Source organism: Homalodisca vitripennis, unplaced genomic scaffold, assembly GCF_021130785.1.
Source record: "Homalodisca vitripennis isolate AUS2020 unplaced genomic scaffold, UT_GWSS_2.1 ScUCBcl_1591;HRSCAF=5404, whole genome shotgun sequence".
Classification (NCBI taxonomy): Eukaryota; Metazoa; Arthropoda; class Insecta; order Hemiptera; family Cicadellidae; genus Homalodisca; species Homalodisca vitripennis.
Genome location: NW_025777712.1, coordinates 28,482 through 92,082, shown reverse-complemented (window position 1 = coordinate 92,082; position 63,601 = coordinate 28,482). Strand labels below are relative to the sequence as shown.

Below are 63,601 nucleotides of genomic sequence, written 5' to 3'. Positions count from 1 at the left end.
AAGTTGTATTAGTTTATTCCTTTATATTGACCATCGTTTTGTTATTAATACTGTATATATCAGAAGACATCGTTTACTCGTAGTACACGTTAATTTGCAATTGGATGGTTTATTGTTTTATTAACATTGTTATATAGTTAAAGATTAAACCATTTTAGTTCACGTATCTAAGTATATCATTTTTTATAGTTGTACCAAATTAAGTTAAATAAGATGCGAAGAAAAAATATTTTATTACCTTAAATAGTGGCTCCTGTAGGCATATAATCCCAAACAGTTAAACATAAAATCTTCTGCCTACACAGACAATTACTAACTTACATAATAATGGACCCTTATGCCGCTAACGAGATTACGTTTGTAAATATATCACTCAACACAGGAATTCGACTGCAGGGCCTAAAAAATTTGTCTGAGGTTTACATTCAAACTTCCAATTGCTATTCATCGCGTATATCTCGCTGCGAAAACAATATTAACTTTATTTCAAATAAGTGATCCCGAACGACAGGAGGTAACATGTTTAATTACTTAGCAGTTTATAAGGACCTCGGAAACGACTCAAAATTCTTAAATTTATTCTTAAACCCTAGTTAGTTTTATTCCCCTTTATATAATAAAAACCGGTTAACCGTTAAAATATAAAGTTTTAAAATTTGGTGTTTAGTTAATAAAAAAGCCCTAGTTAATATTGCTTTGTTTTCTCGGAACAAGGTACATACAAACTTCTGAGAAGTCTACTTCTGTCAAAAGTCCAAATAAAAGCTATGCTGTTTTAATTAAACTATATAAAAGTTTATATTAGTAACATTCCTTTGATGTCTGCCATACAGTACTCATCATTGCATACTTCAATATTTACCTTAAAGTGTACAGTTAAAAGTAGACTTTTAATAAAACTCTTTAGTTTATTTATCTAAATATTTGTCCTTACTTGTGCTCAACAGTGGTCGCAAAAAGGTTCATGAAATAAGACAGTGTTGTTATTATATTCAAGTTTACCTCTATGCTTTCCCACGACTAAATGTTAAGGTAATTTATGAATTGTGCTACTAATTAAAAACAATGTTTATCACAGAACAACTGACTAAAGTTAAAAAGGGCTCTTATACAATATTATATTAATTGTCTTTTTCTCTTTACCTGGATTTTTTCCTGTGGCATTCTTTACGATATTTTAATCCGTTGTTCTTCTAGTCGGGAGCAAAAACGGATCCAATAAAGCAAAGACCTACTTATAATCGTTACAGACATTCTTAACTTAGAAATGGCGTAAAACTAATCCTGACTGTTATTTTTTGTATATAATTTTGTTTCATTTCTTTTTCGCAGTCGGAAAACACTATTTAGCAGATATAAGTTTAGATTCTCGAAACATCCATTCAAGTGCTGCCAGTGTGAGTACGTAACGGATCCCTTGTCAACCCCTCGTCAAAAGAAACCCGTGAGTCGGACAGTGGGTCCCCCAGGCCGGGACCGTGGGACCCACTGTCGACGCACCTTAAGAGATGTAGGTACAAAATGCTTCCCCGGCAGTTTTAATGACTGGGACCTGACTCTACAGGTCCGTTTACCCTGATGTTAGGGAGTTAGGGATGTCCTTTAGACGGTTTGTCGTTTTCCTGAGAATTTGCGCAAATTTACCTCACTTTAATAGATTACTTAACAATAATTCACTGATGGTGTGAAACAAAACAGTACTTAATGAAATAATAAAAAAATGTCTGATAAGTTGAACATCACAAGTAATGTTTCTAAGATAGGATTTATTTCTCTCTCTTCTTACGTTCCACCCTTCCACAGATTCGTACCGAAAATAAACACTAAGCCCAAACGGATTTTAGGAAACATTTAAAAAGTCCATTGAACTACTTTTGCATTTTAATTTAGTTGCTTCAAATGTTTTTGTGTACGTTTAGAGATATTAAACAAAAATTTGTTTAAAAGGTAAGAATCAAGAATTAATGAGAGCTCATATATTTGAAAATTAGGTAAAAGGTTAAAATTATACTTGTTGTTAAGATGTGAGTAATAAAATTTTTCCCTCCCCAGTATTGAACAAGTTTTTTTTTCTTTATTATTCCTTATAGAAATCATTTCCGTTATCCAGAATTGGGTAATTGATTGGGATTAGACCGTCATCTTAGAGGTCCGGCGATCTTACTATTCCATATAACAAAACTCGATTAAATCTCGTTTTTATGCATTGGTAAAAAGATTCGATTATGTTATTGAACGTTCGTTTATAGAAATGTCATAATACAACATGAAAATTTTTATTTTATATTGCTACTTAAAAAAAAAAACATACTAGGACCCTCGTAATAACAACGTTCTGATACCTATAGTGGCTACTCCTTGATGGCACTTTAACATTTAAAACACCTCTAGAAACATCATTTCATAAGATTCATAACTTTTCTCAAATGTTTTAAGAATCTATTTTGTTTATTGTACATTTATCTATTTTTTACTACAACACACGATGTATTTCGTATATATACACACCGATAACAATGGGTTCATTCCATCTCAATATTCCACATTGTAAACAATCATTCTCAACCGTGGCTACGGTATTGTGTAAAACATTCGGTTGCTCCACCGTGCTTTTGAGGATCGTTGTTTTAAGATTTCTTAGTGAACTCCAATTTTGCACCTGGTTGAAACAATGAGAACAACGTTTTAGTTAGACTACACTGGACCAGTGTAAGCTCTCCTTTTATTAACCTGGGGTTGTCTCTGATGTCGAAACGATGTAAGGGATGTTCGTTTGAAAAACATCTTCTTCAACCCAGATCTTTTATCATGGATGCTCTTGCAGAAAAACGTGGAACTCCAGAAGTCCAGGGGTTAGTCTGTACAAATTGTCTCGGAAACTTAAGACGCTGCACTAACGTTGTAGGTTACACCCAGCAGGGATCATTCTGGCTGGTTTATAACCTGCCAGTTGGAACCTACCATTGGGCAAGCAAAAATCCGATGTTGGTCACTTAAATCTGGGCACCCTTATGGATGTCCAGTGAGGCGGCAACCTCCTCACTAACCGGGACCGTAAATGTCGAGATTCTGGGGTACCAAGGATAGTTTTCGTTAGGTCTAGTCTACTGCGGGAGAGGGATGACTGTTTGGAGTTGGTGGGATTTCGTTCCCTAATTGTCAAAGGTTCTAGCTCTACCCTCAGCATAAGGGTGGTGCATCTCCAGCCTCCTTTGACCTGGAGAGGCTGGTTCAGGGCCCTGGGCCTTCCCTTTCTTTCGAGGGACATGAATTCAGATTAGTGCCCTAAAATTCTTCCTCATGGAATCTCGATAAGAGGTGGCTCCTACCACACTAACCTTACGCTTTCAGGTGAGCATCGCTATATAAGTTTTCTTAATAGACTAGGTTGCATATTTATTTAAAGCTGCTCTTTCCTAAGAAGTGAACATAAAAAAAAGAGAAAAAAGTCGAAGCTTAGTGCAATTCATAGACTCAATATGTGTCATATGATGTTTTATATAATCAGATTCTATCTACGTCCTCACAGACCGGCATACTGGCCCCTTTTTAACATATTTTGTGAATACAAGTAGTTTTAAAAATAATTCGATTCTTGTAATTGGAACTAGTTTTAAAAAGTTTAGAAAAAACTGTTTTTGAATAATATAAAGACAAATGTTGTTTATACAATTTATACCCGGTTCTTACCCCACCGTAACACGGTTACCAATTTATTGTCAGTTTTAGATTATTTTCGCGAAGCAATAAAATGGTATTGTTTTTCCTTCCCCTCCGCCCAGGATTGACGAAACTGGGGGACCTTGCTGCGTGTTAGGCATGACGTGATAACCGGCTACAACCACGGAAACCCACGTACCTTAGATGGCAAATAAAGGAGTATAATAAATTTGAACCAAAAACCCTAAATAATCTAGAAACGAATATACATTAGTTAATTATTAGGTATATGTTAGAGCTTGTGTAATAAACTTATATCTTTAAAATGGGGTTTTTTTTTAAAATTTCATAATCATGAATTTTATTGTATTTTTATAACAATGATAAACATATTTTATATTAAAACTAATGTAATAAGTACTACATATGTTGTTAACGGATCCGTAAATTGATATTGAGTTTTTTGGAGTTAAAAATAAGGTTTAACCATTGGTATAGTGCAAACTTTTATTTTTGCAGCCAAATAAAAGGGATATGGTTCCGGCCACCGTGCTAGTATAACAACCTCATCTTGTTACAAGAGAAAAAAATATATGGGGACAATACCCGTTTATAATTTCGTGTAATTCTCGTGATCAAATATACTAATTGAAAATATATAACAGCATTTCAATATTTAATCTTATTCTTCACTTTGAAAATTTGTATATGCAATATGTTTTCATCTTAATCTTGATAAACAGAATAAATTTGTTTTTGGTTAACAAGATTTAAAGATCATTGGGGTTTTGGATTCTGTGATAGAGAATTTAAAACTTAAAAATAAATATTTCTCAAGAAAGGAATTCTTTAATAATTTCGGCAGAATTCTTAACTGAAAATAATTGGGTGCACCTAAGGCATTAACGAGCATTTGTATACATTAAAATTTTAGACACAGAAAGCCATAACTTTCAAATTTTTATTTTCCCATATCTATTATTAGCCCTTAACTGCGGATTTGCCAATAAACAATAACAACCTACCTTCGTCTGACATTTCGCACTGTTAGTCATATACTATCATAGTTTCCCAATTTTAAATATTCATCTTCTGGTGTCCGGTGTCAACAGAAATTAAAATAAAGGTTTATCCCATCTGCATCGTACATAGCTTAAAATTTACGAAGTTAGCATCCAGTAAAATAACGAATACATAAATACTAAACGAAGAAACACAAACATGAGTTGCCCTTGGCTTCCACTGGCTGTGATTGATACATGTTTAATATTCGTGTGTGATAGGTCTGTTTAAATGTCCCGTGTCTTATGAAATAGGGAATGTTAAAAAATGAGGGGTTGCCAAATTCCAGTCGCACCCCCTTGACCCGTGTCCGTGCACTGAAATAAGTACCCCATTGGAGGGGGCGAGGGGGTGTCAGTCAACATAACACTAAAGAGCCCAGATGGGTGCATTATTTTCCCTAAAGCGCGTGCCTGTATCCTATAATCAGGACAATAATTTAGGGTGTCTAGATAAGACAGGAGTAGACAGGTGAAGATTAACGGCAAAATTAACACAATTCATTAAATTTTGGTTAACGTATATGTTAATAACTTCATCTGAATTGAAATCTAAATTATTATAACGCAATAAGTATTAACCTCTACTAATAATTTACGTTTCGTTTAAAAGCTAGCTGTGATGTGGGGGGAAAGTCTGCGGGGGACTTTCCAGGGAATGGGGCGCGGCAAAATGGTCTAAAATTACAAAAAAGTTCCGTGTTTTTAAAAATTTCGGCCTAAGATAAGGATTGTAAACACTAGTGTTCAGTCATAACAACTACCCAAGCAGTGACGTATAAGAATCATTGACCCAATAAGTCGATGTACTCAATGACTCCTAACTGAAATCCTAAATTGGCCATAAAAACATACGATCACTGGAACTCTATTATCAAAGCTTAAATACACAATATAAACCAACACGAAATCGCTCTCATATATACAATAAAAATTTAGTTTAGAGCTCAATGGTTATTAAATCTGTTCTCAGTGGCGTCCGTTACTATAGAAAATTTATTTCTGCGGCGGGGCGGACAACCACAGTGGGTGGGTTTTTAGTGGTATTAAAATATCTGCCACACAAATAGGGGCTCGAAAAATCTTCCTTCACGGGAATATTATTTGTTCTTAAGACCATTGTATTCATTGTGTTTCGAGCCTTAAAAATATGAGTGAGGTTTAATGTTTGGTCTTAAAAAATTTCGGAGGGGGTTAAGCCCCCTCATATATAGCCCATGTTAAGGTTATCTAGAGTAAGATATCAACCATGGTCTGAAATAGCATGGGTTTTTTATTATAATCCCATTCGTCATGGTCTCATATTGTTACAAAAGAATGAAATCTATACGCATATTATGCAGTGGACTCTCTGTAAAGATGCAGATCAAAAATTTATTCTTAATTGGCTGCGAAATTTCTGCAAGTTTGCGATAAACTCATCAATATGTTGAGTAAAGATTTTGCTAACCACGGGTTTTACAGTTATAACCACCATATTTTGACCAATTGAATTTTTTCTTTTCTTTGCACTATATCCAGATTTAACGACATTTTGTCTTCCATAAACCAGTTATGCTTACTGGATGGAATAACATTACTCTTTAAGGTAAAATAATAATGAGGACTTCAAAAAGATTTATAAAAGTCAATAAGTCAGGAATCGCTGTGGCTCTTATCGACATACAGCGGCATAGATTCAGAAAGTTAGGTTCAGTGGCGCTCTTAGATAAAAGTAATAAAATTAAAGGCTTTGGTGTTTTATACTCCTTTGTAAAAAGAAGACCCTTAGGGCTAGGCGCCAATCAAACGCGTTTAGATGAGGAAGACAGGGGTTTATATCTTTCTTATTGTTTTGTCGGTTTAAAATCCACATAACAAAAATTTTGAAATTGAAAACCCCTTTTTAAATCCATCCCGAGATTAGACATCTAAGAAATAAGGATAGCTTATTTGTTGTGTGTGTTTTTGTATGTATACCGTACTATAGTTGCCATAATGTATGTAAAATTTAATTTTTTCAAGAATAAGTTCTTATTTTATCATAATTTGATTTTATTAACACAACCTGCTTGAACCTTGTGAAAATCTTACTTAAAACTCCTTACACCTTTACATTCATAAATTATAGTAAGAACTTTTTGTATGTATACAAGTTTAATATTTGCATTTGCAATCGAACTTTAATTTTTGACAATAGTACAACTACCCTTAAGGCAGTTAATTGATTGTTTCAAAGTTATTAGCATATTTAAGTCTGGTTTAAATATTTCGGCCCTGTAAAGTAATTACAGAAGCGAATCATGACCATTTAGTTTTGCAAGCTCCGGATTTAATGGATTCCACAAGATAATAGGGATCCACCTTGGTCAAGATATTTTTACAAAGCGAGATTTTAATTTTAAAAAAGTGAAGTATATTGGCCAAAACAAGAAGGAGACAAATTTGGTGTTATTGCATAACTCTAGTGGAATGTAATAAATAATATTAGTCGGTAAGGAAATACGGAGGATATATTTGGCGTGAGAAGACCATTCGGTGTAAAGCACCAGGTGAAGTTTGTCGTGTAAGAGATAAATTAACATGTCTGTCAGCTGGCGGCAAGAAATGGAATCAAGTTCAAGGTCAGATTACTTGCTCTAGATGCGAACGCGCGCGCGCGCGCGTATGTGTGTGCACTAAAAGCTGATTAATCTTACGGAGCTCGTCGTGGGCCCACCACATGGGCCCGATCTCAGAAATCCTAGGAGAGAAAGAGTGGCGGGGACAGTGCCGTGTAGTTTCCGACTAAATACCGGAACATACGGCATGATCAGAGCCGGAGCAGTTCCGGTAAACCCCTGCAACATTTGGCTGATCAGTGACCTCAGTTCGGAACGGTTTTCAGAATTCCTATTATCATATTACGAAATTAATAAGTTGTTATTTATATTCGAAACTTTTATCTGAAAAACAGAAAATTATATGGATACTTAAAAAATGACTAAAATTACATTGTTTATTTACAATTAATTATAATTAATATTGGATTTTATTTATACCTCCGAAGAACACTTGACACAAAATGAAATGGTGCACAGCTAAATACACCCTTGCATATACGTGTCACAATTTCATCATTATTGTTTACTATACCAGACTTGCTTCAAAACGACGGTTAAATATTTTATTTTTATTTCATTGGAAAAGGTATTAAGTATTAAGTAGGGACAAAGCAACATCATAACTATGCACAATTGTAACACTATTTTAAATAGAGTCTTTCAATTTATGGCTACAGAAATAATCAATTAATTCAACGCTACAAATAGTTGTAATAAAAAATGAGGTTATAAAATTGTTGTTGCGGAGTACATGCGAGCTCGTTGATTTAATCTTCGCTAAATCCACCGCAGCGTGAGTCCGTAGGGTTTGTTATTTTATAAACGTCAGTGACTCCGAAAAATTCTTGATTCTTTTAAAGCAAATGAAGAAAAGCAAATAAGGATTTCTCAGTTTCATCTCTTTATACTGGTAGCACTAATCAAGACAATTTTATACGTATAACAACAGCTATTTTCGATTTCTATGACTAATTTAAGTTTTAACTTGATATTATTTCTTTGATAAATCCTGTCTCGTAGCCTATATACAAAATTGAAAAAAAATCCAAGTTAGGGTGGTTGGTCGATTTTGTAATCTACGTTATTACTATAGGTCGTTTTAAGCAATAAAGTATTTAATTAATACTAAATAAAACGGTTTATTAATTACTCTTTGAAAAACAAAAAAAAAAAAACTATTTTGGCCTTTCTACTTCAAATGAAACATACAATTCGTAAGGTTTTCGAGAAAAATGGAGTCAGCATATATTAAAACTATTGGTTATGCAGAGCACCAATACTTCTCGGTGTTATTTAACATGATATCAAATGATGGCAATCCTATTGCTTTCAATTAATCCATATAACAATATACATATAAAAAAAATAATGGTTAAATACGTGTTTGGAAATCACCTCCCGTACATAAAGGTCTAATTTAAATTAAAATAAATCAACTGGAAAATATCATGTTCAACAAAATATGAAGGATTTGGATCTATAATATTGTAGATTAAAAATTAATAAGGATATGGTAAAAATTAATTAGGATAATCCAAAGTAGGTTTGAGCTAGTTCAATCGATTTTTGAGAAACAATTCAGAATTTGTACATTAAAGACCGTTCTGTATAAGCCCTTCCTGAAATTGGTTAATGGAGGTAAGTGTCCCAAGGATCTGTTTTTGTGACCATTATGTTTGATTTTTCCAGTAGCCATATTTACTAAAATAAAAATAGATTCTTCTTGGTCAGAATAATCGTACCTCTAAAAAGTTGTTATATTAATGGATGAACAAATATAAGGAACGGAGTTAATTGTTTTAAGATCATTGGCTCGGGTACCGAAATGAGATAACAGTTTAAATCGGGAAAAAATTGGATACAAAAATTTTTGGTATTGAGAAATTGATTTTCCAAAACTACTTTGGAATAATCAAAAGGTAACTGTACATATTCTAAACTGTTAAATCTTGATATAAGACGTTTTTAAATCACATTGGGAGTCTATGAAATTTAACATTTTGATTGTTTATTTAACATCATTATAGGTTTCAATCACTCGAAGCACACTTTATCTATTTTGGGTAAAAAATAAAGTATGGAACAATTTCCGGAAATTTTTCATCTATCCTTTATTATCATTCAGCTAAAACATCATGGACCCACGAGTCCGTGTCATTTTACTGTAAACTGCCTTAAACCCCGGTTCCATAGGTGAAATAACTGTTTAGTTTCTGGAGTATCTGTGACTACCAGTACAATTATGTGATATTTAACGATATCACATCAAGTCATATTGGGCACTCCCTCGTCGTGCAATATTTTTAACTCCATGGCCCATATACGTATGGGATATACGTACAAGTTCAACTAGACCATGTTTAAATCTTTGTCTGTGGTCACAGTTTTCATTTGTCACTCAAATCGAAAATGTGCCTACTGGAGTTCGTAAATGATCTATGGACTACAAGGCAATCTCTATATAGTAGTCAATATGATGTGTAGTAAATATTCCTTTAACGTCAACTTAAACGTCTTCCTGCCTTAACAGCGCCTTGACTACTATTATTTTTGTCGCAAAAAGAAGACAATGGCATGGCCAGAGTCGACACGCTGTCATATATTGGCTGAAAGAAGCATTTTTCCGTATATTCGGGTCACAAACGTCTACTACTTCTTCACTTAAAATGCTGCCCATGATTTTTTTCTGCTCAACTTTGGAAATCGAGAATATTTCTATCTTACAGACATTATTGTGTTATTTTCGTACTTACTTCACCAATAAAATCAAGATAACATTTTCTGGTATGAAAAACATAAATAATATTGCTGACAAGATTGCTCCTTGCAATCCAAACTCTTAAACTCTCAAAACGTAGAGTGTAGCTATGTATATTATTTTGCGTGTCTTTGCTAAAACAAAATTTTGTATTTTTAAAAATTGTTTTTCTACCTTCCCAGTATTTGCATATATAAGATAACGTGTTTACAGCATAATTTTGACGCGTTTTAAAAATTTATAATGTTTAATCCCAACAAATGTTTTGTACTATTAAGCCAAAAATTATTCTAAATATCTAGGTTATTTTTTAAAATATTAGTATAATTTTGTTAGACGCATTAGGATTTATATTTATTCAGGTACAAAATTGGATTGTAGTGGTGTTTTCAAATATAATTTAACAGATAATCTACACTCAATTCTATTTTATACATTTGTTTTATTGAAACAGTGTTCATTAAAAAGCAGTTTTTCAATAAAATTGCAATAATTAAATATTTCTTAAAATGTATTCAATACCATGTAACATTATAATGTTTCACTCACTCATTTCACATCAAAAAGTAGCCTACCTTTTTGACAACAACATTATTAAATTTACTAAAAATTAAAGTCGCTGGACAAAGTTTTAAAAGCCCGATAATTTTTGTGCTTGTTTTATTTAATCCTATGAAAGTACCGTGTTCGAACTTCCTTTATTCCACCGAATGGCAAAATAGGTTGAAACTTTCTGTGCACTGCAGGATACAACGTAACTTAAATCTATCTAAGGGGGGGGGGTATATAAATGTGCCTGGATTCGCTACTATACAATGGAGCCCTTTTGCAAATAGGCTCAAGTCCCCTCCACAATTAATACTGTAACCTGAACCTGCCCTAATAGTACTGAGGGGATTTTCTTTATAATGGGTGGTCTCGAGGGGAAATGCCATATGGTGAAGCTTTGAAATTCGTCAATTCAGACTTGGAATTTATTAGTGCGATTCCAAGGGGAAATTTCTACTATAGGGGTAATTTCGCTCATCGTATGTGCTGATCCTGCTTAATAAACCCAGAATAAAATAATAATTTCAGTTTGAAAAGTGTGGCGAGGACCTGTGTAATATTTTCATGTAGGATTCCGAACCAGGTGTCCTTTCAGGAATGCAGATTTGGATTTAAAAATATAGATGGTTAGTGATGTCGACATATCGTTCCCCAATACCTAAGCCCCCTGTTCCGGCGTTCCCCAGAGTGACCCCCTACCTTCCACTTCTCCAACGGTCGGCTGGTCTTACCAGTTATTTTCCTCTTACTCCATATATTTATGTGATAAGGCCTTTCTATCCTGTTAACTAATCAAAAAACACAGAAAAATAAAACAACTAAAAACTAAATTCATAAAATACTCACAATCACCGAAGAATAAAAAAATATCGTTTAGACGACATTTGCAACTTTTTCCGAATAAAAAAACGATATACGAATGTCAACGCATTCACTTAATCATCGTCATTGCGTTGCGATATAATTAAAATAAACTTTCTATTAACGTGGCAAAAATCGCTTTTTATAAAATCTCGCTCGTTTTAACAGTAAGGGGACCTAACGAGTGTTTGGCGAGATTAATGAGGCAGAGAGGGATTTCAGCCCGCTTCAACCTCAATCTGAACAAAAATGTTAATAGCGAACCCGTGGAATAGCTGCAGTTTTGTCCAGCTTCCAGGGTTACCGGAGGGCTGCACCTAATTTGACAGTAGGAAGTCACCCTTATTTGAGAATTAAATCATTGAATTGTGCCGTACAAGTACAGCCCTGCTTCGTTAGAAATCCAAAACGGCTCATGAATGTTCAATTCTTTTGGAATGCTATAACCCCAACGTGAACATATGATGATGGAAAAAAGGTCAATTTGGTACCTATATAGACTTGTTTGTCCGACCACCTGCAATACTTCTATTACAGAGTTTGGAACGCAAAAAAGATTTTCTGAAATTAAAACGAGGATTATGAACAAAAAGAATGTTTTTATTTTTATATGTGAAACCGTTGTAAAAAAAAAAAACAGGAGAAATTCATTTTTTAGTTCCTTTACTTACTTGGAAAGTTTATTTTGGTAAACACTCCTACTTGGTCCAGTTTGAAATTTTTAGTTTTATGTCCTCAAAACTATGGCGTGATGTGTTAGATAGTGTACTTCTGTTTTAAAAAATCCTCTTTTCGGTCGAGTTAGCACTCTTAAAAAATAGTTGTAGGGCGTGTGAGTAGGGAGAACTGTTAGAATAACTTTCTTACGCGCTTCTTCATTTTAAAGGTTCTCTCAAGAAAACTGAAACTGGAATTTGAAATGGGCAAAGTGGAATAGTACCTTATGCTCAGTTCTTTGGACTTTGAAAACTGTTAAAGAAAATACAGAATTAATCGGATTTAAAATTGCCTTCAAGCTGTCCTCCTATTTTATAATTTCCAACAAACCCAAAAGCTTCAACTCCCAATATAAGGTTAATTTGCCTTTTATGTTTGTTAAATCCACTGCCACTGCAATCGCCCCCCACTTCTGAGGATTGTGTTGAGCCATTAACTTTCACTTATATACCAACTTACATGTAAAAGTATCAAAGGTTTGGGACTATCGCAAGGGTGCTTTCTTTAAATGGTCAAAAACTAGACTTTTCCGTCAGGAGGTTAGAGAGGATAGACTGACAAACACGCTGGTGATTACTCTAATGGGAGTGAAAACGGTTTGTTAATAACAGCAATGCTCCGTTAGGGTGTATATTTTTAAAAGAATGATTAGTTCCCTTTCTATCTTTTCACTTAGTTTAAAAAACGTACTCGTGCTGGTGCTTTAGGTTGTAAAAACAGAAAAACTGGTGGAGGATTGTCAGGTTAAAATACACAGAATGAGGAAAATGATTGAAAGTTTTCTAAGTAGTTATTTTTTCGTTTCCAATAACGCAAACAGCATTTGAGGTTTTTGTTATTTTCATTCTTTACTATTTAAAATATCAAGTTTTATTAGTAGAAACTGTAATAAAAATACAAAAATCTATTGAGTATGTGCTTTAAAACTGGGGAGATAGCTGTCACCAAGTATCTATATTTTAATATACTGATCGAGTTAGGACTGGACAGTTGAATTGGATGTCTTTACAACCTTGAGCTTGGGAGTCCGTTCTTCTCCGAATACTAGGATAACTCGTTCAGAAACCCTTCAAAAGTTTTAAAAACCGACTACATATAAGTTAGTCTCGGGCTCTTAAATACTTGTTCTAAAAAATTTAATTTTAATTTTTTTAGTAATTGGTGAGAAGATCGTACAGATTAGGATCGATTTATCACGTTCCTTACATTTTATAAAAGGAGTGTGAGCAATATAATTAGTTTTGCCCCAAGGTTTTGATGAAACGTTTTGCGTTGCTGTCGAATTTTAGGGCGTGAAGATAATTTTTTTTCAAATACGGGGGGAGGGCGTGTGAGCCCAAGTCTGACTGGAGTATATTGGCGTAGTACAGCTCATGATGAATTTATCGGTTTAAAGCCAGCAGACTTTTTTTCACATATAAGTATCTGATTGAATGAATATTACGTTTACTAAGATAAGGAAACCTTTGGAATAACTTAGGACCATGCTTAAAGCGGTAAGAAATTTTTCACCTATTACGGGGAGGGAAGTAGTTATATATAATTAATATTAGTGGTAATGGCATTCCGGTGTGGGTATAGCGGATCATGGGGTTGTTGGCATTGCGCAGGGTATGTTTTATACTAGTTTTGTGTCGTTGGTGTATTTTCCCCGTTAGGGCGTGTTTGTTTGGTAATAGCGGATGGACGGAGCTGGTGAGTTTGTGGTAGCAAGGTTGGAGTGTGCGGTGTAGGGTGTTTCGGGGGGGGGGGGAGGTTTCCCGTCCGTCATTTAGTCTAGTTGGGGGTGTGTTCTCTAGTCTCCTTGTTGTTATCGCGGCCCCTAGAAGCCTAGAGGGGAAGTAAGGGAGGGGAATGTAGGAATTTGTTTTGGTGTGGTGTAAAGCGTTGGGTTGGTTATGAGGAGGATGGGAGGGGGGGGCATAATTATATATGATTGATATCAATAATTATTTAGGGCGGGACCCAGATTGGGAATGACACTCGAGGGGAGCCCTAATACCGATTAGGCCATCAATGGGGTGTCGGTTGGGGTAGGGGTTAAGTTTATTAATCGGGTAAGGCCGCAGGGCATATTGTCAAATGAGCACTTCTAGGGACAATAGTGTGGTTAAAAAGAAGGGTTTTGACGGGGGGGGGGGGATGGGGGGAAGGGGGGGATGGAGAGGGGGGGGATATATTGCCAACATACATTCATGAAGGCTAATATGGCCCTTTATTTGTAGTTACACTGCTTGAAGAAAGGGGGGCGGGTTTGCGTGTGGTAGTGTTGTGGGGGTGCAGGACGGTTGGGGGCTTGTTGGTCTCGATGGGTGGGATGTGGGGGGGGTTTTAGGCGTTTGGATTAATATTATTTTCCGATTGTTAGGATCATTATCTTCAAAATCGTACAGAGATTACTATAGAAGTTTTCAGCAATGGTTGCCAGCATTTGGTACTGTACGATAACTTGGATAAAGGATCTAAGGAATAGGGTGAGAGCAATTGTGTCAAGGTGGTATTTTTTATAAAATATCTAGCTGATTCCCGGACGGCAAGCTTCACCACGCGTCTAACCGGGTTTTTATTGTTCGTAATTAATTATAGGTCTTTTTTGCCCTTATTATGAAGGCACTTTCTGGATCAAGTGAGTGGAATTGTCAATTTCCGATTTCGATATAGGAGTTCGTTTTGTTGGCCACGAATCAAGAGATTAGAAAAAATCTTGGGTTGTCAACAGTTGTAAACCGTTTTATTTTAGCCCATTGTAACATCGTACATGTTTGTTACTTAGTTATAATATACGTAGTCTAACACCCAAAAAAAAAAATGTTTTTAAGTTTTCAACCTGAGATAAGTAATTTATGTTAAAGACAAATTATACACATAACTTAGTGGCATTCACAAAAAGAAAAAATGTGTGTGACTTTGGTTTTATTTGAATGACACAGATACTGTCCACGTAATTGGCCAGTTTTTTTATAATGTGCAGGCGCTCGCTTTGAAAACCTTTATATTTTTTGGTTGGCGCCGCCTGATGCCATAGTTAAAATGAATGGGCAATAGATGCATGATTAATCCTTCTCCTGTGGTAAAAAAAAAAACATATACCATACAATTATTGGCTGTGTAATGGTACAATTGGTGCAAAGTATAGGGTGGGGCTTACGATAGAGGGGTCATTGGACAGGACAAATCACATATAACATGTGAGTGTCTGTGGAAGGTGTAACATATATGTGTCGATGTTGTGTGTGTGTAACCAATCCTCCCTCTTATAGAAATATATATATATAATATATATATATATATTAAAACACTAGTTTTTATTTTTCTACCATAATCAAAGCCAAAACTATTAGTAAATACTGCAAAACCATATCAGAGTATTTAATCTTCAGGTTCATTTGAGTAAGTTAGTGCAATGATTTTTTGTTGGTCTCCATTTCTCTCAGGCTCAGGGTTATTTACACTCGACCCATGAAAATCGTTGGGATAAGGAAAGTTTTTTAAAATTTTCTATGTCTAACATTCAGGTCCACCAAGCCTTTTTGTTTACCGTCATTTCCAGGGAGTTAGTGCATTTCCCGGTTTTCTGGTCATAAAAAACCCCGATCCAACTAAAATTAATGTTCCCGTCCGCTCCCAGAAAAGAAAAGAGAAATCTATTGCCAAATGCCATGCGTGAGCCACAAAATGGCAAATCCAATGGGAGGCTGTCCCCATTCATTAAACCGATCTCTCCCTTCCCACGGTGAGACAGGTGAGGGGGGAGGGAGGATTGGGGGCGGGGAGATAAACGGGATTCGAGTCCGGGACTAGGGAATACAGAGTAGGGATCGCCCGGGAAGGTTTGGTGGAGTTGTCGAGGATGTGGCACAGGGCCTGTGTTACCAGAGTATCAACTTGTTAGAGTACTTAGCTGAGCCGTAAGGCGAAGCCTATCAAAATTTTAATGTCCTAAAGAAGAAGGAAATATGAATTAAAAACTCTGTAATTTTGTGAAATCGCAAACTTCATTTATTCTGAAAAGATAGATTTGACCGTTGATAATGGTGCATGTCTCCTCCAGAGACTTGGTAGAGAGTCAGCGAGAGAGCCATCTACTTTAAGGGATTGGGAATATCTTATTATTCAGTCGACTTGTTTTCGGGTAGTTGCAGTGAATCAATGAACCGTTAGACAGGAGCATAATTTTCAAGATCTGGCAAAACTTCTGCTTACATGGCTAAATTCCATGTAGATGAAAAATCTTTACTGCAAAACGGGCTTCGGGTGGCCTCCCGAAGTAACTATTCAGGGATCAATAAAATCAACTCTTTTCATAGTTTCGACGTGTAGAGCAGATCTATCAACTCAACTAAATCTTAGTGTAGCCTAGGTTGAATAGTAATTCTCATTAATCTCATAAGGTGCCACAAATTGAGAAGCACTATACGATTTTTTTTTGACACGATCTCTTAGAACGGCGGAGCAACTGAGATTTCCTTCACATAAAGGTAGGCCTAAGGTGGTAAGAGTTTGACTCAATTGTGTATGTTTGAGGAGTGCGAGACTACACTTCGACTCATCCTGTGTAGCTCTATAGAACTGGCGTTTGCACAGACTAGGCCATGGGAACTTGAGTCATGTTTCGTCCGAAGACACTCCAATAAATCGGCGACTATGGAATCTCAAAATGAAATCTTTATACCGTTTTGACATCAAGAACACCTATATCGCAAAATATAGTCTAATCAAATTCCAGGACGCTGTACTAAAGAGGGAAAGGTGAACTGGAAGCTAAGCTCTATCATTATCAATCAAACTACAACCCCCCTTACGGTTTTAAAGATATGCTGTTCCATGACACCCATGGGGGGTTGGCCGGTGTTGTAAGCGACGCATTAGGTTTTTGGTTACACCCAGGACAGGTTTTATGGAGGGTATAAAACTGCCAGAAGCGAACTATCTTAGTATATCAAGGGTTATTACGAAGAGACAAAAATAGGCCTTTTCTAGTGTGAAAAAACTCGTTAACGATAGTATTTTACTATTGCAAACTTTATTGATGCCCATAGTATATGTTACCAAAAGAAGGAAAATATTTTCTTATAAAAATGTTTAGTAGATAATTCTGTATATTCATATTCATGCGGTTGATTTGTTATTGATTTCATTTTAATTATTTTTCAAAAACTAGATGTTACACACGACGTTGCTAGCGTTTATCCCGCGTTAATTGAACAAGTAAAAATACACGAGTGCTTGATACTTAACATAATACGCTTTGAATATCACTTAAAGACTCATGAGGAAAATAAGTGAGTACCTCCGAAACCAATGGTTTCGGTATCGTCAAAGATCCTAAAACTGTAACACATATATTACGATATTTGATTAAGTATTATACTTGTTTTGTGGGACTAAAACCCGGAGAAACGGAAAATTCACAATCGTTTCTAAGTAACTTTGAAGTAATAACATGATTTGTTGCTCTTTTGCAAGCGTTTTAATTCTTTTACAGGCAGCAAAATTCACCGATGGCCTGATGTGTAAAACTGAAAAAAAGCTCTTCCTGAAATGAGGAGATGAGATACACGTTAAATAAAGAGAAATATATTACCAACAAATAACCTTATTTTCTATATGGTAGTTAAATCTGAAACCATTTTTCTTATCTGTTTTTTAAATGTCCCTAAACATAAGGGCCGCCTGAGCGGGGGCTTTGAGATCTGAGTAATATTAAAAACAGTTCCTTGATCAACGTGCTTAACGTTTGGCTTATGTAGGGGTAACTCAGATGTGTCTACTTCAAAACTACACGTTTTTTTTTTTTTCTATAAACTATTATTCTTATTTTAAAAACTAACACTGCACATTACATTTAACATTATAGGCGAGACTACTGGCCCTTCCTTTACAATAGTTACACTACTGAAACCATTCTGTTGGAAAAGAATCCGTTATCAAAGTACCTTAGGAAGAGCTTAGAAATGGTTGTGCTTGGGCTCAAACCCGTTATTAAACAAGCGTGCTCACAACGAAAAACATATGAATTATATGTTGATAACATGTTTACTATTATGTTGTCGTAGCCCATAACTAAGCCATGAGTGGGTGCGAGACCAACAAAAAAAAGCAACGACTGTTTCTAACGTAAAGAACCATGAGGATAACACCTTATTGTATCAATATCTTAAGGTTTGGTACTTGGTTTTTTTTAAGGGTAACACGAATTTTACGTGGTCGTGAAATTACCAGAGCGAGTACTTTTCTCAGTAAGCATTTTAACAAATGGTAATGTCATTTACGAAACTATGATATGGACATTTCGATAAATAATTCTTATTGTAAAAAATCAGTGGCATCGGTTCCTGTAGTTAGCGGAAAGGATCGTCTTCTCTAAATCAAAATAGTACATAAATCGTTTTACAAAATTTCCCGATCAGTAAATCATGTACTATAATTTCAAAGTAGTTTTCTCTTTGAATTTTAATCTCACACTCTTGCCCAACAAAGCTGACCTCTCACATGGGATTTGTGAAGTAGTGCTCGTTATAGGGAAGAACATTGTGAAATATTCTTAGTCCCAGGAGCTAGGAGGTGTCAGTCAGTAAAGTTTTACAGTCTGATTTTATTCTTTATAAACGATTATTTAGTGTTTGTATATATGGGATGTTAAAGAAAAAGTCAAAGAGCCGAAATATAACATTTTAGTTAAGGTACACATCATTTTTTCACATCTTAATATATATTGTTAAATCGAGAAGCTCGGCAGACGGTACAAGACTTCATACCAATGCGGGTCACCTCTCATTTATTACTGTAGACTTCTGCCAGCGAATGTGTTTAAAATTAAATTTAAACTGTCGGGAAGGGAAACGCAGGATCTAAAGGCCATAACTGCGCACTCACCCACCATTACAGTTTATGGTGTTCACGGCACATAGAGAAATAATGCAAGTGAAGAGCCAGCGTACATTATCTAGGCTTATCTCATAATGCCTGAAGTGGCAAACTTTGGAGTCTTGTCCATGTTTTTACTTATTAAATGGAGAAGTTTTGCTGATTAAACTTAAGTATTTTGCTAAGCACACAAGACATCGATTACGTGGAGGGCCTTGTGGGAGGGACCAATGCCGCTTAACGTCATCTCACTTGCGCGCACTCTAGAACACGCACGATAGATAAATTCCAGAAAGATCAGACATTAACCCCAAATAATAGCATGTGAATGCAAATAGAACGTATCACTATTTTAAATATGAAACAAATAACATTTTTTAGTCTTTTAAAATAGTATCGATAACAAAAGTAAATCAATGAAATGAAGAATAAGTTTATTTTACGAAAAAAAGTTATTTTCCGATTACAATAACAATACTAATTACAATTTAATTAGTATAATAATATATATTAACTACTAAGTAATGGAATTAGATAATAATTATATGTACAATAATAAATTAAATAGTAATTATACATGAACCTTTTTGAAATTAGCCTAACATGGGCAAGCAGCCATGTGCGTTAGGATTAGAGTCGTATGATTTAATAGATATAGCCTATTGTAAAATACAAACTAATCTGTAGCAAGGCATGTAGCACTGATATATCGCTTACAGGCAATAGCTACTGTTAGTCTTATTTAAATTAAAAATGAGCATACGCCATCAGTGTATTCCAGTACCTGGCAAAAACACGTATTTTTTCTCAGTTTACTGCCAAAGTGTGAGTGTGATGAAGGGGGAGATAATGGAGTATTCAGTAATGTCTACCGTAGCAGTTTAGTCGTAGGTAAAAACCATAAATCATGAGGCAAAACAGTTTGGTACAAGAAATGATCATGAACGCCCACACTCGGACGAGTAACAAATGAATAGAGGGAGGTTGGAATGGCCCCAATGGAAGATGTAAGGGAGCGTTCCTGACAAACTTGCATGACTCACAAAAGTTCCCAATGTCTTGGAGAACCTCCGGTATCTTGGACACAAACTGTCGTCGTATTTCGGGAAGAGATCACTCGCAAAGGAGCACCACGCAAAGACCAAAGTTTCACTTCTCTCAAGTGCTGGCTTCAGGTCGGGAGGAGAAGCCTTTCAGCTACTTTTTGGCCCAAACCTTGTATACATGACCTCCCTTGTAAAAGTAGTCTTATGATTGTTTAAAAAGAAAATGAAAATATTATATCTAACCAGCAGCAACTAAGATGTTAATAAAGGATTTAACTATATTAAAGTAGTGATTTTTGTTATATTAGTTTTGTAGCTTTTTAGAAGCTTTTATATATTTTTTGAAGAAATGAATTTTTTATTTCTGTATTCTGGACTCTCGCTTAAACATATTTAATTTAATAGCGTTTTAACTGTTTTTGTAATCTTTTGTTATAGTTTTGTGTGTGTGTTAATGTGTGTTATTTGTTATTTAGGTTTGATAAATTAGTTACAAGTCATATAAACCATTTGACATACAAGTTCATTTTGGAAAAACAGTTATGTACTATAGAAACGCATTAGAAGAAATAAAGGCATTTTTAATTTAATTTATTAAAATTATAAATGTACTTATAAAACATTTATGATGAGGGACCATGATCAGGGCTGGGGAAACTATTGTGGCAAATTAATTTTATTTAATGTTTCAAAGGAATTCGTTATAATTTTTGGGAAGACGTTACAGTTCAAACAAAACCTCATTCCCCCCATCTCGTGGAAGTAGAAAGACATATTTGGACTCATTATTCGGTTCCATCGTTTCGTAAAATAGGGGAAATCACCGGAACAGGGGAATCAAGCCAGGCGGGGTGGAAAATGAGGCGGGGATTGTCAATAGGGGAGGGGGGATGGTAGGAATGGAAGGTGGGGGGCTGCTAAATCGCGGGATTCAATTTTCGAATCCACCCTAACCTAAACTGCGGATTGTGTTATTGTCTTGAAATTATAACTCGTTTTTTTCCTTAGATGGATTAATGACTACGCGTGGGTTGTTAGGTCTTTAGTAAAGATTTCAAAGGTATGTGTTTGACGTATTATTAGAAAAGCACTGTAACTACTTCTAGTTGAATCATATCCTCCATGGGGATTAACTTTGAAGCGTTTGATTCACCGGGATTTGTCTAATTTAACGTTTTGAAGTAAGACCCGCTCACTCAGAGACTTTCCTGCAAGACCATCATCCCTCTTTCTCTAGAAAGAAGAGGAAGTGATTAAGAAGTTATCTATTAAATCACTAGTTCTTCAGGTCAAATTCTCTAAGGGTGAGAAACTTGCATGGCAATATATTCTAAATTAACTTTTTACACGTAATGACAAGGAATCAAATATCATATTCATCCCAGTTTTTCGAAGAAGTTCGTTGAACTTATATAAGTTGTTACGCTCCAAATATCAGAGGTTATAACTCTGGGTTTCAGTTAACTATAATGAACCTTAATGAGCGGTTTCAGTGTATGATCATAACTAATAGTTACCCCCCGCCTTATTATACATTTTCAAAGTTTTTGCACGCGTAATAAGCAGTTCTGGTTCGAGTGAAATATATATATGGTATTATATGTGGAGATCTAGAAAAAACCTATTCCTGTCAAAAAGCGTTGTCTTTCTGTCTAAAATATGGTCCAGTGTCATGGTAAAATTTGCCACATTGTAATGATAAATAGAATAAACGTAAACACATTGGACTGATAAGCCTACTTCGTGCAAAAAGAGTCTACTGAAGTGCATTACGTATACAAGTCCAGGAACATCTTACCGCGAGATTCTGCTGTTTTTGCATTACTTAGGAATCTTTTTGTATCGTACACCGAAAAGGTTTTCATTTCGGCTAATGCCGAGAACCATGGTTAAGGCTCCACAAGAAAGTCAGAAGACTTCGCTAGAGAGTGTCTAACAGAGCTGTGGGGGCTGCGCGGTGTTAAAGATACAACAAAATGGTTCTCAAACAATCTACACTCAATTGATATGATTAAACGGGATTTATAATTTTCTATATTCTAAGCAATATTTCTGGTATTTGAGCAGTAGTTGCTGTGTATAATAACTGGGTGTTTTAGCAAAGTTTCTAATATAAACGTAAGGAAGTCTAATTCGAGATACATAACCTGTCTAAATAAAATGTATCATGTTTTGCTGACACAACTATGGTAGGTTTACATATTATGTTTAGATTTAATTCTTCTTTTATTTACATTTGTAGACGTTATTTTGCTGTGTAATATTGTTAAAATACAAATTCTTTCTAATTGTTGCATTTTTCTCAATTGTTGCCAGTCTTGAAGGAATGTACATCTGTTGTTGTGTAACTTTTAATACACTTTTTTATGTATTTTTGGGATGAACGTTGGAATATAAATAAATCACCTTTCTCATAGAACTAGAAGCAAATGAGTTGTAGCTTGTAAAACTAGAAATTCCTACCACTTTTGCAGAAAAAGTGGGATTCCCAGTTTTTGTGTAATACATGACGTATGAATGTATATACATGTGAAATACAACGTGCTTTTTAATCTTACACTAATTACAAATAGAGTACTGGGGGTTTATAACACAAGATGCATAAGAAATGTAAATCAGGGAAGTAAAAATAAACAAAGTTATAAATATATCTGTCTGACCCTACTTTTATCATATCTGTGCAGCGATTGTCTTATCTATGTTTGGCTTCTCTTGTCTTGGCTTGCATTGATCTCAGAGCTTGTGATCCGGACAGAAAACGCCATGGATGTGTCTCCACTTCTTGTATTGCTGACAGGATTTGTCTTTGTCTTCGGCTTAATAGATGGTAATTATTCTCCTTCTTTAACTTCTTTACTAATTATTGTCTGAACCTTTTCAGGGTTGTACTCATAGAAATAAATATAATTAGCAGTTTTAAACACTTTCCTTGACAAAGAAATCTAGTCGAGGTTTTATTAGAGATTTTCAAATATTATTCGTGGCAAAAATATTATCCTTTACACAACTTGCACTTTACTTAACTTTTAAAATAATTAATTACAAGTAATCAATATTACAGCAAAGTAACTAGTTTGAAAAAAAAAACTCTTTATTAGAATAAAATTATTATATTGCTGTTTATACAAATTAATAGACGTTTGTGGTCGGCCGATTATATGTTATATTAATTATTTTAACACAACATATACAGTATGTGTGTGTGTGTGTGTGTGTGTGTGTGTGTGTGTGTGTGTTTATTTATAGAACCCGGATCTCTCACTGTCGGCGATATTACCACAAAAACCACAGAAACCCCAAGCTTTTATTATTCAATTATTTGTTTAATATCGGATCATATCTGTCACAAGAAGTATGATTAAAACATACGAAAATTTATAGAGCTTGCTAATATTGGGTTTTTTATTTTTATTTCTACATGAAGATAATACATATTATATATATATATATATATATATATATATATATATATATATATATATATATATATATATACAGGGTGATTCATGAAGTTCTATCCCCCCCACTTCTACAGCACATTGTACTAGTAAAAATAATGAAAAAATGTTATATAAACATAGGTCCGAAAACGCTTCGTTAGCGAGTTACAGCTAGCGAAAGATTTCGCCTGAATTCCTGGGTAAAAGAGTAAAATAAAGCCATACTGAACTTTTGGAAAGGTTAATTAAGTAAGAAATATCGTGGATTCTTATGTATTTTTTACCTGATAAAGCTAATAAAATAGGTTTCAGAAACTGTACCTGTAGTAGTTTTTGAGGGATTCAGGGTTAAATGCAAAAAATTGGGGCACGAAAACAATGTTTTTTTTTAAGTTTGATGTACAATAACTTTGTTTAAATTGGTAATAAATACATAAAATCAACAAACATTAATTGTAGAGAATTTAATTCTGAGAAAATTGATTATAATCAAAGTCTAAAATAAAACAGAAATAAGTACCAAAAAATCGATTTTATTCAGTATAATACATTACTAGTTTTAAGCAAAATTAATCAGGTTGGGCCAACCGTACGCACCTTTTTATAATAGATGTTCGAAAATGAGGCCATCATTATCAATACATTTTGCAGCACGTTTGTGTATTGCTTTTGTTTGCGTTTCTTAATTTTTCAGGACTTCCCTGTATCTGCACAGCCGAATCCATAATACGGACAATTAATTCATCACGAGAATTCACTTTTGTCTTGTATACAATGTCTTTCATCCATCCCCAGATGCAATAATCCAATGGAGATAGATCTGGTGATCTTGGTGGCCAAGGATGAGGCCCTCCACGAACCAATTCAGTGTCCAGGAAATTGATGATTTAAGTAAGCAGAAACGGCACGTGAAAAGTGGGGAGGTGCTCCGTCATGCTGGAAGTACAAATTTTGTCTGAGATGTAAAGGAACATTCTCTAACAGCTGCGGCAACTCTTCTTGAAGGAAATGCAAATAGAACTCAGCATTTAGGCGTCCAGGTAATATGAAAGGTCCAATCAGCCGATTGTGCAAAAGGCCACACCAGACATTGACGCTAAATCGGTGTTGAAAGTTCTGTTCCACTACCTCATGTGGATTTTCTTCTGCCCATGAGTGTTCATTGTGCAAGTTATTGACACCATCCCGAGTGAATTGTGCCTCATCCATAAACAAAATACGCTTGTAGAGTTGATTATTAATATTCAAAAAGTTGCAAAACTCCAAGCGAAGCGGACCATCCCCTAGCTGTAGATGTTGAACCTTTTGTTTATGAAACGGATAAAATTTGTTTCGATTAAGTGACCTCCACACCGTTGACTGCGAAACTCCTATCCGCCTAGAAATACGTCGTGTACTTACACCTGGACTGCGATGAACAGCATTAATAACAATATCATCATCAAGTTGGACAGCTCGTTCATAATTGGTTCTAGTACTTGGTAGTGATCCTGTTTCCCGAAGAGTACGAAAAGTTCCTGAAATTGTTTTGGTATCTGGAATCCTCCTATTAGGGTAACGTAGTTCATATTCTTCTACAGCAGCTCTAGCATTACCATTACAGTAACCCAAAATAAAAACCATATCAGCGTATTCCTCTGATGTAAATAAGTAAGGCATTTTTTCGCTGAATAAACAATCGAATTATAACTCACAGAAAAATTGCATTTAATAACACGATTCACAGAACCCGATCTCCTGCTGTAGCTTGCAAAACACCACTAATACACAGTTTCTAAACGTAACAGTACAGAATACCATTGTTGATCAGCTGTTATTCGTGCGTTTACCAACTTAGAAATTAATAAAACAAAAAACTGCATTGCGATGATTAGTAAACAATAATGGGAAAATGTTTGCTTCATTTATTTTCAAACATTTGATGTAAATTTTTATTAAAAAAAATACAACGTAATAAAACATGATATTTTTATTTACAAACAAATTTATTTAACAGTTAATCTTGTTTTCTCAATTTATCTCATCATTAAGGAACAAACATTTTTATTTTTGTTTTATTAAATAACCGTACGTATTTCTTTACAGCTAGTAATGTATTATACTGAATAAAATCGATTTTTTGGTACTTATTTCTGTTTTATTTTAGACTTTGATTATATCAATTTTCTCAGAATTAAATTCTCTACAATTAATGTTTGTTGATTTTATGTATTTATTACCAATTTAACAAAGTTATTGTACATCAAACTTAAAAAAACATTGTTTCGTGCCCCAATTTTTTGCATTTAACCCTGAATCCCTCAAAAACTACTACAGGTACAGTTCTGAAACCTATTTTATTAGCTTTATCAGGTAAAAATACATAAGAATCCACGATATTTCTTACTTAATTAACCTTTCCAAAAGTTCAGTATGGCTTTATTTTACTCTTTACCCAGGAATTCAGGCGAAATCTTTCGCTAGCTGTAACTCGCTAACGAAGCGTTTTCGGACCTATGTTTATATAACATTTTTTCATTATTTTTACTAGTACAATGTGCTGTAGAAGTGGGGGGAGAACTTCATGAATCACCCTGTATATATATATATATATATATATATATTCATTAAATTTGTATAAGTGGCAATAGCCTAATTTAATTTCAATGTTTATTGAAATTATATATATATATATATATATATAGCTCTTACTCGTGGCTTCGCAGGCAATTATTTGCTAAATAACAGGAACTTATAGACATAATTATTGTAAAAATATACGAACATCTCCTGAGATAAATGATGTCCAATGTAATACATTCACTCCTCGGATCCAAAATCTAAAATACGCAAATGGAAAAAAAACGATTTTCAATGCGAAATTCCACTATATTCGCTTCAATAGCTTTAATTATTTCAGTAGCATTTGAACAAATTTTCGCCAGCGGGGAGGAATATTTTAGTCGGTGTTCATAGCTTTCATTAGAGAAATGGAAGTAGGCATATCGAAGTTATATACAGTATTATGTCAGTGTTAATATACAATTTCAGCACAATTGCACATTTGCCTTCTTACATACAATATACTAGATGAGTACCCGTGCTTTGCAATGGGATCAAAACATGAATTTGTTTTACTTTGTTTGTTATATAAGTTAACTGTGCATTGTATACTGAAATAAATAATATTTAACAGAAAAGGTAAAATAAAAACAATAATTGAATCGTAAAAAGTAAGGGCTCTTTGTTGTAGTGGTAGGTGTAAATCTTCGGGCATAGAAGGACTTTTTGCGATTTAATTTGTGTTGAAAATAGGTATTCAAATCTCCTTATCTATTTTATATTTAAGTTAAAAGGTGAGTGAAAAAACTGTATAAGTACTTGTGAAATAAGTGTTGTATGTTAGGTCAGTGTAAAATAACCCAAGTTGAAATTCTTAAATTTTCGGATAATGCACTAGTAATGTAATAGGTTATGATGTTCTATGTCACTTTGAAAAGGAAGTGCATATTACGAGTATATAAGATACAAATAATTTCGGTGTTCAAGATCTGGAACTTTATTTGCAAAATTGCCAATGGATGTTATGTTAGTAATGTTTCTTTATTGTTGAAGTCAACATGTGTTGCATACATGTGACAGACCGACATAATACTCGGTTCATCCAATAACCACTCAGATATTCAGGGTCAGACATACACTCACACGTTTATGCTGTTTTTGCAGCTCTTCCAGGTCCAATGTGGGTTTGCTTGCTCCCCAGTTGTGAGCCATAATACTCGGTTTATCCACTCACCACTCAGACATTCAGGGACAGACACACACTCAAACGTTTATGCTGTTGGTGCAGCTCTTCCAGGTCCAATGTGGGTTTGCTCGCTCTCCCAGTTGTGAGCCATAATACTCGGTTCATCCAATCACCACTCAGACATTCAGGGACAGACACACACTCATACGTTTATGCTGTTGGTGCAGCTCTTCCAGGTCCAATGTGGGTTTGCTTGCTCCCCAGTTGTGAGCCATAATACTCGGTTCATCCACTCACCATTCAGACATTCTGTGTCAGACATACACCCAAGTTGAAATTCTTAAATTTTCGGATAATGCACTAGTAATGTAATAGGTTTATAATGTTCTATGTCATTTTGAAAAGGAAGTGCATATTACGAGTATGTAAGATATAAATAATTTCGGTGTTCAAGATCTGGAACTTTATTTGCAAAATTGCCAATGGATGTTATGTAAGTAATGTTTCTTTATTGTTAAAGTCAACATTTGTTGCATACATGTGACAGACCGACATAATACTCGGTTCATCTACTCACCACTCAGACATTCTGTGTCAGACATACACTCACACGTTTATGTTGTTGGTGCAGCTCTTCCAGGTTTAATGTGGGTTTGCTCGCTCTCCCAGTTTTGAGCCATAATACTCGGTTCATCCACTCACCACTCACACTTTCTTTGTCAGACATACACTCACACGTTTATGTTGTTGGTCCAGCTCTTCCAGGTTCAATGTGGGTTTGTTCGCTCTCTCAGTTGTGAGCCATAATACTCGGTTCATCCACTCACTACTCAGATATTCAGGGACAGACACACACTCACACGTTTATATCGTTGGTGCAGCTCTTTCAGGCCCAATGTGGGTTTGTTCGCTCTCCCAGTTGTGAGCCATTAATACTCGGTTCAGCCACTCACCACTCAGTTATTCAGGGACAGACACACACTCACACGTTTATACTGTTGGTGCAGCTCTTTCAGGCCCAATGTGGGTTTGTTCGCTCTCCCAGTTGTGAGCCATAATACTCGGTTCATCCACTCACCACTCAGACATTCTGTGTCAGACATACACTAACACGTTTATGTTGTTGGTGCAGCTCTTCCAGGTTTAATGTGGGTTTGCTCGCTCTCATCCCCAGTTTTGAGCCATAATACTCGGTTCATCCACTCACCACTCACACTTTCTTTGTCAGACATACACTCACACGTTTATGTTGTTGGTGCAGCTCTTCCAGGTTCAATGTGGGTTTGTTCGCTCTCTCAGTTGTGAGCCATAATACTCGGTTCATCCAACCACCACTCAGACATTCAGGGACAGATATACACTCACACGTTTATGTTGTTGGTACAGCTCTTCCATGTCCAATGTGGGTTTGCTCGCTCTCCTAGTTGCGATACATAATACTCGGTTTATATCCAACCACCACTCAGACATTCAGGGATAGACATACACTCACACGTTTATGTTGTTGGTACAGCTTTCCATGTCCAATGTGGGTTTTCTCGCTCTCCTAGTTGCGATACATAATACTCGGTTCATCCAACCACCACTCAGACATTCTGTGTCAGACATACATGTTTATGTTGTTGGTACAGCTCTTCCATGTCCAATGTGGGTTTGCTCGCTCTCCCAGTTGTGAGCCATAATACTCCGGTTCATCCACTCACCACTCACACTTTCTTTGTCAGACATACACTCACACGTTTTATATACTGTTGGTGCAGCTCTTTCAGGCCCAATGTGGGTTTGTTCGCTCTTGCAGTTTTGAGCCATAATACTCGGTTCATCCACTCACCACTCACACATTCTTTGTCAGACATACACTCACACGTTTATGTTGTTGGTACACACTCTTCCATGTTCAATGTGGGTTTGTTCGCTCTCGCAGTTGTGAGCCATAATACTCGGTTCATCCACACACCACTCAGACATTCTGTGTCAGATATACACTCACATGTTTATATTGTTGGTGCAGCTCTTCCAGGTTCAATGTGGGTTTGTTCGCTCTCTCGGTTGTGAGCCATAATACTCGGTTCATCCAACCCACCACTCAGACATTCAGGGACAGACATACACTCACACGTTTATGTTGTTGGTACAGCTCTTCCATGTCCAATGTGGGTTTGCTCGCTCTCCTAGTTGCGATACATAATACTCGGTTTATCCAACCACCACTCAGACATTCAGGGACAGACATACACTCACACATTTATGTTGTTGGTACAGCTTTCCATGTCCAATGTGGATTTTCTCGCTCTTCTAGTTGCGATACATAATACTCGGTTCATCCAACTACCACTCTGACATTCTGTGTCACACACACGTTTTATGTTGTTGGTACAGTACTTCCAGGTTCAATGTGGGTTTGCTCGCTCTCCCAGTTGTGAGCCATAATACTCGGTTCATCCACTCACCACTCACACTTTCTTTGTCAGACATACACTCACACGTTTATGTTGTTGGTACAGCTCTTCCATGTCCAATGTGGGTTTGTTCGCTCTCTCAGTTGTGAGCCATAATACTCGGTTCATCCACTCACCACTCACAACTTTCAGGGACAGACATACACTCACACGTTTATGTTGTTGGTACAGCTCTTCCATGTCCAATGTGGGTTTGCTCGCTCTCCTAGTTGCGATACATAATACTCGGTTTATCCAACCACCACTCAGATATTCAGGGACAGACATACACTCACACGTTTATGTTGTTGGTACAGCTTTCCATGTCCAATGTGGGGTTTCTCGCTCTCCTAGTTCGCTACATAATACTCGGTTCATCCAACCACCACTCAGACATTCTGTGTTAGACATACATGTTTATGTTGTTGGTACAGCTCTTCCATGTCCAATGTGGGTTTGCTCGCTCTCCCAGTTGTGAGCCATAATACTCGGTTCATCCACTCACCACTCAGATATTCTGTGTCAGATATACACTCACACGTTTATACTGTTGGTGCAGCTCTTTCAGGCCCAATGTGGGTTTGTTCGCTATCCCAGTTGTGAGCCATAATACTCGGTTCATCCACTCACCACTCAGACATTCTGTATCAGACATACACTCACACGTTTATGTTGTTGGTGCAGCTCTTCCAGGTTTCAATGTGGGTTTTGTTCGCTCTCCTAGTTGTGAGTCTTAATACTCGGTTTCATCCACTCACCACTCAGACATTCTGTGTCAGACATACACTCACACGTTTATGTTGTTGGTGCAGCTCTTCCAGGTTCAATGTGGGTTTGTTCGCTCTCCCAGTTTTGAGCCATAATACTCGGTTCATCCACTCACCACTCAGTTATTCAGGGACTGACACACACTCACACGTTTATACTGTTGGTGCAGCTCTGTCAGGCCCAATGTGGGTTTGCTCGCTCTCCCAGTTGTGAGCCATAATACTCGGTTCATCCACTCACCACTCAGTTATTCAGGGACAGACACACACTCACACGTTTATACTGTTGGTGCAGCTCTTTCAGGCCCAATGTGGGTTTGCTCGCTCTCCTCCAGTTGTGAGCCATAATACTCGGTTTATCCATTCACCATTCAGCAATTCAGGGACAGTCATACACTCACAAGTTTATGTTGTTGGTACAGCTCTTCTATGTCCAACGTGGGTTTGATCGCTCCCCAGTTGTTATACATAATACTCGGGCTTACACATGTTCTCGTGATCGTTTTACGAAAAACACGCAAACAATTGTCGACCGCATGTTTGGGACTCTCGGGGATCCTAATAGTATTTTTCCCCTTTCAATAGTTATAATAAAAATCGTGGTTTTTTTGAGGATTTGCGCATTATTTTCAAAACAGTTTCCTATCGAGTACCTAAGATCACTGCGTACATTAGTTCTGTAGTCTTTATATAACTACAGCATCCTAAAATCGGTGTTATGCCTTAGAAAGGTCAGAGTTCACAGACAGCTCTCTATATTATTTGTAGAGTTATTGATGGGATCCTTCTTTCTCGGGCACACAAGGCTCTAATTACCCCATACGAACTGAAAACGTTTCTATAGCACTCACCAATGCACTTAGCACTCAGTATCACGATTTGTCACGTTCATTATTCTTTGTTATATTCTATTTCGTCTGTAGTTCGGCAAATCCAACTCTGTTACATAAACTCCAATGTTGTTTTTTTTGTGTTGCCTTTTAAAAATATAAATTAAAAAAACCTTAAAATTTTTCTCCTTCATACAGGCACCACTAGCCATATCCTCCACCCCCGTCAGTCTGCACACACGACTTGTTCTTTTGCAATACATCTATACTAACCTGTCCTTCCTTCGGTTTCTTTCCAATCGTGGCATTCAATTAAAAACAACTGGATTTCTCATCAAAGCAGTTTGCAATGTTTTGTCACTTGTCCGAATCTCTGTCATCTATAAAGCCTCATAAATTCGTCTTGTTGATCCTGCTTATTTCAAATATAGCTTTTTTCTTTCGATTTAACAGAAAAGTTCACTTAGATAAGCACTTTTTTCAAGAGCTACTTACATTCCTCTTCACGTTCGTTACCTCTGAGATCAAATCATACAGAATCACTATCGATTTCTTCGATGCTCTCAAGCTCCCTTCCTCTGCACATCACTTCTCAACACTTCGTATGTTTACCAAATCTGTCCTCCGACTTAATTAGGATTCCTCTCTTGTGTTATTTATTGTCCTTCATTTCAAACTGATCTCTGAACTTTACCAGCATCCTTAGGTACTCTTCCTTGCTTTTTCGCCTCTCACCTATCATGACGACCTCAGAAGCGGAACACCGTCCCGTTACTACCTTTTTTGGCTTTAGCATTGAGCCCCTTCGACGACGCAAACAATAATAATATTTTATGAATTAAACTAAAAAATACTAATTTACGTGACTACGTATTAGGCATTCATTCATTAAATACAAAACATATACTTATACTGTAAAAGATGCCATTGATACCTCGAGTGTAATTGTAATATTAATTATAACTTGTAATTTTCTGTGTAATTTCTAATTTTATTATTATATTTATTTTTATTATTTTTTATTATATATTTTCCGTGTAAGGAATACAAGATATAACCAAGCTATTAACCCAAGGTTTGAATGCAGAGTATTTAAATATTTTTGTCTTTGTTTTAGATATCACAGGAAAGAAGAAGTATGAAGCTGTCATCACAATTCCGGTAACCCCTTTTGAAGCTATTATTAATAATGTCAGAATGGTTGCTTTAAAAGAATTGTAAAACAAAACTTTTTGGAACCGTTGAGAAGAGAAATATTTCCATGACTTATCAATGTAATGAAAATAACTATCTTGTTAACAGATAACAATGTTACCCTTATAAAAAACCCGAGGTAGAAGAACTATTGCAGATGTATTGTGCGATAAGAATAACTGGTTATATTAAGGTTTCAGTATGTTGCTTATGTGTTGACAAAGATAATTAAGATTTATAGATTTCATAGTTACGTTCTACCGTTGAGATTTTTTCTAGCACTAGAAATGTTGTAAAAAAGACTCACACATAATCTAAAATATGCCTTCATTACATCAAATCATTAAAATATGTATGTGAGGTCATATGTTGTTATAGTCTTGGTTAAGAACAGTTTAACTAAATATAACTATAAGTAATAATCACAATTTAAAGAGAGTTATGAACAAATTACGACACTTTTTTGTTGGATCATTAAAAACTCGTAATGATGGACGAGAAAAGAAAGGGCAAAGGCAATCGAAACTCGATACGACTTTAACGAATAAGTACGAATAAAACGAATATATACTTCGTTTTTATATTTAACTATTTATTATTGTTTTTTTTACCTTTTCGTTGATTTTTTGTTAACTTATATTTATTACTAATTTCGCTGTTTTTGATTACTTATTTTAACACTGTTTGTTATTTAATTATATATGTATACATTATATTAGTGCTATTAATAATTTATACTCTTTTTAACTTATTACATGTACAAGTGGTGTAATTCCGTTGGAAGAATAAATAAATAGATAGATACCTCACTAAGCAAGTACTTGAACCAGTTAAAAGAGTTCGCTAGCGCTTCGCTATATCCAGTACATTGTGTTTCTAGATGGGGTCCGTAGGGGTGCGCTGTAATCGTTGTTTCAGTAATATTTTTGTGAGTTTTTTTTTAGTAAGAAATGACAGGATTTTGTTAAGAAATGCTGTATTGGCGGTTTTGTTGATTATAGCCCAATAAGAGCATTGTAAACCTCATGCACTCTTACAACCTTATTTCCAGTCGAAGAATTATCTGGGGATATCGTGCTTCGTTTAAATCCAGGATCACATGAAACGTATAGAGGCCTCTATTCGAGTCTTAGACGCAGAGGTTGATCAATGATTTAGGAGAAGAGCTGGAGATAGTTCAGTCCGGGATGCTTCTCGATCTTTCAATTTCTATTATGAACAGCAACCACTAATAAAGCAATAAAAGGAATCTGCGCTAACGCACAGACAAGAAATTAACGGAGGAAGAAGAAAAGAATCATAACAAATCTTCAACAAAGACTACGGAAAAAAACAGTCCAACAGAAAACAACATCCAAGAGCCAGCAAAAGAGCACTTAACCTATAATACTGTTACTAAAAGGAGACGGTTACGTTCATCATGTGTTTGGTCTGATCCAACGTTATGTGGCCTCAGGGACAAAAATGACCGCCATATGCTCGACTGCTTGCCGTTATATCAAACAGTTCTGAAGCTCTACCCAGAAGCTGCTATTTAATGCCAATGATATCTCACGTGGAACTGCCAAGTCATCTACCAACACCTAGAGTGCCTGATCAGCACTCCAAAGGTCGTTTTCTCAACAATACTACTACAATCACATAATTTTTCCAGATATTTGCCATCGTTTAGTGAAAAAAATCAGTAACTCTACATTTTGAGATCTGCAATCTGATCTCTTCTTCAGGTAAATAACTAACCTAATAAATAATTACAAACTATGTTAAAACAAACAAATCTAACCAAAGCGTTGTAGCACGCCGAAGTCAGGAATCTCAACCACCATGTTGTGTGTCAACTTAGTGTCAACAATAAAAACATGCACTTAATAAGAAAACTATACACAAAACTAATCATTAGAACTGAACTACAAAATACAGGTCACAATATGTTTGCATTCATCTACCAACCACCTACGACTGACCAGAGGCCAATAGCAAATGGCAATCGTCACGGCAGAAAGAAAACAAAATGGCGGAAATAAAAAGGACGGGGCACAGGAATGGACCTTTTTATTATTATTATTATTGGTTCATGCTAGATGAACTTCTTAAAACCATATTGTGACTTCATTTCATTTCATTTATTTGAGTCAACGGTAAACCATTTCGTACATATCAAGTAACAGATGGCATGCCAGAAATTAACAAATCCAAATAAATATCGCCAACACTTAATTGTAGATAATAGAAAACAATGTTATCAAATATCCAAAGTTTAACATAATATACATATGTACAAATTTACGCCTACATCAAAATAAATATCAAAATCGATTAATTATAAATAATATGAAAAATATTAAATAACAGCTGAAGTTTCACATTGGTTTATTATAAATATCTGATCCGTTTGATAATTTTGGTTTTCTTTTTAGTTCAACGTGGTGTTACTGATATTTTGTTTCACTAAACGATGGCAAATGTCCGAAAAAAATCATGTTTCCTTCACAATCCTTCCATCGTCAAAACTAAATTTCACGCAAAGGGACAATCACATACATGACTTCATCCTATCAATCAAGAGAACACCCTTATCAACTCCTTCTAAGAAGAAATATGTACCAAATGTATAGGAGTAGAGTTACTGGATTTGAACACGATCGGGAGGATGCAAGGCAAAATACCCCTGGCCAACATGCTTTTGGAAGTTTTGGTCTGTCCTGATAAAATGCCTGTCATCGAATGATTTCAAGACAGGGACATGGAAGTGTCCTGTCTCTGGTGGATACTGCCGCGCTGGACCATCTTCTCCTACAGAGATCATTCCACTGTCTCCTGCTACAGACGTGAAGAGTCCATCTGTGCCAGTGATGCCATTTTAAGAGTAGCAGCTTTTAGAAAACGACAATTGTAATTCTAAAATTAAAACAAGAGAAATTGCTCGGAACTCAAATTTACAAGTTTGACGAGCTGATGTTAGTCGTGCACTTGAACGCGCAGACTTCTACCAAAGATGAATAAATGTATTTAATAAACTTTCATTGTCCAATACGTGTTATTGAATCGACTGAATATCAACACATTACTATTGTAGATTTCAACCCCCAGACCCAGCGGGCTGCGTGATATTTTCTCCACTTTTGGTCTGTGAACACGCCAACTCGAGTGACCACATTGTAGAGCTCAGCCATCGACAACGTCATCACCAACATACCAAACATCCGTTTCTGTGTTGGATGTTGACGGATCTGAGGACTTGGCGCAGATCATTGTCCGAGGTTACAAAATGTGTCCGAATGCGATGTCTGAGGCATTCAATAGTCGCTTAAGGTTCAATTTAAACATTTCTCAACCTTTCCAAAAACAGAAGCAAACACATAACTGTAACACTTAGATTACTAGTAGAATATTGACTTCTGGTAAAAAGACTCATATTGTGCCACTCAATTTAAATCGCCAAAGAAAACTAAAACTTCAAATAACTGTATTGCAATTATAAAGACATTGATAGAGAATTCATTAATGCCGGAAAGATTGTAATAACACATTAAATAATTACAAAAGGAATTTCAAAACAAGTAGGATAAATGCTTAATTAATTTCAACCAAGATAATCTTTGTAGAAACTCTTAAAGTGGCACGAGAATTTAATATATTTCTCCGTCGGCTGAACCCTATCCATTATTCAAAATTAACTGCAATAGTCCAGATTGGTCCCTGTTTAATAAGTCGAAGGTTGCGGTGTGTGGTACAAGGGTCAAAATTAAAATAATTTGTGACGTTAAACAGAATATAAGCTTTGCTCCAGACAGTAATGGAGACATCCCTGAAGAAACATAAACGTTTCCTTGTGTCCCTTCGAGGCGAAAAATAGGTACTTAGCAATTTCTTTGATCTCTCCAACGGCTTTTGTCAGTGGCCCATGAGGCACTGCTGTGCCAGTTAGAGATTTGTGGACTTGTGATTTAAAATTAACGGCTTGATTTGTCAGCAGCTGAACTGGGTCGCCGCCTACCAATACTGTCGGAGAGAGGGTGGCCAATTGGCGACCATCACCTCGAAGGAGAAGAACGATGGCTTTATCATTGAGCTTAACAGGATTCGTAAGTACCAGTCATCTCGTACTTTTTATGGAAATATACAACTTTAAAGTAAGTAGTCTTAGGACATCACTCAAACAAATGAGCCAGTGACGTCGAACAAATTAATAGTCGAAGGGGTTGGTGCAGCAATCTTTAAACCTGGAATATATTGTGTAATATAAGAAGTGGTACCTTAGGGTGGAAAACTGTTTTACTTGTTATTAATGTACACTTAGTTTCGATACCTGTAAGGTCAGATAGTGGACGCACGTCAGTTTTGTTGAAATAATATTTGCCTAAGAAGTGTAAATGAAATTATTTATTAAAGAGGTTTATTATGAAGCATGACTCCACGCCAACTTCCATAGTGGTATCTATGTTGCCGGCATCATGATCATTGGAATGCCTTTGCTAAACCATCTTAATGTATTCGGTAAAAGGGTTGCTCTGTGGTATATGATAGCTGCATATGCAAGATTCCATGTTAAATTTAAACATGTAATCAGTATTTTAACTAGTCAAGTATATACAATAAGCTTATAGCCCTTGGCACACCACTAATAAATCAATTAACTTACCTATAACGCCAAGACAAGTAAAATATTTTTTCAAAGCTAATTTTATATTATAACTAAATTATGAAAGGTAAAAGCCAAAAAGTATAAAACAGGGAATTTTTACTTAAAATTAGCGTATTTATTGATTTACAAAACTGTTTTATTTAAGATAAATTTGACTATAAAAACAACATCAATATTTCAAACTAATGACAACACTACCAAACGATGAAGATATGTTTGGTTATGGCTGTAATTTTATATGCAGCCAACGTTTATACATTGCACAAGTACCCCCAGCAGGATCTCTTACTGATTTATACCTTCCAGTTGAACCTACCACTGGGCACAGCAAAAACCGATGTGTCACTGAAATCTGGGAAACCTTATGGATGTCCAGGAGCGGCACATCACAAATCGCAAATGTCGATATTCTGGGGCGCAAGGGGTAATTCGATAGGTCTAGTCTACTGCGGGAGATGACTGTTGGATTTGGTGGGGTTCGTCCACTAAGTATCAGAGGTTCTTGCTAGCCTCAACAAGGATGTGCCACCCCTACCTGCTTTGACCGGAGAGTTCTGGTTCAGAGCTGGCCTCCTCTTCTTCCGGGGGGGGGGGGGGGGGCATGATTTTGAGATTACTGCTCTAATTCTTCGTAATGGATCTAGATAGGAGGCGATCCCTTCCCCCTAACCTTACCCATCCTGAATATCCTGCCACTCCGGAAGCCGCCCTAAGTTCCTTATAGGGATTAAGTGTAATTTATAAGCTTATTGGCTTAAGAGAAGAAAATGTTATACGAAGTACATTATAAAAGTGTCCATCTATAGGGTTTATAAAAATGGTATTTGAATTCTCTAATTTCAATCTTCAATAAAAAAAAACTTTTACAGGCGGATCCCTTGGAAACCCTGAACACTGCTACTGGATAGGACTCACCAGTCTGGCCAACTTCAACTATTGGTATTGGATGACGACGGGGAAGGCCCTGGTTGACTTTAACGCTTGGGACTCCGGCGAACCTAAATCGCATACCGGGAGCCTCCGTTGCGCCTCTGCCGACTATTAAATCCGAAACATCTTGGTTCTGGCATTCCGCAAAACTGCGAGAATATTTGTTACTTCGTCTGCGAATATCAAGGCTAAACTATTTACTTTACTCTGGAGAAGTTTAATTTCTAAGTGCCTTACTAGCTTTTTATTTTTTAAATGTGGAACTATTAGGGACAATTTTTCTTTATTATTTACCTATTATTTAGCGGTACAATATAATACTATACAAACTTGCATTGTATTTTAATTTACCAAGTTTCCATTCGCTATGTTGTATATACAGTTGTTAATATTTTTTATACACATAATGTGCTAAAACGAAAGATCTATTATTTGATTTAGGGTAAGTTAGTTGTAAATTTATGGCACCTAATTGGAGAAAAACTATTTTGTACAAGGTGTCAATCAAGTATGGAACCAGCCTCTCAGACGTCAAATGATTACAGATTAGAATATGCCACTTGAATTTATAAATGTTACACAAAAAATTCCAATTTTCCAAGTGACTTTCAGTTTTTAATAATTTTAATCACATAATTGGGACGTCCCCCAAATGAAGTATTGAGAATATTTAATGCATGCATAGGTTGAGTTGCACATAAAATTAAAGGGTTTTGTTACTAGAACTACAACGCTATAAGATTCAGCCTGGGCATTCAATAATGAATTCTAGGGTATAATTTATTCCTAAAATGTTCATGCGATTATAATCTATTAATTCTTTAGAAATAACTAGGATTTTTGCCAAAGAAATGGTATGGCACCTGGGCTTTTATTCCTTTAGGCTCCAAAAGGGGAAACATGGACCTAGCCTCGTTTAATATATTGTTAGAGGTAACGTCTGCACCTCAATATCGGAAGAAAAAACCGATGGGCCGATGTGTACGATTTACGAGTGCTATACGGATTGTGCTGAAATTTGGAACAGGTATAGCTTTTGGTCTGAATTAACATTTAGAGTGCTTTTTACCACCCATAACACATTAATTTTCACCAAATATAAGTCGAATTCAAATTGAAAAATTAGTTTGTTTACATTCGAAATGTTTTGATAAGAAAAAAACGTATTTTGACAGCTGTTGACAGCTATAGTTCGACAAAACTTTCTGAAACATCTGTTTACATTTGAATTTTATCAATAATAAGTAAAACACTGCTTGATCGGTATGTGTAATGCAGATGGCAAATAAAACGTTTAATATTTAAATTTTACTCCAGATTGCGTCAGTGACGAATGATAATCATCTAATAGCATTAAATACTGTTATAAAACTAACCTCAATGAACAAAGTTATGAATGTTTTCACATAAGTTACTTTAAACTGGCGGGCTTCCTTGACATTACGATATTACATTTTAACAATGGCTAATGGAAAAAAAAACAGAGAAATGAATACTAAAATGCCTCAACGATTCATTCTTTTTCCTGGCTACAGTCCAAAAAACAAGTGTAACACAAAAATTTAATAACGATTATTTTGGAAAGTTGCAAATCCTTAATAAGAATTTTCCCTCTTATACCGAAAGTACATAGTAAGTAGGTAGAAAACCCTACCCTAGGTTTTTCAGTCCTACTTATGTGTGTATTTTCTTCATCAGCACAAGGTAAAACTCAACTATGTCAACAGGATTTTGACAAAAGTAGATTTCCGAGAACTAGATAATCGAACGTATATAAAGTTTGATCGAGGCAATATGGCAAGCTAAACTGTGACATAGTAGGTAAGTGAATATAAATGGTCTTAAGTAGGCACTATTTAACAGAAGTAGGCCATCTCGGTCCTACGTAAGTATGTATATATATATTTCTTCTTTCGTCAGAAAAACAAGACAAACTCTACTATAGTACTGGAAATATCGTAGGCCTGAAATATATGACAAGGACTGGAAAATATTACGCTTTTTTGACCGAAGTATGTTTCCGAAACCTGTGTGATCTGAGATTTGTGTTTTCTTGATCGGGATGACAAGGCAGATTCAGCTGTGACGTTTATGTATATAATTAATTAGAACCAGAAATGCTCCTACATGTGCCAAAACATGACATAATAATTAAGTTAAACTCTGATACTTTTTACCGCGAACTTAAATAATATCTACCTGATGTATGCCTACTTACGTTTTAAAATGTTTATAGGACTCCCATCATATTACATCATAATTGCTTTTACTAAGTAATATAAGGACTTTGGTTCTAAGATTGTGTGCGAAGCCGCGGGTGGTTAACAGCTAGTATTCTAGATAAAAATCACACACATAAACAGAAGTTTGTTTTTGTTTTAAGGGTACAACAACAAACAAACGCAACATATATTAATCTGATGTTAACCTTTCCAAAGATAATTGAAAATAGCACTTTCAAAAACTTGTTGAAAATCCAACACTACACAACCTTCTACAGAAAAACTTGAGTAAATAATAATAATTTTAATAATAATAATTTATTTTCCATTCGTTAAATTTACATGAATTATAACATAAAATGTCCTTCGAAATAACTGACCACAATTACAAGTATGTGTGGCCAGTGTGAATGATGAAATATAAACAAATTAACAACATCCTTAAACTAATATAAAATACATAGTAAAAAAATTATAAATGAGTCCAGTCTCGATACATCCAAAGACACTTCTATGCGGCGCTTGGGTTACTTCAAAAACTAATTAATATATGTACAGATTATATTCCTATAACAGGTGGTACTGCCAGTTCAACTTAAACATTTCTCCACATAATATACGTCTTTAAATTTTACCCTAATTTATTTAAAAGAAGAATAAAACAACAAATAAGACCAGAAAAAAATTTAAATTAGTTTCAAATATATCGTACAGGAATTTATTACTAAGGCAACCATTCATGAAAGTCTAACATCTTGGTTTAACAATAATCCACTCCTTTTAATTTTCTAGAAAATTATATTTTTAATAGTTTAATACAACTTTTTACCTCATATGGTAATTGGATTGAACGTACTTAGGCTCTCATATATTGGAAATGATTGTTTTAAATGAAGACAAATTGAATGACTTCTACAGAGGGGAAAATTCTGATGACAGTAATTATAAACCTCATTAACTATATAATTGGAACCAGCTCGCAATGAAGGTCCCATTTGCCATACTATACGTCAGTTTCCCTACGTTTCACCAGCAAGTGATTTTAACTGCCCTGCGACCATGACTGCAAAAAACTGGACTTTCAAGGTTCGGGAAAAAAAAACTACAAAAGAATGGGTTTCAAGGAACCTATTCTCGAGAGTAGAACCCTAATGTTTTGAAAATCAAACATATTAGAAATTTGGAGTATAACCAAGGCTGTAAGGATCGAAAACTTATTATCAGGTTATACCTCTCAAGGATCGGTCTTTAGAATCCTGTATTGTTTATAACTCTTGCTAATGTTATTTTACCAAGCAAGCTATTAAGAAAATTACAGGCTGATATTTACCTTGCTGTGAACACCGCTTACATGACTAGACAGATGACCTTTTAGAAGGAAGGAAAGGTGGAAAAGTTCCTTAAGTTTTTACAAGCAAAAAGTAGTGTGTGTGAAACCTAGTTGTTCATAGGACTTAAACTTGATAGACTAACTTTCCTGGAATACTCATGTAGACGATACCTTCGCAAATAAGTTAAGCGCAGTATTATACATGGCCATATTAAAAGGATAAAGAATATAACCTAACACAATATACTAGCTGTAATTGCATAACTTTTTTAGTTTGGGGGAGGAAACATCTACTTACAAACATAGAATCTTAACGCTGTAAAAAAAGAAAATGAGGGGCTGTTGCTAGGACTCAACCAATGGAAACGTGGAAAAGAGGCCTATCAAAAGAATTATGAAATAAAATACTGTGTTATCACTGTAAATAGAAACAAGATCATCATCCTGCATGCAGTTAAAACTAGATCTCTCCTAAAGAACTACACTAGCTCAACCACCTATGATGTTCCACAGGGCTCAAAGTATACCACAGCGCATCCACAGATTGACTACAGAAACGCGAAGCTATCTTAACTTTGTAGCAAAAGCTATCTCAAACAAAATCTCCTCATATTACGTCAAGGACTTAACCCGGCAAATCATTTTTAAGAAGGAGGCCTCCCGCAGCTGGCTACATGATCATCATTTATACACCTTTTGAACAGTTTCTATAAGGCATCGATACTCTAAGTTTAAACAGTAATATCTTTGTAAATTATTTTATTTATACAGGGTGCTCAGTAAAAATGTTCACAAATACTTTTGTCTTTAGCTACACATAATAAATTATCAAAAAAAATTTATATGAAGGTCAATGTCACTATATAAAACCGTTCTGTCTATCTGTGTCCTATAGTTTTCCGTCTATCTGTCCTGTACATGTATTTATCATCAAAAAGATTTATATCTTTTGAACCAATAAGTATAAAATTAATAAAGACTTTGAGAAACTGTATTAACCCTTTAGTAGACTATCTTTTGGAAAAATAAAATATTTTAAAAAAAATTTTTTTAACCCGTGTTCAAAAATGGTGGGACGATTTAAATTATTACCATCAAAAATAACCCCGAAATATCGATTTTAAAGGTCCGGCCAATTTTTAAAAATAGTAAAAAGGGTTGGTGTTGTTAATATTTTATTTTTAAAAAGGTTTAAACCAAGGTTTGATACAATTCTACAGGTTTGAAATAACTGTAATCTATAGCCGGTTCAAAAAGATTTTTTTTAACACATGGATAGAACGGAAAACTAAAGGTTTTAGGACATGCCTTCCTCATCTACGAACGTTTTTTGGTTAATTTTTTTATATGTAGATACAAAATCCCAAAGTAATTTGAAACCACTTTTACAGAACACGTTTGTGTAACTATTTACATGTAATAATTAACATTGTTTTATAATTAACGCTATAGCAGTTTAAAGACATGTAAATGAAATTTAAAATAATTGAATAACAGGCAAATCTTGCATAGAAATACAATATTAATGCATTTAGTATACATTGTCCTATACATAATCGGATTTGAAACCGCGTCCAGCTGCATGAACCATGAAAAATAAATATAAAGGCCGAGTTTGATTTTAAATTTATAAAGTGTTTAAACGTGATTTCCCTTATATTTAAGGACTTTATCCGGTGATTATAATTACACATAAGTCATATCACGTGTTCCTAATTATGTAAATGGGGAAAATGAAATATCCTGTCGGGCTGTTAACCAGTTTAAAAATAGGCCTACTTTAAATTTAAACTTATCCTCTGTAGAACTAAACATCTTATATGATGTCGGGTTGTCTATGAACACTTGTATGAAAATAAATGTTGATCCAGGGCCATCAACAGTTGTTAAGGGTTTTTAGGGTAGGAGATGGATAGGGGCAAAATAATTAAGTCGGTTTGCTGTGACCACTCTATCCTGCTAACCCATTAGTCCAAGCTTAGCGTTGTTGGCGGTATGTCCGCACATCACAGCAAACGATTTCGATGTTATTGTTTAGGCATCGATAGCAGAAATCGATTTTGTATCCGTTCCTCATTATCTTTGTTGTCAGCATAATATGCAGCCTTGTCCATGTTGATTTGAAGACAGAATCCAGGAAACTCTAAATTTGATTAATCAATTAGGCATTTTAAAATTAGGACACAAATAAAATAAAGGGCCGTAGTAAAATATTGTAATCATTTTCCAGTATATGAGACACGAAATATACCTTCAGGGGGAAATGCCATTATTCATTTGAGGGAGTTAGAGTTTTTTTGATAAACATAATTGGACACTCAATGCAATACTACCTAAATCAGCTGAATATAGAACTTAAGAATATGCGAAGTCCATGATAAGGGCTGACTATCATTCTTACTTGACCAGTGGGGATGATCAATGCGATTAACTGATAATTGGCTGCTAGAATATAGATACTAAGATCTTCTGAGTCATGTAAGGATTGCTATCATTCTCTACTTGACAGTGTGGATATCTAATGTGAATTACTGATTATTTGGCTGGATATAGAACTAAGATATGCGAGTTCATGTAAGCTGGCTATCATTTCTTACTTGACCAGTGGAATGCTCACAGTATTATGGGCCGAATTATAGAAACTAAGATCATCGGTATGTAAGGCTTGCTATCATTCTTACCTTGACCAGTGGTGGATATCAATGGCAGTTACTTGATAAAATGGCTGATATATCAGAACTAAGATCTTCGAGTCATGTAAGGCCTGCTATCATTCTTACTTGACCAAGTGTGGGGTATACTCAATGTATTACTGATAATTGGCCCTGAATATAGAACTAAGATCTTGCGAGTCATGTAAGGCTCGCTATCATTCTTTACTTGACCAGTGGGAGTATCAATGCAAATTAATGATAATTGGCTCTGAATATAGAACTAAGTTCTTCGAGTCATGTAAATGCATGCTTTACCATTCTACTTGAACATGTGGCGATACAATGCAATAATGATAATTGGCTCAGTAAAAAACTTAGACCCTAAGGGACACTTTGTTACCTATTATAGCTCTGGCGGTCGTTGGGTTCATATGGGAAAAAATCCAAAGGCAATGGTTTGTTGCAATGTTTTTTTGTTGGGATGTGTCAGGTCATGTGGAGACTAAACAATAATGGCAAATTCTAATTAGGGGACTTTCATCTATATGGAAGTGTGTTAGATCTCTTGTTCTGTGGCCCTGATTTAAAAAATAACAAAACTATTCACCATTAGCTACTTAAAATTTTTAAATCTCCCCTGTTGAAAGTATGGGTTTAATTAATTTTACATTGAAATATAATCCTTTGTGAAAAAAAAAAAATGATGTTAAGGTTCCCCCAAACGAAAGGCGCGAATTCATTAGCACGCTGTTTCACGGACGAAGTTAATTACGAAATGGCTGGGTCTGACCAAACTGTATGATGTTTCCTGATCAATATTAACAAAAGGGGCTTTGTGGATTAAGTAATGGAAAACTGGAGAGTGCTTTATTCTGTGTCTTCTCTCCGCCAATGGTTAATGGATGGTTTGGGTCATTTCTGCGCGCATCCCTGATAATGGCAAAATAACGAGATTGTTTAGGGAGAAAAACTTGTAAGAATTTGGGGCGGCTTGGGACTTTATCTATAGGTGACAATCCCTTATTAGGTATCCCAAGCTTATCCTTTAAAAATTTTGGCATTTTTATAATGTAAAAACTGATCACTTGATAGATATTTTTTCATAATAATTAATTAAGAACTCATTATCCATTGATAAAATTTTCATACTACTATACCAATGTAGGCCCACATGTATTGTTTCGCATCTAACTTTTGGCATTATGTAATGCGAAGAAGAGTAGGGAAATAATTCATAATAATTATAATTTCTCAATATTAAGGATTCTCCTTTTTTAGGGGCTCTTGACATGTTCTTTATGTGATTATCAGTTAATATTAGCTTACGGAAAGCATTATTGATAAAACATACAGATAACCAAGGCATTTGACTATCAATCTAGAACATTTGTTGCTATTATCAAAGTATTCAATTATTAAAATTACAATTGAATTAGATGATTAGTATTTTATGTACCTTAAATATGTCGGTTAACAGTATATACATAAAGCAGATCCTATGTTAAATGCGTTTTTGGGATCTAGTCCATGTGTGTAACTATATTTTCTGGATATAAAAATACCAGTAACAGCGATTATAATATATTCATGGTCAACTGATGATTTAAAAGGAAGATTTTCGAAACCTTGGGATTCTTGATAAACTGAATAAATCTTGATTCTGGTTTGTCTGCTATCCAGCAGGAAGTTTGGACGATTTTGTAATCAGGTGTGAAGGAAAAATTTTATTTTGTGGTATAATATACACTGAGATAGACATTCAGGGGAATCGATATAGTCTAAATTGGGTTTTAGTTATTATTTGATTTCAGAAATAAACGACGTTTGAGAAAAAGAAACTTAGTTAAGAAGAACCTTGCAATTTAAAAAAATTAATAGATTGACATAGGGAAATACGTTATTTTTTGTGAATTAAAAAATTTCGCTTTCCTCATTCGTTTTCTTCCCACACTATATTTGTTAAAATTTTCATAACGTTTGTCTACTAGCGTTTATCTGTAAGCCTGATTAAATAATACCCGAAAAGATTAAAGGGCCTATGTATGGAACCTTTATGAGATCATAAAAAAAAACGTTTCTATTTTGTTTTTATTTTAGGAAAGGTAAATTATAGGGCCGTGCCTACAAAAAAATTTTAAACATTAATGATACCACAGGCCAAGGCGTTTTGAAAGGGAGGTATGTTGCATATGCTAACTGTACGTGGATGTTGGGAATCAGACCATTCATTCCCTTACGATTAACTGTAGCGAAATTGGTGAAGGAAAGGATTGAGCTCAATTTGATCAGTGTTTAGGCCAGTTCCAGTATCATCAATTACTTCTTAGTGCAGCGTCTGGAATCTGGACGCTGTTCACAAGGACTTCACTATGGGATTCTTGGAGTGATCTTCGTATGAAGAGACCCAAAAAGTCGGTGACGAAGAAGTCTCAAAACGATCTTTGTCGTTTTGCTGTCTTCAAGTGACACATAGGACCCTATACAACATTAATAATAATCCTAGGTGATAGAGATACTCTCACATTGCCAATTAAGGTGCACTCCCCCCCCCCCCCCCCCCCCCCCACAATAACCATAGTTTCCAAAAAACAAATCTCTACGACATTTTTGCATGATAAAGTACCTTTTCCCACTGTCGTGGCTTATGTGCCTAAAGTAACAATTTATATAGATAGTAGCTAGCATGAAGAGGTTCTATCACGAAATGGGGGCTGATTTTTGTGCTGCCAAATCTCCGTTGAAGCACCTTCCAGTAAACTGCCTCTTTTCCAGTCGACAACGGGTTCCTTTATCATCAGCTTCACACTTCTGCAGCACGATAGACTCCTTTATCGCTAATTTTATTTGGAGAAAACGCGCTATGTTGGTAACAAAATTTTTTTACAAACACAATATAAAAAACCCCACTTTATCAATCTTAACTAATCGGTATGTTATCGAAAAAATAGCCTAAATCTTTGACTTAATCTCGTTTAAATGGAATATCTAATCAGTATGAAAGAATCAGTTAAGCAATGAGTATTCGTAGAGATTAATACCGCATAGATAAAACTTACTTATGTTTAAATGGTTTTTCATGAAATTATAAACAATATATATAAATCTTATTGACCGGATTTTAAGATTCTTTTCAAACGCAATTATGGATCTTCAGCTCTAAATAAACTTTTAAAGAGGGTCTTGTAGCGTTTTACTTGTCTACAGACTTTTCCTATTAATTAGTCATTAAATGACGTCACAATATATAAATCCAGTATGAAATATTTTTTTCTTCAATTTGTAATAAAAAAAAAAAAACCTCGCTTCTGTTTTAGTACTCGTCTCAATTATAAAAAAATTTAAACGTGTCATAAAGCTTAGTAAAAAAACTAAGATACTCAGAACATCACCACCGGTGGAAAATTTTTAATGTACCAAGAGGGTAAAGGGGGGAAATAGATATATGACGTACCTAAAATTAAGTTAGCATTATCTATGTAGGCACACAAATTTCTTAAATTGTAGAAGAGATTTAGTCAAAATTTTATTATTTTTGTGAAATTAAGACACCCAATTTTTCCATTTCTTATAGACAACTCTTATGATAATAAAAATAAAAAACATTGTCAAAAAACATGATGTGTTCAAAAATTAAAAAACAGACTTTCTATTGATGCTTTGAATATGATGCCTTAACAACATAGCGGAGAACAAATACGTTGCAGGATACCGATGAGACGAAATAAAACACCAAGGAGAAAATACTATATAAAAATTTTGATCCCAAAAGATTATACCCACATTAAATGGTGGCTTTCTTTCTTTTTGTGATGCCAAGTAAAATCATCTAACTGAATATATACAGCTAAACAGTTAATATCTTCTATCGTAAATATGAAACAATACAGTAGGCTAATATTAATTATTAATAATAATATTAGTCTAGAAAACCAAGTGGGTATATTAAATTATTAAATTTATCTTAGTCTAAAAACTAAGTGGTAATATTAAATTATTAATAGTATTAAGTCTAGAAACAACTTAAGTGGGTAATTATTAATTATAAAATAATATTATTCTTAAAAACTAAAGGGAGTATTATTAATTACTTAATAATATGTAGTCTAGAAACTAAAGTGGGTAATATTAATTATTAATAATATTAGTCGAAATGCTAAGTGGTAATAGTTAATTTAGTAATAGTATTAGTTTCTACACAACTAAGTGGTTTGGTAATATGTAAGTATTAAATAATATTTAGTCCTAGAGAAACTAAGTGGTATATACTAATTATTAACATTTAATATTAAGTCTATAAAACTATGTAAGGTATTATTAATTATTTAATAAATATATTAGTCTAGTAATTAAGTGGTAATTATTAGTTATTAATAAATAATTTTATTCTATAAAAACTAAGAGGTATATACTAATTATTAATAATATTAGCCTAAAAACCAAGTGGTAATATTAATTATATAATATTATTAGCCCTAGAACAAACTAAGTCGGGTAATATTAATTATTAATAATATTCTGTCTAGAAACTAAGTGGTAATACTAATTATTAATATAAAATAGTCTATAAAAAACTATGTGGGTAATATTAATTATTAATAATAATAGGTCTAGAAAAATAACTAAGTGGTAATATTAATTATTATTTAATATTAGTCTAGAAGAAAACTAGTGGTAATATTATATTCATTAATAAGGAATATTACGTCTAAGAAAACTATGTGGTAATATTAGTTGGATTAATATATTTAATTTCTAAAAAACTAAGTGGTTATACTAATTAATTAATAATAGTAGCCTAGAAAACTAAGTGGTAATATTAAAAATTATTAATAGAATAATATTTAAGAAACTAAGTTGGAAATAATGAATCATTTATTAATATTAGTCTAGAAAACTAAGTGGTAATATTATATTATTAATAATACTTATTCTTAAATAACTTAATCGGTAATATTAATTATTTAATAATTCAAGTAAATTAGTCTAGAAAACTAAGTCGGAATATTAGTTATTAATAATATTATTTCCTAAAATACTAATTGTGGTTATAACCTAATTATTTAAAAATATATTAGCTTAGTAAACTAAGTGGTAATAGTAATTTATTAATAATAATTAGTCTAGAAAACTAAGTGGGTTATAATATTAATTATTATTAATATTGAGTCTCATGTATTGATTCTATGACAGTAGTACACTTAAAGTGTTACTATTATGCCAATTTTCGTTTTTGAAACAATTGTGTTGTGGACCGGCCCTTCATAAGTCTTGACTCTTGTCAACTGTAAAAGTTACAGTATGCAGGTTTGTTAGGTATTGTACAACCACTTCAAGTCGGGGACCCCACATGAGTTACCACACTGCATCAGCACGGGTTGACAGGATGCAACTATCTGGTTTTTTTGTTTACTTATGGAAATAACAAGGTTTTGTCAATTATTTCGGCCCAAGCGACTTAGTAAATTGATATGTATTTATCATTAAATGGTTAATATGGAAAAATTCAATTTACTATATATTTTTAGATAATATGGTTCTTTTTAACAATATTTCAGTAATACTTTGTCTTCAGAGTGAAATGGCTTTTTTTTTGGATGTGTAAATATATTGCACATTAAAACAAGATTAGAATAAATAAATTGTAAACTAAACACAACATGTAGATTTTTTTTCCTATACACACTTCTACTATGACACTTTTGTAAAAATGACCGAGTTGTGATGAATCCGCGTAACGCAAAACGTTGGGGGCCCGGTGACGATTAAAAACCAAAACCGCTAGTCCACGAAAATCTAGAGCTTAGGCGAAACGTTATAAAGACGAAGTTTTGGCCAAAACCTTAATCTTCTTTATGTTCCACTTTATTGTTGGCTAAAGGTGATAAAACTATGTTTGTGGGACTAACGGGTTGGTTTTAAGGTTGTCATAAAGAGAAAAATATAATTCTGAGTTACAAAAAAAATCGTTTTAAGAACCCTTTCAAGTTCTTCTCATTTTTAACCCACACCCACCAAAACTATGCGTGGCTGACGATTTAAATTCTTTCTTAAAGGAAAATACTATTTCGATTTCATGTGAAAAAAAAAGTTGTGTGACCATTAAATGTGCAACCAAGAGACTCCTTAAAACTCTTTTATGTTACATTATAAAACTATAAAACTGTCAGCGAAATAAAAACTATCCAGCAGGTAAATTACAGAATGGACTTTATTTAAATCATTATCAATACAAAAGTTCGTTATGGGCAAGGCTTCTAGTTGTGAGAACACGACGGATCGTATCCAAGACACCCCCACCGGGAGCTACTGGAAACTCCCGACGAGGACCGGGTAAGGGTAAAGCGGAAAGAAACAGAAACACGACTGAGGTCGTAGTCGGGGACGTCGAAGAACATCCCGTAGAGGAGGAGAATCGGCCACGAAAGGCGGCCACCGAAGTCGCCCTGCAAACGAATAGAAGTACGATAACACAATAGTCGGTCCTTTTTTAAAAGGCTTGTTAAATTGGACGAAGGAATGGTATTGAAAGGATACACAGGATTTCGGACAATATGGCCATCGTATAGATTGTAAAAGCTATAACACAACTGTTTCGAGGATTGAAATGTATCCTACTTCATCGGGTGGGGGATGTATTAATTACATACAAAATTGAACGAAGGGTTCAAACATACCCAATAACTGCTTGAGTCTAGTCCCATGGCGTTGTCATTTGCATCCTGTGGCAGAGTAATCATGTGTGAAAAGATATTTTCATCGTCTCATCTAAGTGCACGATTTGCGAGCACTAAGACATTATTGCCACCCTGACGAATAGGATTGATTTCCAATCCCTCGAAAAACGTTGTGTCTATTACCTTTTTCAATAGTCTTCCACATAACCACAGGTTATATAATGAGGGTTGTTTCAATGTGAAAAATTCTTGATGTTTAACCCCCAGTTTTCACCTTCCTCTTAGTGTCTAGCGTCTGGAATCCGACGCTGTCACAGACATGACTCTTGGAATCTGGAGTGGATGTTCGGAAGAAGAGATCCAAACACAAATTCAAGTTAAAGAATGAAGCTCAAAATAATTTTCTTTACATTCGTTTTAACATATGTTTTTCTAACGACTCGTGATTACTCACTATTTTGTGTAGACCCCCCCACCCCCCCCCCCTACAAAATATAGAGCTCGTTTTCATGGTGAAGAGATATTATCAAACGTTTCAGCATCGGTGTTACTATTGAATGCTACTATAAGAACGTTTTAGACACGATTGCTAAGCACGGTGGGAGCAACCGAGGTTTTTCTACACATAACGTAAGCTTCTTCAAATAGATTAGGCCTACATGTTATATTTTTTTATGTTTATCGTTTTTATTTGTTATGCCACACGAAATTGACTTTATAACGTATTATATCTTGGTACTTCTTTTACTTTACTTTAACTTTTCTTACTTAATCTATGTTCGTGGCAATATCGGACCTAACGTTTTTTAAATTGTGTGCTGGTAGTTCTTTATTTTATTATACTATCTTACTTAATCTATCGTTCGTATAATAGAGGACCATAAACCTTTAAAATTTTTTTTTTTTTTTTTTTGGTTATTGGTATTAGTGCGTTCTTTTACTTTACTTACTTTCTTACTTAATCTATGTTCGTTGCAATACGGACCTACAACACTTTAAAATTGGTTATTGGTATTAGTGTTTCTTTACTTTACTTACTATCTTACCTAATCTATGTTCGTGCAAATACGGGACCTAACCTTATAAAATTGGTATTATGTGGGATTCTTTCACTTTTTTCTTACTATCTTACATATTCTATGTTCGTGCGATACGGGTCCTAACCTTTAAATTGGGTTATTGTGGTATTATTGGTTCTTTACTTTACCTTTACTATCTTACATAATCTATGTCACCGTGCGAATACGGACCTACACCTTTAAATTGGGTTAAACTTGGTATTATTGTGTTCTTTACTTTACTTACTATCTTACTTATTCTATGTTCGTGCAGGATACGGACCTAACCTTATAAATTGGTTAATTGGTATATAATTGGTTCTTTACTTTACTTACTATATTACACTAATGTAATGTTTCGTGCAAATAACGGCGAACCTAAACCTTTTAAGATTTGGTTATCTGGTATTAGTGTGTTTCTTTACTTTACTTACTTATCTTACTTTAATCTTATGTTCGCTGCCAATAAGGACCTAACCTTTAATAATTGGTATTTAGTGGTTCTTTACTTTACTTACTATCTTACTTAGATCTTTGTTCGTGCAATACGGATCTAACCTTTAAATTTGGTATTCAGTGGTTTCTTTTACTTTACTTACTGTCTACTTAATCTATGTTCCCGTGCAATACGGACCTAACATCATTAAAAATTGGTATTAGTGAGTTCTTTACTTTACTTTACTATCTTACTATATCATATGTTCGTGAGCAATACGGACCTAAACCTTTTAAAATTGTGTATTAGTGGTTTCTTTACTTCACCTTTACTTTCTTACTTAAACTATGTATCGTGCAATACGGAACCTAACCTTTAAAAATTGGTATATAGTGGTTCTTTCTACTTTACTTTACTATCTTAACTTAATCTATGTTCGTGCAATACGGACCCTACAACCTTTTAAAAAATTGGTATTAGTGGTTTCTTTACATTTACTTATACTCTCTTACATAATCTACGTTACGTGGCATGTCGGACTAAACTTTTAAATTGGGTTTATTGGTTTTATTATTAGTTCTTTTATCTTTACTCTTACTCTATCTTACTTCATCTTTGTTCGTGCAATACGGACTCCTAAACCTTTATATTGGTTATTGGGTATTAATTGGCTCTTTTCTTTAACTTTACTACTCTTACTTAACCTATGTTCAGTGCAAGGACTGGACCCAACAAATTAAACCTTTACCACTATTCTTATGTGGATAGCAATATTATCTGGAATCCAAACTGACAATTACATAAAATCCAATGAAGAATTAAAATTTCGACCCCTGGATCGAATCCCCGCTTGATTGCGGCTCATCTAGAGTATGCGATAAACGTGTAATTCTTAACAGTAAAATGGTTGTGTTGAGAAAAGGACACGTCACAAACGCAATCGTGTAAGGTTGGAATAATCCTTTAAGGGATTTTCTAGTCGTAGCTCTCTATGATAATCTCTGAAGAAAAAGACATATAGAAAAAGCCTTTGCCTCAATCTTAGAGGATTTCGTACGTTATTTAAAGTATAATCAAGGGGCATCTGGGCAAATCAAGCCTTCAGGAAACAACTTGAACGAGAATAATTATAAATTTCTTCACGAAATGTATATAGAAAGATGACTGAAGGGAAGTACCATGTTATTATCGATAATGTATAGTTTTAATATTCTTGAATAAGATTTCATCAATTTAACGTATTTTTTTTTCTTGGTAGTATAATTTCATTTCAAAAATTTAACTAATCTTAAATCATGAATGCATTTAAAATAACGTCTTCATTTTATACACTCATTACAAGCTGTAAAAAAATCGTATTTTTGTTCATTCAACCGAATTAGTGTATTATATTTCTTCTTACAAAAGTTGCTCATGATTCTCTTTTTAAATACCTTATTCTAGAGTTTTAAGAAGTAGTTTTTTGTTTTTAGGAGAGGTTTATCTCTAAAGTGCTTGTGGCTTTAAAACCAAAAACCAAATGCAATATGAACCATTTTAAAACAAGAAAGGGGTAATATGTGTTTAATCCAAGAATTTTACTTTCTTAAATTTCTGCTTATGGCTTTATTACATCATTTCTTATGTTGATAAAATAGATACGGTAAGAAAAGTCATTATTGAGTCTAAAACATTTAATTAACTATACGAAAGACAAAGCGTTGTTTTTCCCCTGATTAAAAGGCACAGCTGAGTCTTCTCGTTCTAAGGAACGTAGTATAAAGGTAGAAAGGTCATTTTGAACACGTCGTTTGGGAGAGCAACGTCATCTCGCCCCCCATGTAGAGGTAAACGGCATACGGCCAGATTTATACATCCCTTGGACAATATATTAAATGTAAATCAGTAAATTAATATATAATGCAATTTTAAAATAATTAATTTCTCAGTAACTTCTTGCTTGATACAAAAGTTATGTAACGTTTATTTATACTGAATCGCAGATAAATAACTACTATTTCAATCGGGAGGCCGGTTCTCAAAATGTCGCAGTTTTTCAAACTGACCAATTTTGCAAAACTGTCCTAGTTTTCAAAATGGCCAGGTGTAAACAGGTGAGTTTCATTTAGTTTTTACTTACAATGTATCCCCAGCTGGCCACTTTCGTGACGGTGTACCAGGTTGAGGATTGCTCTCGTCGGCAAACGAATAGGCTTCTGACCTTGGCGGACCACCTAAAGTGACCCTTTGACCTTGACGCAGGCGTACATTGTCTCCATGCTCTTTGCTGTCGATAGGACGGGTGGTGAAATACACGATCTTGGACTCGGCTTGGAACTGACTTGCCGGTGGCTCCATCAACGCTTGCACCGCCACAACGGTCAGGTACTTATGGGGTTAAAACTGAAGCCAAAAAATTTAATTTTTGGTGAAATATTGGGAAACAACAATAAACAAGGGATTCTTGAAGCAGTCCCTGTAAAAGGAAAAAGTGAAAAAACTATATTTCGAACAACGTAAAATTATTCCATAATTGGAACTCTACTCTATGATATACTTAGAAGATCTAACTCTAAGAGAGTCCCAACATGTTTGTGTTGTGTCTATCTTGGTTGGAAAAATAAATTATAAACTAACGAGAATGTGTATAGACCCTCCTTCTCTATGATGTATTAGACTTGTTCAAATGAAAAAATTACTCATAATTAAAAAAAATAACAATGTTTATTTGTACAGTGGTTTGCTTTTTTTACTGGTGGATGTCAGATAGCAATAAATATTTGCCTGGACAAGATATTTTTAATGATAAAACACATCTGTGGATATACTTGATTTCGCAAGTTTCAAGACGGGAATTAGGTGGACTCACTCCGTATAAATAATAAATGTTTGCCAGTAGTTGAGAACTCCTATGATTTGGGACATCGATGTTACCGCTTCCTATGTAAATTCCGTCGTATAAAATACGAGACCTGTAACAGAGTCGAATTTCTGAAACCATCATAGGATAACTATTATGAGATGTAATCAATTGCTCTATTTACATTTCTTTCTTGAAACAAAGATATAACAGTCATATCTTCAGATACACTTTACCAACAGTTCAGTATTAAACGTTATCACATTGTAATTTTTTTTCTAACATTATATTCATTCAATGAGAATGAGTTGGTTAGGACACTTCATGTTTTATTTGACAATGTTCAATAAAACAATTCTCTCTAACTTATAATGGGGATTACTGATTGAAGAAAATTCTCCAGGAGATTATATAATATTGATTGTATACTTTAAATCAAAATGAAAATGAATTAAAATTTGTTTTGAACATAAATAAATTGTATTTAGTTTCATGGTTTTTGTTTGTATATTACACCTTTAACCAAGTATGGGTAACTTCTCTGATTGAAAACGTTTACCCCCGTATACTCCAAGACCTGCATCCTTTTTGTCCTGGGAACCTTCTATTTTCCAATGGACCACGGATTGCAGCTGGAAAGACATGATTCACTAAATGACATACAAGGAATCAAAGACGTTTTTTATAACACAACCAAAAATAACCAGTTTAGTTTTCAGTGTGGTCCGTAAAATCTGTCTTAAGCTAAGCCCTGGGACCAACGTTACAGCTGAAACTCAATGTTATGTGAACAATGCAAACTACACATTAATCAAAATCAGTATAAAGAAACTTATCATTAACCTTTTTAGTTTAATGTTGCATTTTTAGGTTACTTTTTGTGAAGATAGTATAAATGAGGTAGAGTCTGTATTTATTATAATGGATGAATTTTAATTGAATACATCTAATAAGATAAATTAGAACTATATAAACATTTGTAGATAGTATACATCATATTTTAGAACCTTTCAAATAAAAACTTGAATAGGCCATTTCAAATGCTTTTTAGGATATAATCACAATGAAACAATGTGAATAGAATAGCTTTTTGGTTCTCCACACTTACTCGAAGAATTTTAATAATGTGCACCTGAGAAAAAACATCGTATGATTTCTATATTAAATAAAAGCAAGGACACACAAATCTAGAATTCTGTGAGCTTTAAGGTCATATGGTTCTTTTTTTTAAATTTTAACGACTTCCAAACTCACTCTTCAAAATTCGTTACCTATTCTTTTTATTGACTTTCCAAACATTTAATAATTGAAAAATCTTTAATTAGCATTTAAAAGTAATTTAAATTTAATAGGGACTACTAAAAAAGTTAAAATTTTGGATGTTTATCATAAGTAAAAATTAATTGTAAATGTGCTGGAGGAAAAATACTCCAGATTTGAAAGATAAGCCAATAAAATGCTGATCAATTAAAAAATAAATAACGGAAAAATTTTCAGATTTTTAAACTCTTACAAAATTTCTATATATTTCAGTTATTGCTTGATTCTGGTATTTAGTTGCTATTTTTTATCCTCTTTTTCCGTAAGTTAAAAATAATTTTAAAACCGTTCATTTTCAGAAGGCATGAAAATATATAAGGCCCTACTGTAACAGCAAATTTTTGTTTGGATCTGATTACTAAACACTGTTGCAAATTTTTCCTGCTTTAATACTTTATACATTCTCGTTTATATTCTTTCTTCAACTTCCTTCACGAAAATTTGTTACCTAAGATAGAAATTATCTCTGAAATTAACACAAAAATTAAACCCGGTAACAAAACCAATACCGCACCGCCCCATCATTAAAAAATGCCCAATACCAAACCGTGAAATATTTTACGTCCATGGATTCTCGAATTTTTTTATTGAGTATCATTTAAAGTGAGGACGAAATGACAAATTTAAACGTCCTCCTTATTCCTCCTCAGAGTGCTATATACTGTCCGGGGTTGTCTTAAAAGCTTGTGGGCGATAAAAATACAAACAATCATTACCATAGAGCCTATTTCGCACCATGATTACTTTACCAGATTGAAATTTTATTAGTTTCTGAATATATTTTAAAAGAAAACTCACGTTATCTACCGCAGTACGAGAAGTATACACTTTTTACACTTATAAAAATTGACATCTGTGAATTTTAATTCGTTTAAAACCATTTTACAATAAAAATATTTTTATGAGTAAATATATACACTATACACTTAAGATAATAATACTAATTGGCCCATCATGGTATAAACGCAAGCTACCTTACTTAATACCAATATGGGGAGTGTATTCCATGATGTCATGCTTTACCAAACCGAAACCCGCACCACACACGATTTCAGCTCCACTTGGTTTATAAAGGCACTTTATTGACAACTGAATGTGTTTTAAACAATTAAAAATTTTTGACATTTTTTTGAGTGCATGACTGTCAACGGGGTCGAAATAATTTAAAACTGATTTGACCTATCTTGCATAACTGATTTGTTACTAACTCGGTTACAACAGTGCGTACGTAAGAATTTAAGCATAGCAGGAAAATATTTGGTTATTATAAATGTATGGTATTCTAGAAGAAATCCAAATTTTATTCTTCTTTCAAAAATAAAATCTATTTGTTATGATATTAACAATTGAAATGTAATCTGAATTTTCTGGCCGGGTTCTGGCAATGCTGGGGTATTTTGAGAACCACAATTCCAGTTTTGCCCCGTTTTTACCAATACGAGATATTTTGGCGACGGAAAAAGAAACTATTTTGAATTCAAATATCTTGAAAATGGGGACTCTAGTTACAAAAAATGGTTGATTTCTGTGAAATTCCTGTGCAAAGGCTTAACGAAATCGCACTAAAAAAATTTGCGTGATGGTTTGAGGTAATTGTCGTTAAAGTATAAAGCTAATTGGTCAGTACAAGAACAACAATCACGGCGTCGATTTACTATGAAAGATCGGTAATTATCTAATTTAATTCCTATTAACACGAACAGTTTTAAAAGCAAAACCGTTTCCAATTAACTTCAACAAATTCCTTACAATATTTCAGGAAGAACAGGTGTGTGAGGTAATTTATATCTAGACCTAGTAAGTAGGTCTTATTTCCAAGTTAGACAAGGGTCAATGATGAAGGGCGAAGAGTCTGTGGTAATTTTGGCATTCTTACAGGGGGTTGAAATCCAGTAAAAGAATGTTTCCTAATTTGAGGCACGTATTCTCGAGTATTTTGTAAGTTTGGTAACTCTGTCTTTTAGCGAAGCGTTTTTTGTTTTCAACAAACAATTTTACTCTTTTGCTGCGATTGCAAATATACTCAAAAACAGAACAAAAAACACAAGACAATGAGATTTGGGTAGGTGAAGGTTTATTCGGTTGATGGAGCGGATATAACCAACATACAGATTAGCAAACAAGAGAAACAGGCAGTATGCGCCAAAGCCACCAACGACTGACACGGAGCGGACAGTGATGGCAAACTAGACTGGAAGTGTGTGGCTAAAGCACACATAAACGAGCTCGACAAGGCAGAGTGACGGCCAAACTAGACTGGCATTGGTGGCCCCAAAGCCTACTTAACGACAGACCACGGGCGGCTGTTTGCTAAACTAGGACTGTCAGTGCGGTCCAAAGCCACCGTAGCGACAGACAGGGCAGTTAGTGATGAGCACTAACTAGACTGTCAGTGTGTGCCAAAAACCACCGGACGGACAGACAGGCGCAGTGATGGCAGAAACTAGACTGTCAGTTTGTGGCCAAAGCCATCCGAACGACAGGACCAGGGCAGTGATGGCCAAAAACTAGAAGGCCATTGTGGGCCCCAAAAGCCACCCAGAACGACAGACAGGGGCAGTGGATGGCAAAAACTAGGACTTTCAGTTGTGGCCAAAGCCACCCGAACGACAGAAACAGGGTCAGTGATGGCAAACTAGATACAGGCATTGTGGCCAAGGCACACCACTTGACAACAACAACCCGTGAGGCCATAGTTTAACCCGATCCCCGCTGTCCTTCCGCTCATCAAAAAACTGACGCTAATGAACAAAATTCCACAGTTACGCCTGTTTTGTATATCGGGGCCTATTGTTTTACGACCTAATAAATAAGATCGTAAACGTGCATGATGTTAACCATTGTTCTTATGGTACATAAGAAGTTTTGGCCCACCTCAACAATTACCGACATTTAAGATGACTTACTCTGAAGATTGGAATATATTAAAAAAATGATGTTTATCAATCCACAGAGAAATTACATGGCTTTTTAAATTTAGAGATCTTGGGCAATTTTTCTTATTGCCCAAGCGAGCATACGAAGCTTAATGTTTTTTCAGTGAGTTTATCTGTAACTATAACTTTTAAATAAATATCTTTTTTAAAACAAGTATGACAGAGAAATCATTATTTTAAATAGTAAATGTATAAACTAAAGGACATTGTAAATAGAGGTAATTTTTAGTTCAAAAGAGGACAACATCATTTAATAACGCTTCAGCTAATCTCTTCTATAAACGTTTCTAAAACAACCATTATCTTTGTTCTTTTATTATTTGTGTACATGTTTCAAATATATTCCGAATACATTATGCAAATGTCTACGCAGTCCCAAAAATTTCTAGTAGAATAGACCAAAAAAAGTGTTTTTCCCAATTATTTAAGTCTTCAGAAAAAAAAAATCTTAATACCATATTGAATAATCGTTATCCTAATACAAAATACTTTAAATCGAACTAAAACTAACGTAAAGGTAGCTTATGGTGGAAAGGGGTTTATTCCACGTGAATGTTGCAGTTTAGCTCCAGACTTTCCCTTCCTCTTCTTAGTTTGGCAGTGTCTGGATGAAATCTGACTACTGTCACAGACTTTGTACTCCTGCGAAAATTTAGTAGGGTACAGTTCATCTGAAAAGATCGTTTAAAAAGATCTGGCGACGAAGAAGCTAAAACTGAATTCATTACAATCCGTTTAGACATTTAAAGATCTACAAAGTATTGTGTAATGTTAGGTGAAGAGTAGGTATTCTCATTGTCTCATCAGTTACACCAATTATTGAGATGCACTTACGATGTGATATAACACAATCCTCTAAGCTCGGTGGAGCAACCGAGTTTTCTACAACAGAAAGTAGCTACGCGTGATAGTACAAAAACTACCCTAATGTCTTGAAAGGAGGTACTGGTTTCTAAAAATTATGTACCAATATAAACGTAACGGGATGAAACTAAATAGTATAGTTGACAACCTTATCAAAGTCTTGAGTAAATCTGACTATCAATTGGAGATAAGGTTTTTAACTTTTTAAGATATTTACATTTAAAATTATATTTCCAAGTTAATAGTTATCGCATCACGATTTCAAATTTTCCCAAATACATCAAATTTGAATAAGTACACTTCAATAAACATTTGAGGCCCCTACAATTAATTTATCGTCTCTGCACGGGCATACAAGATCATCAAACTTGGAAATGACTCAACTTTGGCATGAAATACCATTAAAGTCAGCGGCCTAATCGAAATGGTTCTCATGATTTGCAAGAAGTGGAAAAAGGAAGATTAAATACAAATTTAATTCATGGCGCTTAAATTGATTACACTTACATAAGTTTTGCGGTGTCTTATCAAGAAAGTATACTCATATTAAAGGAAGATAGAGTAGCGAATGACGTAAAGGATGGGGGAGGGGAGCGGAGAGAAAGTACACCGATAAACGTTAGTTGATAGGCCGGAGATCAAATAAAGAATATAGAAGAGGGAGCGTCCCTGGGGAGATTACAATGGACTTACTGTCGGTAAGGCCCGCGTTTGAAGGGGCCTTATTCATTTCCATTTGCCAATCATGTGTGGAAAAAGGTTTTGATGTGATCGCATGTGTACCACTTTATTGCTTTAAACATTTATTCACTAATCATATTTAAAAGTAATAATTATTGTTTACATAATCATTGGATACAACCAAGGGTATTATTGTCAGGGGTTTTCAACATGTGTGACACGTATGTTTTTTCTATTTCCATTGTTGATCGTTTTTTTTGGTTGATATCCCGACAAATATTTGGTGGAGTTATCTTACCAATCGAAATCTGCCTATTAATGTTCAATCTGATAAACAACAAAGCTTCAAGAATTTGGTAGCATTAGCTTCTTCAATCAATGTAGCTTAGTTGTAAATTACATTCTTATTCTATTTCGTTTTTCTGTAAATCAATGCCTTCAACTTTAATATTTACATTATTTACGTAAAACATGGCAGCTATTACTTGCGATTTTTCATTTTATTCAATAACTTTTTGGATAATTGAATTATTTTAAATATCACAACAAAGTTATTTTATAACAGTTATAAGACATTTAATGTAAAAACTTAGTCTGAGTATTCAAAAAAAATCTTAAATTATTCGCCATAAGGTCCATTTTCCGGTACTTTGGTTGTAAACAAAACAAACCAACACATAAAAATCCTAAATTTGAAAATAATTGATTTTAAAATTAAAATTGTCTCAATTTAATGAATAAAAATTCAAAAGTACACAAACAATTAATTTTGTGGAATATTTTATTTAAAAAGGGTTTAATAATTTATAAATATCAACCTTTGTTTCCAACATGTTTTAGATAAATTTATACAAATACATTTTATCTGTCAGTTCTGTACCAACTGTCAATCTTTGGCAAGACGGAAAAATGTCAAGCAAATTTACACATATCTGGTTTATAATCGTCAACCTCACAAAAATGAAAAAAAGGGGAAATGGTTAATTCATATATTTAATTTTTTTATTCTTATGTTTGAATACAAAACAAAAATGGGAAAAAACAAACAGATAGTAGAGAATTAAAAGTGATATATATAAATGATATGGAAAAAGTAAATTTAATGGATAGAGAAAGAACCTTTTCCCCACAAGTACTGACCCAATCTGCACATTTTCATCTAATTGAACATTTCCATAAATCCACATAACACAATTTCTTTCTTGAGCAGCGCTTAAGTCGTTATGAAGCCAAAAACTCATACGCGCCCAACCTTACAAGTAACCTTTCCCAATTAAATTCCGGAAGATGGGTACAGATTAACGTTCTCTATAAAAAAGGATTTTTTTACATATAAACTTCATATATTATGAGATAGATTTCACTCTTGTTTATTATATTGCCCACCCTCATGGACCTCACTGGTCTGTACGAGGATCTTATCGCAAAAAAGCAGAACGAGAGGAAGAATCGATAAAGAAGTAAAAATAATCGATGGTCTCTGTTAAAAAGTGCTTCGGTCACAGACTGGATTTCGAATAGCATGAAACATGTCCCCGACGTTATGGAGAGTTATCAGATGTTTGTTGCTCTTGGTTTTGGTGGCAAGCGTACCCTTTATAGTGGCCGTCGCTAGCTTATGCGTTGACGGAAAAAAAAAAAATGTCTTTGAAAACGGCACCGTTTGAAATGGTATTAATGGAAAATTGGGAATAACACCCCCCCACCCCCCTTATATTAGTTTGGTAACATATGCATTTTTAATATAACACCTGTAGGTGTACCCGTGTTATTTTGGGATTGGGACTTTTAAAAACTTAAGTAGACGCCATTTTTTAAACGGATTAAAGGATTGGCTTGAATATATATTATTTTCATAAAGGTGTACCAAATGAGATTAAAAGCATTCCTCAAGTATGTTCATAACTGTAAACTGGTTCAATAAGTATATGCTTTTATTTAAAAAAATACAATGACAGACAGATTAGACGGAAAACTAGGTTTTAGGAACGTACCTTCCATATTAAGACTCGTTTTTGCTCATTTTAATGATCTAGAACAACATGCCGAAAATAGTTATCGAGTAACACTTTTTACTGAACACCTTGATATGACTTTAGGCGCTTAACAATGTTTTAATAGGGATTTTTATGAAATTAAATTACTTTGACTCGCGGCGGCTTGTAAAGTAATTTACGACGATTATCCATTCAGCAACCTTTCTAGAGTAAAGGTGTAGTGGTGGGGAAAAAGGGGCATTTAGCTGATGATCGGGTCACCCCGTTTGAGAACCAAGATTAGGAAGGGATTATTTGCGGGAAACTGCTGGGGTTTATAGGGCTTTTCGACTGGATAGCCGGCTTAAAGTTAGAGCGGAAATTGTAAAGATGGGGTTCATGAGAAGTAATTTTCACTAAGTACGATTAAACGATTTACTGATATGAATAAAAGTTTATCTGTAGTATTAATTAACCCACATTACCCTTGCCGGGTACCTATGTAGAGAAACCTCGTTATGAATGTACCTGTTTATAAT

General features: G+C 34.6%; 1 protein-coding gene across 1 annotated transcript; it reads left to right on the top strand.

The window, feature by feature from the left end:
- Positions 1-22,783: 22,783 nt before the first annotated feature.
- On the top strand, positions 22,784-38,187 carry LOC124371544 (galactose-specific lectin nattectin-like). The gene is made up of 4 exons (XM_046829895.1): positions 22,784-22,928; positions 32,421-32,464; positions 36,474-36,582; positions 38,012-38,187. Exons 1-4 carry the CDS (start codon positions 22,865-22,867, stop codon positions 38,185-38,187), a joined length of 393 nt encoding a protein of 130 aa, XP_046685851.1. The 5' UTR covers positions 22,784-22,864.
- The last annotated feature ends 25,414 nt before the right edge of the window (positions 38,188-63,601 follow it).

Excerpts from the sequence above, each read along its gene's own strand:
- LOC124371544 (XM_046829895.1), top strand. The coding sequence starts at position 22,865 with ATGGATGTGTCTCCACTTCTTGTATTGCTGACAGGATTTGTCTTTGTC. Across the intron at positions 32,465-36,473 it reads AAGCTGTCATCACAATTCCG|CTGAACTGGGTCGCCGCCTA; the intron begins GTAACCCCTTTT and ends ATTTGTCAGCAG. Across the intron at positions 36,583-38,011 it reads CATTGAGCTTAACAGGATTC|GCGGATCCCTTGGAAACCCT; the intron begins GTAAGTACCAGT and ends AAACTTTTACAG.